This window comes from Tiliqua scincoides, chromosome 1 (genome assembly GCF_035046505.1).
Source record: "Tiliqua scincoides isolate rTilSci1 chromosome 1, rTilSci1.hap2, whole genome shotgun sequence".
NCBI lineage: Eukaryota > Metazoa > Chordata > Lepidosauria > Squamata > Scincidae > Tiliqua > Tiliqua scincoides.
Window position 1 is genome coordinate 248,184,243 of NC_089821.1, and position 65,797 is coordinate 248,250,039.

At 43.2% G+C, this 65,797-nt stretch overlaps 1 protein-coding gene across 2 annotated transcripts; it reads left to right on the plus strand.

The window, feature by feature from the left end:
* Positions 1-7,853: 7,853 nt before the first annotated feature.
* On the plus strand, positions 7,854-59,485 carry PARP1 (poly(ADP-ribose) polymerase 1). 2 transcript variants are annotated; one of them, XM_066618688.1, is made up of 23 exons: positions 7,854-8,074; positions 17,454-17,616; positions 19,000-19,118; positions 20,682-20,896; positions 22,058-22,154; positions 27,308-27,424; positions 29,202-29,378; positions 31,572-31,713; positions 34,522-34,662; positions 35,915-36,157; positions 37,045-37,113; positions 37,671-37,803; positions 41,822-42,017; positions 42,933-43,061; positions 47,693-47,776; positions 50,602-50,724; positions 51,241-51,369; positions 53,311-53,409; positions 54,607-54,759; positions 56,060-56,187; positions 56,791-56,852; positions 57,748-57,862; positions 58,940-59,485. In XM_066618688.1, the coding sequence occupies exons 1-23, from the start codon at positions 7,955-7,957 to the stop codon at positions 59,019-59,021; spliced, it is 3,036 nt and encodes a 1,011-aa protein (XP_066474785.1). In that variant the 5' UTR covers positions 7,854-7,954; the 3' UTR covers positions 59,022-59,485. The 2 variants fall into 2 exon arrangements, with proteins under 2 accessions (XP_066474785.1, XP_066474786.1); XM_066618689.1 differs by lacking the exon at positions 7,854-8,074 and adding an exon at positions 8,503-8,560.
* Positions 59,486-65,797: the final 6,312 nt, after the last annotated feature.

The window sequence follows — 65,797 nt, forward strand, 5'->3', positions numbered from 1 at the left end:
TATAAAAGCATTACAAAAGACCATAGAAGTGGTAGATAAGGGAAAATCAAACCAGCAGATACAATTTCAGATAAAACATTAAAAAGGGCAGTGAAAAGACAATTAAAAGAGCCTCAGGTGCTTTAAAAGTCACCAGTGTTGCAATTCTGTATCTCAGAAATGCCATTCTGAGGTGTATAGGGTATAGCATATGCCCACTGAAGCTTATGCAATGATAGCCTCTCAGTCACAGTTCCACCAATGGGTGCACCATTTACTCTAGTACACTGTTCTGCCAGCACATCTTTGGTGCCAGCACAAGTACAAGGTGAAGCCCCTAATGGGCTGAAGACAGGAGCGGGACATGGGGGCAGGATGAGGTGTTAATGTATGCCACATCCTAACCCCCCCACCTCACCCCCACCCCCATGATAGCAGATAGGGATTCTTTCTTTCCATCCTAGGCAATTCTTACTGCAGCTGGTTTCAGGGTGGAATTTTGCAGGGGAGAGAGGAGGGGCCTCTCTGCTACTCCTGCTCAGGGTCTGCAGTGTCTTCACTCTCCAATTCCTTGGGGTTCCATGAGAGGGTGGGAGGCTCCTCATTGGTCACAAGTTACCTGTTCTCTGTGGCTACTATGTGTAAGGTTGGCAATTGTAGAGGGAGACAGTGGGCAGCTCAATGACAGCTGTGTTAGGGCTACTGCTTGGCAGGTGCCAGTGATGATGCAAAAGGCGGAAGGTGGGCGCGTGAGACTAAATAAGGCCCTTTGTAGTCAACATGAATAGGCTGTAATGGGTTTGCCTGAATGCATGTGAAAAGCAGAGTTTGCATCTTTGCCTATTGCAGGGTTTCATTCCTGTGTTAGTGTCCCTATTGTTAGTCAGTAGGTGTTTCAGGCAGCTGCCTGAAAGCAAGGACAGGCCTACCACCCAAGGTAGTAGGGAGAGAGATCTGCCATTGTCCAGGAAAGTTCCTGTCCCAGTGAGAGAGATCTGTCATTGTCCAGGAAAGTTCCTACACCCAGGGAGTCAGAAATGCAAACACAGAGTGCCTTTTACATTTCTAGTTTCTACAATTCTGCTATATTTGGAGCAGTTTAACTGGGACTATAGTGCCATCTAGTGCAGAGATGTTTAAATCTCATCTCTGCCCATCACTGTCCTAATTCAAAGATGTCATCAGGCCAGATCCATTGTTCCAAAAGGTTCCAAGTCCTTATGTATATTAGAGAACACCTCATACCCTTAGCAGGTGCCTGGAATTCTGTAAAGAACATACAATCTGCTTCTTTGATGCTCAGTGTACTGTTCTCATTACCATCTGTCTGTGGCTTTCAAACTCTCAGGGAGTTTGAAACCTGCAGTAAGTCTTTGCGGGAGCGGGGGGGGGGGCGGAGGCAGGAAGTAAGGGAGGCATGCACCTTACTTCCAGGTAAGCCACCACAGCCGCAATGGGTCCCCTCGGACCTGTGCTACCTCAGGAGGTGATGTAAATCCGAGCAGAACGGAGCGGCTTGGAGCTGCTCCGCGCTGCTTGGGGACTGTCCACCACCCACTCTCCCCCTATCCCAAACTCCCCCCTGCCCTCGCCAGACCCCTGTGCCAGCTGAACTCTGCTAAAAGGGCAGCCTGTGATAATTGGGCTCTCTTCACACAATTGCACTCTTCTATATCTTAAAAATATAATCAAGATTTGCACATTTTCTGTTCTGTCGTTTACAGCCAATGAATTTCTGAGAACAAAGTGCTTATTTCTGGCCATCTGCTTAATGAAATCGTTTTTCTCATAATGATGTCATATCCTGCCCTCAGCAGTGCCATGAATGCTGCTCAGCATGTTGTATGAAACGAACGACATCCCTGCTCTATAGTCAATATGTCTCATCCTAAGACATCACAGAGAACCTTTCTGAGATGCATCCAGGTCTTCACAAAGCCATCTGTAGTAAGATTGTAGCAACCACGTTACTTGGACATTTAGTGTTTACAGTATATATCTGTTGTATAGGTTGAAACTGTCAACAAAATGGATTCAGAGGAAAAGGCAAGGAAAAAGATGTCCCACACTACAAGGTTATGTGCAAGAACAACTACTAAATGTTCAATTACTTTGTGTCAGCTTGATTTGAAGGGTGAGTAGGTTTGAAATAAATCCACTATTTCAGGCATGCGATCTATGAAGGTATACTCAGTCTAAGCTAGCACATAGATGGGTGATCAGCCAAAGAACACACCTGGCTTATTTTATTATGATTACCATACACACATATTTTGTGATAAATTATTGGCAGCTGACAGTGCTTAGAACAAATCTAACCAAGAAAATAACCAGCTAGCCTACTGCCTCTATTCATTGCCTTATTTCCACTGCTGTTGTTGCTGACTCCAGGCAACATACAGCATATCAATGCAGAGAATGAAAAGAAGATGATAAAGCAACCCCTTAATCCTTCTCCTTCAGGATTTGAGTTGCCTTGAAGCAGCAGGGAAGTGCATCCTACTAGAAAGAGTGATCAGGCTGCCTGATTCTGTTGCTTCTAACTGGGTATGAATAGATAAGGAATATTTACATAAAGTGAACCCTCAACAGATCTCAATTTAACAGACTCGGGGCTCAATCCAATCCAACTTTCCAGCATTGATGCAGCCAAGCCAATGGGGAATGTGTTGCATTCTGTAGTGGAGTAACAGTCACAGCTTCTAAAGTAAGGGAATGTTTGTTCCCTTACCATGGGGCTGCATTGGAGCCAAGATCAAAAGAGTCTAATCAGATTGAACAAATAATCCAAGACACATTTCTTTAATCACTCACATCAATTGCACAACTAGATTAAGCAAGAGATATTGTTACTGTCACAAACAATAGTTCAAACAATTTTTAAAACTTATTTCCTGTTCATTCAAAGCTACAATAATTCATCACAGTTTTTACCAGAATTAACAGACAAGCCATTAAAATTCATTAACGGATAAATAACCATCTATGTTGGTTCTCTCTCTCTGTCAGTAAGTGTAAAGTCATGCACATTGGGGCAAAAAATCAAAACTTCACATATAGGCTGATGGGTTCTGAGCTGTCTGTGACAGATCAGGAGAGAGATCTTGGGGTGGTGGTGGACAAGTCGATGAAAGTGTCGACCCAATGTGCGGCGGCAGTGAAGAAGGCCAATTCTATGCTTGGGATCATTAGGAAGGGTATTGAGAACAAAACTGCTAATATTATAATGCCGTTGTACAAATCTATTGTAAGGCCACACCTGGAGTATTGTGTCCAGTTCTGGTCGCCGCATCTCAAAAAAGACATAGTGGAAATGGAAAAGGTGCAAAAGAGAGCAACTAAGATGATTACTGGGCTGGGGCATCTTCCTTATGAGGAAAGGCTACGGCGTTTGGGCCTCTTCAGCCTAGAAAAGAGACGCCTGAGGGGGGACATGATTGAGACATAAAAAATTATGCAGGGGATGGACAGAGTGGATAGGGAGATGCTCTTTACACTCTCATATAACACCAGAACCAGGGGACATCCACTAAAATTAAGTGTTGGGAGAGTTAGAACAGACAAGAGAAAATATTTCTTTACTCAGTGTGTGGTTGGTCTGTGGAACTCCTTGCCACAGGATGTGGTGATGGCGACTGGCCTGGACGCCTTTAAAAGGGGATTAGACAAGTTTCTGGAGGAAAAATCCATTATGGGGTACAAGCCATAATGTGTATGTGCAACCTCCTGATTTTAAAAATGGGCTATGTCAGAATGCCAGATGCAAGGGAGGGCACCAGGATGCAGGTCTCTTGTTATCTGGTGTGCTCCTTGGGGCATTTGGTGGGCCGCTGTGAGATACAGGAAGCTGGACTCGATGGGCCTATGGCCTGATCCAGTGGGACTGTTCTTATGTTCGTGGTGACAGATCTTAATAAATAGGGCAGCCCACGCCTGCTCAATGTAGGTCACCTTATCAGTTCGAGTTATGTGCAAGCACCTTTGAAACTGAAATCTCTTCCCAGGAGCAGAAACTTAATAGAAAACTGCCATATATACTTTGTCTTTCCTATGCCAACTTTCACTGTCTTGTATCATTCTGGGTCAGTCCCAGGATGGATTAAAATCAAAGATGATTGAAACAAATTTTCCAGCTGAACAAGCACACAGTACAATTTAATTGGCTGCAATATCAATTAAAATGTTTGTTCAAAAGTAAACAGAGTCCTTATACTGCCCAGCCATGAAGGGGACCGATTCCCCCCCCCCCCCCCAAAACCAGGTCTACTAGTTGCTCAGTGGTGCATTTGACACCTGTGGTGGATCACTGTCCCCTCCCCACCCTTGGTATGCTACTGGTTTGCTCCCTGTTGGTAAATGCCAAGGATTCTAACCAGAGATATAAAATTTCTGGAAATTTTGAAGCTCAGAAAACCCGTTTTTTTCTGGTTTTTTGGAAAAAAATGGAAATTTTCAGAAAAATTTGACTTGGCATAAAATTATCACAACTAGCATAATAAAAATATAGTGCATCCAAACAATTATTACAAACAGAATTTACTTTTTTAATATTTATCTGTAATTGTAACAAATGGAGCAACAATCTCCTGAACTGTTTACTAGTTTATGTGGAACAGACAAACCTCCACAAAACAATTTTTAAAAATCCAGAAGTTCAATTCACATTTCTTCTCCACAGTATTAAATAAAAATAAAAAACTCATTCTCATAAAAAGAATTGAGGAGGGGGAAGTGTATAGAAGAGAGTGGGACTAGGTTTCAGTGAATGGGCACAAAATTTAATCAATCAATTTCTGAGCTGTAATGATCAGTGTCAGTTTCAGTCTTGGCTTCTGCAGCTACTCTGTGTCTGTCATTATCACAGTTATTATGGACTTCTAAAAACTGAAGGTTTGTGCGGATTGAAAAGAGCTTCTCTACTCTTTCACAGCTCAGTTTATTTCTTGATTTAGTGTGTTGCCAAACATAGACCAGATTCTTTCATATGCTGCAGAAGATGGAAGAATCTGAAGAAGGTGAGAAGCAAGAGGACTCAGAGGCTGTGCAAAGACCTTGCCACCATGTTGCAGGAGGAATATGTTTGGCAGAATCCCAGCTTGCATTCCTGGACCAAATCCCTGAAGATGTTCTGTGTTCTGCAACATTTGAAAGTACCTTCCCAACATCAGGTCCTAAATGTGATGCTTGTTTTGTAATCCAGTCAAATGCAGTAACAGTGCTATCACTTCTGTTTCCACCTTTGAATCTTGGATCCAGTAGATTTGCAGCAGCATGAATTGGATGGCAACAAAATTCTTCCCTTTTTAAAATAAAATCTTTCACTTTACTTTCTTCTATAGTTGTAAGTGGAAATATACTGAGATTTTCAAAAATAGTTTTTATCTTGGTCATTAGATAGTGCACTTTTGTCAGAAATTCCTTATCTGATTCAGATGCAGTGATTGCTGCAGCAATTGGCTTTAGAATAGGGGTGTCAAACATAAGGCCCGGGGGCCAGATGTGGCCTGCAGAAACATTTTATTTGGCCTTCGGGCTCTCAGCTGCTGAGCAATGCTGAGGTGACACTGCTTGAAAGGGTGGCCCACATAATTGGGCTCTCCCATATCTTGAAATATGATCAAGATTTGTGTATTTTCTCTCCTGACATTAGCAGCTAATGAGTTCCTACATGAGAACAGGGTTTATTTCTGGTTTTGACATGTTTAATGACATCGCTTCCTATGTAATGACATCACCTCCAGCCCTCAGCAGGCATCATGAATGCTTTTCAGCCCTCTGTACATGAGTTTGACACCCCTGCTTTAGAATCTTCAGGGAATTTTGCAGCTGAACCCAGAGGACATCCTGATCAAGAACAGTGTTTCTCACACTCCTGGGTACTTTAAGATCTTCAGCTATTACTGTTTCTTGAAGAGCTTCTTTGTTTTTTAGTAAACAACTAAATCTCCACTCCACTAGAGTGAAGATCACCACTCCAGCCCGCTGAGTTTTACTACAGAGCTTCAGTGTCACTATTAATTCTTTGCATTTCTTCTACTTGCTTCTTCTTGAAAGCTGCAGCTACAATATGAGTACCTTTTACATGTTTTATAACTTCTTTTGCTCTTCTATAGATCATTTGAAGGGTGTCCAGTTTCATAATATCATTAAGAAGCAAGTTTAGCCCATGAGATGCACATCCTATTGCAGTAATATGTGGCTACTTCTCCATTATGATCTCCCACGCTGCTTTCATATTGCTGGCATTGTCAGTCAGCAAAGCAAATACCTTACCACTCCCAATTTTCTGTAGGACTTCACATATTTTACAGCTGATATACTCTGCAGTATGTCTGTTCTCTCCTGTTTCAATGCTTTTGTAAAAAACTGGTTGAGGCATTGTTATAACAAAATTTAGAATTCCTTCTCTCACACTTATCCATCCATCTGCAAGTAGTACAAGGCACAGTGATTCATTATTTTTTCCTTGCACAGATTCCATTACACATTCCTATGCCAACTGCAAAAGAGGCTTGCTCAAAGAATGTCTTCTGGGCAAATGGTTTGATGGTCTTAGTAGTTTCAAAGCTTCCTGCCAGTACGTATTTTCAGTTATTGAAAATGGTGTTCCAGAAGAATATATTGCTCTTGCAAGAGCTTGATCAAAAAGAGTGCCAACACTATACATCACTGCAAACTGGCACACCTGACTAGGAGGATGTAGCACATGACCCTATCAGAGGAAGCACAGCATGGATCAATCATTGGGCTAGCATGGGACACAGGGTGTTTACTGTGTGCTCTCCCACCTTGTCACAGTCACATGCACCTCAGCTTTGCTTCATTGCTGGCATGGCTGTTGCTCTGTCCCCCTGCAGCTGACAGGCTCACTGCTGTATATGAGGGCAGAAGAAAATAGGAGGCTCATGACCGGAGAGGAGAGCTTCTCCAGAACTCAAGGACTCATGGAGTTTGGATGCTGTTGTGCCATTGCATGTTATTCAGCAGATGCCAATGTGGTCCTGCTACACCAGTTCACTGTCTAGCATGGAATTTGCAAAGCCATAGGGCTGCTGGAACACCAATTGAAAGAGTATTTAAAAAAAAAATCAGTGGAAACTCAAAACTCTGCTGGCCTTACACTATGTAAGTTTGGTCATCTTTCAGGTCTTACAGAACCTTTGTTGAGCTTGCTGCAACAAACGTGCAGCTCAGTTCTAGCACCTCTTTGCTCCAAAGTAAATTCCACTTGGAATTTGCTCCAAAGTAAATTCCATAGTTAAGCAGGGGTTGCTACTTAAAAGTTACAATCCTGTGTATACCCTACTAAGAGTACGTAACATTAAAGACAGTGGGACTTTTAAATAAACACGCACAGCATTGCACTGCCAGTGGGATTTACTTCTGAGTAGTAATCATACGCATGCATGAGATGGGACTGCAAATGGCTCACCCTCTGTGTTTCTGAGAGCCCAATCCTATGCCTGTCTACTCAGAAGTAAGTCCCATTACAGTCGATGGGACGTACTCCCAGGAAAGTGTGGCTAAGGATCGCAGCCTCAGAAATAAACAAGCACATGTTCCTTGCGCTTGGAAGCACTCCTGGTGCAGGTCACTCCCTCCTCCCTAAGCAGGGGAGCAGCCAGCAAGAGTGGGAGGCATGGGCGCAGGAGCTTCCGCTGGCGAGGGGAAGGTCCAGAGACCGGCCAGTTCCCGCCAAGGGAGCCTCCTTCTCACGTGGCGCTGCTGTCAGCGCTTCCCCGTCATCATCTTGACTGGATACTTTCAGCGTTCTAAAAGTCCGACTAATCGACCGCCGAGCCGCAGGGGGCGTCGACCCGACTGGGAAGGTTTGGGTCGATTTGTCTGCGCGCGGCTCGAGGGCTGGCTGTGTAGCCATCCGACTAGTTCTCTTGGCGCCGCCGCTGCCGCCTTCTCCCTCCCCCCACTAGCCCCTCCGAGGCTTCGCGCGGACCTTGCCCTGCAGCGGGCGGCTATGGCGGAGGCTACGGAGAAGCTGTACCGGGCCGAGTACGCCAAGAGCGGCCGGGCTTCGTGCAAGAAATGCGGGGACAACATCGCCAAGGACTCGCTGCGCCTGGCCATCATGGTGCAGGTACCGCACGCGGGGCGCCGCGCTGCCTCTCCACACCCACTCGGGGGCTCCAGGGCGGGCGTGCCACGTTGCCTGCAGCGGCGGCTTTGTGGCTGGGCTCCCTGCAGCCTCCCCGGCTCTGCAGCCTTTGTGTCTGGCAGCCCCCGCCCTGCCCCGTCCCCGATCCGATCCCCGGCCAGCCCATGTGCCGCATGCGGGGGGAGGCGGCTGCGGAGCCGCCCTCTTCGGGCACGCTTCTCTCTTTGTGGAGGCTGGGAGTTTCCCCCTTCGCCAGGCTGCCTGGGCGCCTCCTGGGGCTGCGATGCGCAAGAGCAGCAGGCAGGCAGTCCGAGCCCAAGTCTTAGGCATGTCTTCTCAGAAGTAAGTCCCATTACAGTCAATGGAGCTTACTCCCAGGAAAGTGTAGCTAGGATTGCAACCTTAAAGCCCAATCCTATGCATGTCTACTCAGAAGTAAGTCTCATAACCAATGGATCGTACTCCCAGGTAAGTGTGACTAGGCTTGCAGGCATCGACACACCCTCTGCTTTCTCCAGATGGTTGGGCATGGTTTTTTTTTGGGGGGGGGGGGGGCTTTGGCTGCTACTGTATTCCCTGCAGTGGCATGTGGCTGTTCTCCAAGTGAACAATCATGCCCCTCCTTCCAACATCTTACATGGCTTCTTGACAATCTGAAGGCTTTACTTATTAGGCATTAAATCCAGAGCCTGCAAGCTACCTATGCGCATTTACTTGGGAATAAGTGTCTCTGAACCCGGTACAGTTTACTTCAGAAGAAGTCTTGGAATCAAGGTGCACATTTCATTTGTGCTTTGCTGGTTGTGCCATCATATTTTCCAGACTGCGCTTGGCAGCTGTGAGGTCTGAAAACAATTGGTGTATTTATGCCCAGCCCATCTAGCCCTAGGTCATGTTTTCTTGTCAGTTTCACCACAGTCAGCTTTGGCTCACTTTCTGACTGCAGAACTTTGAGGAGCCTGTGGTGTTATGTTTTAACAATTTTTTTTGGTGTCTTTATTAGCTAAAAGTTTAGTTTATTGGTTTGTTTAGACCAGATCAAATCAGTGGAATTCTAGGTCTGCCTGAAACACAACAGTAAGAATAACATTATTAATATATTACTGTTGGCAAACAAAGTGGTACACCATATTAACTTCTGTAATGGTGAAACACCAGTGGTAATAGAGTGATGACAGCCAACCAGTGTGGTGCAGTGGTTATAGAGTGTTGCACTTGGACCTGGTTTCAAATCCCTCATTCCTGCTAGGCCTTGAGGATGATTTTGGGCCAGTCATTCTCTCTGTCCTAGCCTAACCCACTTCACAGGGTTGTTGTGAGGATATAAACAGGGGAAGGAGCCACATCCATGATCCTGGGCTGAGGAAGGGAGGAATGTAAACATGAAAAACAAATGGCTTAAGAGATATAACAATCATGGTTTGGGAGTAGGCACTGGTTTTGGGAATGATCTCCTTGCCCCACAATACTGAATAGTATTGCTCTAGGCCAGTGTTTCTCAACCAGTGATATGGGTACCAGTGATACTTGAGATGGTGTCTGGTGGCACTCTACCCAATGGTGCTTGAGGTATCTGGTGATACTTATGGGACCCCTGAATACCTGCTGTCTGGCAGCAAGAGCAGGAATACAATGCAACATAGGAGGCTTGGCTTAGTGGGCAGAGCTCCAAAGCATGCTTTTCTGTGCTCGAAAAAGCCCTCCCATCCACCCTGAGCTTCTTACTGGAGTTTGTCACTTCGCAAACTTATGGCCTCCCAACCCAGAAATAACTGGTGACTCCACCAACAAATACAGCAGACTGTGTGGTCATCTTGCTTCCTGGGTACTTGTGATCTGCCCCACTTATCTTGCTTACACTTCTTCCTAAACCCCAAGAGAAGCTAGCTAGACCATGAGGAAAGAAAGAGATAAGTTCCCTGGAGTTATAGGGAAAGATACTGTAGGGAGAAGTTATTGGCTTCTTGGGCAAAAAGATGCAAACAGGAGATGTTCTCCACCTCATTTTCTCAAACTCTGACCTATTTGTTCATTGATTTTGTTTCTTCCTGAGAGTATTTGTGGGAGTTTTGTTAGTTGCTGTGTCAGGTGTCAGGTGTTGGATATGTGTGTGTTCAAATCTGGGTCTAAGTAATTTATTTCAGAAATTGGTAGAAGAAAGTAATTTTGCATTTAAACGTCATGTGTGAAACACATGCTGCAACTTGTTGGCTGTATATTTAAGGGGGAAGCTTGACTTCCAACTTGTTCGTTAATGCAGTGATAATGGAAAATTTGTACTGAGTTGATAGGGCTATTATTATGAGTTAAAAGATGTTATAGGATGTGAATTTTCATTGAATCCTTCACTTTGAGATAGTAAAAGGATTCAACTTGCATTGGGAAGAGGCAATGCAAAGTAAAAACCCATATTTAGTGACTGTGTAACTTTGGATAGCACAGAATTTGAAACAGGAAGCTGCTTCAGTTATTGGCTACTGGAAAGAAGAATGTGGCAAAAGGTATTTATATATTAATGCCTTTTGCCACATTCTTCTTTCTAGTAGCCAAAGCAGCTCCCTGTTTGGGCTTAAAAGAAACTTGAAAGAACATCTGGGATAGAGTTAATGCAGTACTTTTCAAACTGGGGCGTCACGACACCCCAGCCCAAGGGCCCTGGCCTCTGTCCCCCTTAAGGGGTGGGGCAGGGGGGAGGCAGTGAAGGGAGCTGCAGGGAGTGGGATGTACTTACCAGTCCCTGCAGCAGCGTCCTGGGGTTCAGGGAGTCCTGTGTGACCCTCCGCAGGGCTCCCCAACCTTCTAAAAGTGAAAGCGCAGTGATCGCGCTCCACTTCTGATTTTGCAGAGGCTGAGCGCAATTGCTGCACTTTCACTTTTAGCAGGCTGGGGAGCCCTGCAGACGGTTGTGTAGGGCTGCCTGCACCCCCAGGATGCTGCTGCAGGGACTGGTGAGTACATCCCAGTTCCTGCAGCTTCCTTAGCAACATGATCCTGGGCATTGTGTTGCTGCTTCCCCCCGCCCCCGCAAGAACTTAAAGGCTCTCAAACTCTCCCTCAGAGTTTCAGAACCTCTGAGTTAATGCAACAAGAAAGATTTTTGGAGTTTGACACATGTAACTTTGACTTGTTCCAATCTTGTTCCAATGATTGCTTGTTCCAATCTGAATCTTAGAGATGTCTCTATAGCAGTGCTTCCCAAACTCCTTCAAGGGAGTTGGGAGCACTATAAGTTGTTGCGGGGGAGGGGGGAAGGAAGCAAAGAGATCTCCAGGATCTTGCTGCTGCCGCCGGGGATGGGAGGGGGACTTTTTACTTACCTGTAGCCAGTGCTACTGTCCTGGGGGGTCTGGGGAGCCCTCTACAGGGCTCCCCATACCTGCAAAAGTCTTTAAAAGAGAGAAAAGGGGCAGCGCCCTTTCCCCCCCTGTTTTTAGACTTTTGCAGGCATGGGTAAGCAGGCCTTTATTTCTGGAGGAAAAATCCGTTACGGGGTACAAGCCATTATGTGTATGCGCAACCTCCTGATTTTAGAAATGGGTTATGTCAGAATGCCAGATGCAAGGGAGGGCACCAGGATGCAGGTCTCTTGTTATCTGGTGTGTTCCTTGGGGCATTTGGTGGGCCACTGTAAGATACAGGAAGCTGGACTAGATGGGCCTATGGCCTGATCCAGTGGGGCTGTTCTTATGTTATGTTCTTATGGGTAGCCCTGTGGAGGGCTCCCTAGGACTACAGCACTGGCTGCAGGATCAGGGACAAATGGTTCTGGCTAGTGGATTGCGACCCACCAGTTTGGAAACCACTGCTCTAGAATTCCATTCAGTGTTCCAAATGGGGAAAGCTAGAACTTTGTCTTTTTGCTAGATGGAGAGAGATCTCTTGATCTGTTATTTATATACGTTTAAGCAAGAGTGTTCACAGAGCAGTTTACATAGCTGAATGAATGAATGGCTTCCCTTTCCCCGAAAGAGCTCACCATCTAACAAAGAAGTGCCACCAAAACCACTGGGGGAAAGTTATGCTGGGGTGAATAGGGACAATTGCTCTCCCTCTGCAAAATATAAGAAAATGACTGCCACTTTAAAAGTGGCTCTTCACATGTATTCTTTGGTCTATTAAGCATCACCTCAGTACGTTTGTGTCTAAGACGCTTATTTTTAGTGACCTAAATCTTTTGTTACCTGCAGCAGTGTGTGGGCAAATAGAACCTCTTTTTAGCACCAAGGTTATATTTTTTCACAGAAGCCTGAGTCATTGCCATTGCAAGTGTCTCTTCACACCTTTCTCTGTTCATTTGTATGTAGAACTTTTCTGGCTGAAGAAAATCTGACAGGCAAATTAGCTAAATCAGTTTCACAACAGCTTAAGATATGATTTTGTGACTTCTAAACGTGGAAGGTTAAGGTGAGAGAAAAATGCATAGCTGCTGCTCAGAGCCCTCTTTCCCAGACAGCTTGTAAATGTATGGCAAAAAAAAAAATCCTGGCTAATGGATGATGAGCTCATGTTTCAGGTCTCATACCAATTTCTGAGAATGATTCTTGGCAAAGCATCTGGTCTGTGAAAAATTGATTTAGGCCATCTAGAATTGCAATCCTGTGCATTCTTTCTTTGGGCTTAAGCACCACTGAATCCAGTGGAATGTACTTTTGAGTACATATGCGTAAGATGGCCCTTTTCATGTTATAAATATCAAAACCAGCATCTCGAATTGTTCTTTGAAGCAAACTGCCAATCAATTAAAAAAAATTACCATCCAAATAGTGCTTTGGGTCATTGATTTTCTCTCTGTGTTCTATAAAACCCTACAAAGTTGCTTGAAAGTTTATCAAGATGTTATCTGTGAGAAGATTAAGGAAGGATGCATGTGCTTCCTTGAAAGAAGACTTATCTGGCACTGCTTGTCTTCTCTTTCCAAATGCGAATGCAAAGCAGTATTGTAGCCTTTGCTGGCCATTGGCGATGCGGTGATCGTGATGGTGATGCAGTTCATGGTGATGCAGTGCCCCCTAAGAATCCTGCATACACTTTCAAGCATGCCCCAGAGTGCTCTGCAATGCGCAGGGGTTCCATACCACACATGATCAGACCAATGGTATGTGGGAAGTATTTCTTGAAGGTTTAAAGTTTGAGAAACACTGCTGTAGTAAACACTAGGCAAGCCTATAACAGTACCAATGAGTTGACACAGGATTGACAAGCATTTCAGAATTCCTTGTCATAATAATTAGGCTTATAATTAGAAGTATATTGTTGCGTTTGGTGAACAACGTATGATTTCATTGTGCATTTTTTTCCTCTTAAGTTTTTGGTTTTCATTAAGAGCTTTTTTTTGTATCATGCATACTTAATGCTTCTAGATCAGTGGTTCTCACACATTCAGCACCAGGACCCACTTTTTAGAATGAGAATCTGTCAGGACCCACCAGAAGTGATGTCATGACCAGAAGTTACATCATCAAGCAGGGTAATTTTTAATAATCCTGGGCTGCAATCCTACCCTCACCAACCCAGAAGTAAGTCCCATTGACTATCATTGTTAAAAACATCTTCACAGTAGTCTGTTAAACATAATGACCTGTGACATTTCCCTAAATGCAGCCACATACCATGGTAGCATGAAGTCTAATATATTCAAAATGAAATATTGAAATGAATGGGGACCCACCTGAAATTGGTTCGCGACCCACCTAGTGGGTCCTGACCCACAGTTTGAGAAACACTGTTCTAGATAATAGTTCCATTTGGTAGGTTACTATCAGCATCACCTACTTGATTGTTGTTGTTTTTTGTCTTTTTATTATAGCTTGTATAACTTTGGGGGGGAATAGTAGGTGAGAAATTATCAGTGCAATTTCAAAAGCTAAATTTCGCATATTAGTTTTATTAGGCATCCACAGATCAACGTGTTGACTCACCAGAGGCTAGTTCCACCAGCACTCTGTCAAGTAGCACACAAAGAGATCCAACTGCAGTTCTCTGTCAAATGAAATGGTTGTGAAAATATGTGATAATTGAAGAAGATTCTAATGTCTTGAGCTAGGACAAATTTAGCCTTTCCAATCAGTCCTTGGAAGTTAGTTTGCCTAAAAATAGCAAAAGAACAAAGTCTTTCCCAATTGTACAGTGCTTTCCAGTCTTGTTGCCAGAAAGCTATTTGCACTAATCTGCACTGCCACAGTTGAGCCCTTTGGCTCACATTGTATCCAGTGCAGGTAAGGAGCAAGTTGGAGGTCTCCTTAGGGTAAATGGTTGGCAACCTTCAGTCTCGGAAGACTATGGTATAGGCCTCTAGCACCCGGTATTCCCTGACAGTCTCCCATCCAAGTACTAACCAGGCCTGACCCTGCTTAGCTTCCAAGATCAGACAAGATCAGGGATGTGCAGGGTAACAGTTCCTTAGGGTAAGGGGATATTTTTTTCCCTTTACCCCGAGTAACATTCCAGCCTGCCCAATGGGGCTGTTTGGTTCTGTGCAAACTAAATCACTGGTGCAAGTCAGAGCAGCCCTGTTAGGGTGTTCAGGTCCAGGAGGAAGGATTGGATAAGGTGGAGGCCTCCTCCGTCAATCTGCTTGATCTGCCCTCCCTGAACCCCAAAACTCCCCTCCTCAAACACCCCTCTGTTGTAGCCTCCCCAAGCCCCTGTACTGCTTGGCACTTTCCTTATCTCCACCAGTCACCACTCCTTTGGATGCAACGTTAGCAGGCCGGCACAAGCCTTTCCATTAGTGCTGCCTTCACTAGAGTAGGTGCAAACTTGCTTTATGGCACGTTTGTGACACTCTAGGTTGGCACAGCAGCCACTCCACTGGTGGAGCCATTGCTTAGGATTGTGCTGCACATTAGTGAGGGCTTATAAGCAGGGGTACATACAGGCTGTAATTTGGAGGTACAGCATCTTCTTTGCATTTAGAAGACCCGAGTTTCATCCCCAACATCTTCAGGTAGGGCTGTGAAAGATATCTGTCTAAATCCTTGGAGAGCCACTGCAGTCAGTGTAGGGTCTGCTGAGCAGTATGCACAAATGAACTGACTTTGCCTGAGGTACTTTGACTTGTTAATGCCTAGACTAATTAGCTTTCATAAGTCATGGGGTGGGAGGGGGAAGCTGGTTTCCACCTCCTGGAACAGTTTAAAGCCAAGATGTTAGTGAAAATCTCTCTGATGACCCTACCAAGCCTGAATAACTTACATGAGAAACATTCTCTCTCTCTCTCTCCCCCCCCCCCCATCCCTAGCATTTGTGACATGGCTGTGTTTGAAATTTTTTGTCTGTTTGACACTTGACCCATGGTAGCAAGTGAGCTAGTTCAGAATGTGCCATGGAGGTGAAAGGGCAAGGTAAAAATTTTGCAAGAAGATTTGTGAGAGGAGAAGTTACAGGCTTGAATGCAACCAGGTCAGATTTTTCAGTTGTAAATAAATGGAGCTGTTTTATCTGAGAGAGGGAATACTTCATTGTTGTCTTTATCTAGATTTTTCAGTGTATTTGTTTTTACTGTTAGTAGTGGCAGCAAAGAAAAAAATTACTTTTCGAGCAGGAAATGTAAGAGGGCTCACCTTTATTTTATGCAAGAATTCTCCAGACTCTGCAAGTTTGTACCTGGCTGACTGGGAGGGGGTGGTGGGTTGTGTGTGTGTGTTGTTAGAGCAGGATGTGAAAGAGCCTGTGGGTGGGAAATGATGTTGTGGGTAGGCTTCAACTTCCACAATAGTTAACTCGGTAAGAATGGCTGACTTCACACCAAGAGTGACTTCATGACTGTGCTACTTCATGCAGCCATGCTGGTTGCAATCTTGTCTTCAGTACGAAAACATGAGTTATTCAGGAGCTCTCTCAATTACTGTTGCTTTAATCTGCACTCCAATGTACACAAATGTACACCAGTTTCTGTCACTTAGGATCCTAACCCCACTCTCAAGCAGCCTGGCCTGGCCTGACACTGGGCTGCTCAGACTTAGCTGGTGCATAGCCCCATTGCGGTGACTGGGGCAGTGCTCGGGGTAATGGGAAAAAATATCCTCTTGCCCTGAGTTGCACCACAGCCTACTCTAACCCTGTGCTGGATACAGTGCAGGCCAGTTGACCTGTCTGTTCCAGCACAGGTTAGAATTGGGCTGTAAATTACATTTTGGTGTAGGTAAATGGTAATTATAGCTATTTTATGAAAAGTAGTTCAAATGTAGTTAAACTAGTAGTTTTAGCTAGTAACAGTCATAATTACTTGTCATTCTACTAAAAAACTCCATAAAACTACCAGTAGAAATATAAAATCAGTCACTAAGAAGAGTACAGCAATGTCCACAATTATAAGATGATCCTATGGAAAAAGTTAAAATGGCCTTTTATTTTATTGATCTATTTATTTTATCTAGCAATGCATATCCTGCCTTTTGGCTCTAAAAGTTTCTGAATAAGTCAAGTTAGCAGTACAGGTGTGCACCACTTAATATGTTCTCCTATCCCTGTTGTTATGCGATTAGGTCATTAAGTGAACAATAAGTCCAATTTATTTCCTTTGTTGTGTGAACAGACACTCCCTGCCAGACATTAGCTGTCTGCACAGGCTACTGGAGATAATTGCCTCTTCTTTGCATTAAGAGCCTCTCTGCTTTGTTAACAGACACTTTGCTGCAGGCTATGGGAGACATGATTGTCTCATTAAGAGCATCCTTATTGTGCTTTGACCACCGTCATATATGTGATCCATTGTTAAGCGAACCATTAAGTGGCGCATACCTGTATATCAGATGTGATCAGAATGCACTGAAGGTGGTAGTGGAGTTAAATTATCCCTCTCTCCAAAAATGAGATGGAAGGATTGCAATTGGTTATGCATTTGTTGGTGTGCACCTGTGCCTAATAGAGATGCTGCAGCCTGGATCTAGTGTTGGTTATGGAACGCTCAGGTTGGTGAGTGCGTGAAGCACTCTTTGGTCACAAAACTCTTTCTTCAGCAGAGTCAAGTCATATGTTCAGCTGCAAGTTATCAAGTCCTTAGCAACTGAGCATTAAGTTATACAATGGGGGGTGTGCGAGCACGCATGCACAGGCATTAATTTAGTTTTATGTGAATACAGCTGTGATAGTAAACCCTATGAACTGGAGACCTGAGATTCACAGGACTGGTTAAGTAGTAACTTGCATTGCTGAAATCATTAAACAACTAGGTTTGCAATCCTTATGCACGCTTACCTGGGAGTAAGCCCCACTGAATATAATAATTCTGGGTAAACATGCAAGGCTTGCGCTGTAGGTTTCCTTGCACCTTGCATATATGACACATTGACCCATCCAAGTGTTATTAGTGTTGCTGTCCTTACACTGTTCCCTCTTCTGACCATTCCTTTCTTCTTAGTCCCCCATGTTTGATGGCAAAGTACCCCATTGGCACCACTTCCCTTGCTTCTGGAAGCGAGCTCGACTGGTATCCCACACTGATTTGGATGGCTTCTCAGAACTCCGTTGGGAAGATCAGGAGAAAATTAAAAAAACCATAGAAACTGGTGGTGCTGGAACTGGTAAGCTAATCAGTATTGACAGTCAGAGAGATGACACCTGGTGTGTGAGCCTAGACACTGGGGCTAGTTTGTGTACAAAAGCTGATTGGTTCTGTGATAAGAGGTGACTTAAAGTTACAGGAGAAGCTGGAGGCCTCCAAAAAGCATTGACTGAAGGTAAAGCACCTCAGAGAGGGTCATAATGCAGTGGTCCCCAAACCTACAGCCTACTAATGATATAGACCCACCTCCATGGGTACATCCATTAATATCAACACAACTGGCTTCCATTGTCCCTAAGATCTCCACATCCCTGTTGATAATGGAGCTTGTCCCTCTTTCTAGCCTTTATATCTGGTGGGCTTCTCTGGCTTGTGTGGAGAAAGTGCCACATCCAATTCATTAACATATTTGTTCAATTTGTGAAGCCAGTGGCATTATAATTTCATGTGGCCGCCCTTCCCTTTCTCTCTCGCCCCCCTCACCTACCATCACTCACTATCTCCCTCCTGCTGTGGATGAAGCAACTTTTGGACTGAGACACTCAGAGAGAGAAAGAGAAAGCCAGCAAGTAACAATACCACTGAAAATTATTTTTCTCCAGTAGGAAAATAGGAGAATTGACCAATAGGAAAAGTTTTGTGCAAAATGTGTATATATTATTTTCTACAGTTGACCTGCTCTGGTCTATCACCGGAGCAGGATTTAGTGATATGAGCCTGGCAGCTGAAAGTTTGGGGATCCTTGGCGTCTTACACTGTGTGTTATCTCAAACGTATACAGAATCACTGCACTATGTGTCCTGGTATTAGCACGAAGACATGCCACACATAAAAATTGGCCCACCCTGTAGCTGCCCCAGAGATTTGCTAGTTTTCAATCTGGAGCTTGATTGCTGGTGTCACCTGGGGCTGACTTTGTAACCAGACATTCTGGAAAATGGACATTTAGTCAGTGGTTTACTAGTTTTTACTAGGCTCCCCTCTCTCAGACCTGTTCATTTAATTTAGCAAATTGGGATGACAAACCTGGTACATTCTTTTGTGGTCAAAGATTGGAGATTAACTTTTAAAAACTAATGCCTGATTTTGGGAACTTACCTAATAAAATCTGGTTTATATGCATGGTGTACCACCTGACAGCCCATTCCTAACTAACTTTCCTGCCCCTATGCAGCTGTGCCGTAGGGCACACACTGCATCCTGCGTTGGTAGGGCTGTCTTGGAGGGCTCCTCAAGGTAAAGGATCGCTGTTTTCTTTACCTTAGGGCTGCATTGAAGCTATATTAGAGCTGGAAAGTTTGTTAGGACTGGACTGTCATTCTCCTTTGCACTGTCCAAGGCTGGGTGTTAAATTATAACTTTCAACTTTTGGAAAGGAAAAGTGTCTTCTTTTTTTTTCCAGGTAAAGGTGGTGATCAAGAGGTTGGTGGCAAAGCTGAGAAGAGTTTAAATGATTTTGCAGCAGAATATGCAAAGTCCAACAGAAGTACCTGCAAAGGCTGTGAACAGAAGATAGAAAAGGTAAACAGATGCCATTGTAGGATGTGTGCTTAGTGTAAACAGCCCAGTCCTCAGCTGCACTGGCACAGCCAGGCTACATGGTTTGCACTGCATTCAGTGCAGCTCAGGAGGCAGTTGGGGATATATTTCCCCTTACTCCATGTAAGACCCCAGCCACCCCTATAAGGCTTCTCAGATCAATTATGTAGCTAGTGGGCCACTTGGCTGAGGAAGGGGCTTGGACTGGAGCCACTGCCGCCAATCCAACCCCCCCTCCTGGGCCCAATCCTACTGCCCTCCTCCTGCCAAGAAACAGTCCTGCCCAGACCCCTCCCTATCTACAAAATGCCTTCCCACCACCCTCCACTGTGCCTTTGTCCATGTACAAAGTCTCCTATGTTCTGTATCTTTTTACAGTGATCTCTGTGGAGAAATTCCTGATTTTCATATGGCCACATAGTGTGGAGGAATTTCAACTGTATCTCCCCATTCAAACCCACCTTTGCATCCACTTCTGTCTGATACCGGTCTAATGGACTTTAGGTGTGAGCCGTTGGTGGTCACACTAAATGCAAAGTAGGAATTAGTATAAAAAAGATTAAAATATTCCTAAAACACCAGTGATATCTGAAGGTTAATGTGCCTTTTGCTTGTGAGAAAAGTAGCAATTGTCCCTGGGCAAGCAAGTAATTAGCAAGTTACTCCTGCTTCTCCTTCTCCAGCTACCTTTGCAGTTGGCGGAAATGAGTAGTAAAGGCTTTAAAAGCAAAACCTTTACTACTCAGTTCCGCTGACTGCAACAGGTCTCGTAGAATTATTCTACTGCTCTAAGTTGCAGGTGGGGGTTGCATATTTGATACTTCCATATGAAAGAAACCTTCCCTGTGGAAGAAAACTAACTTTCACCATACCCTTTCCCCTGACATACTATTTTGCTATATGCAGGGAGGATTTTTGTGTGTGGAAGCACAGAGGAAATCACCTGTGGCTGTAGCGCACAGAGGCAGTGTAGCAGGCTGTAGAGCACAGAGGGAGTCCATGTGTCTGTGCTGCAGATACTGATTTCTGCCATATTTCATCAGCACCTTAGTTTCCTTTGTGAGATAAGCTGTTTCCCCAGTTGTGTTAAGCTCTGGTTAAGCAAATATTTTTCGTTTTGATCTGCCTCCACTTGACATGACTTTGTGAAATTGCAGAACTTGCACGCTTGGACTTGAACAATTTGTTAGGGGTGATGGAGCAGAGCAGGAGAAGTGTGGAGGAGAGGTAACTGGTGGACCACATTGTCTCCATCTGGTGCTCAAGTCTAACCCAACGCTCTCCTCTTCTTCATACTTTTCTTCTGGTCTTCCCCCTTCTTCTTTTTCCAATTCAGGAAGTGGAAGAAGGAGTAGCGGAGGTAATTGGATTGGCAGAGGTGGGAACCCCACCACCAGTCTGTTGCACGAGGCAGCCACTAGTTGACCTTATGGATAGACTAGCCCTGCCATTAACTTTAAGCAGCAAATTTTTTTACAGTGGATCAATCCTTTCAGAAATAATGCAGAAAACTGTACTCTCTCCCCCCCCCTCCTTCCTTCTCAGGGCCAGATTAGAATTTCAAAGAAAATGGTGCATCCTGAAAAGCCCCAGCTGGGTATGATAGACAACTGGTATCACTTAACCTGTTTTGTCAGCCGCAGAGCAGATCTGGGTTTTCTCGCTACCTTTAGTGCCTCCCAACTCCTAGGCTTTGGGCTCCTGAGTGCTGAAGATAAAGAGACTCTGAAGAAGCAGCTGCCTGCTACCAAGAATGAAGGGTATTTTATTTTTTTATAATTCATCCCATCTCTCCTCCAAGGAACTCAGGGTGGTACGCCATAGCTCAGGCAGGTGTGGGCCAGCCTGTTCTAAAGTACTGATGCTAGAAACTAAAAACAGAAGTCCCTGTATCTATTTTCTTCCTAGCCAGAGGAAAGATTTCCAAGAAATTATCAGAGCTTTTAGTCAGGAGGCAGGCCAATGGTTTCAGTAGGGTAAGGCCATGCAGCTTGTGAAGACTCAAACTGCACTGAAAGACAAGTTGCTTAGACTGAGGAGCTCGTGCTGTGACTTGATTGGCTCCTTGGGTTACCTGATCCTGATGCCTGGCCATCTGTGGTGTGGGTTCTACAGAGCAACAGAGATCAGGTGGGCACTTCCCCTTCTCCCAGTAGTTCAAGGATGGGATTCATGGGTAACATGTTATGTTCTCCACATACATACAGTCTTGAGGACAGTTAGGGAGCATTGTATAAAGAAGGTTTTTTACTATCTCAGCTGGCCCTTGCTCTGCTACATATGAAATTTTGTAGGCCTTGATTGGCAGGGAGCCCTATGGAAATCCTCCCAACTAGGTTGACCCCAGCACTGGATATTGGTAACCACAGCAAGCAAGAACTGTGTTACTGTAGTCTCAGAGGGTTAACTTACTTGATGCTCTTGGGAGATCCATTTTACTAATTTTTATGTTGACCTTTCCCTGTCTCAGAGGGAAGCAAAATCTTTTAGGCACTTGTCACTGGGTACTCTTCATTTTGTGCCCAGGATACCAAGGCCCAGATCCTAACCAACTTTCCAGCACTGGCATAGCAGTGCCAATGGGACATGTGCTGCATCCTGCAGTTGGAGGGCACTCACGAAGGCCTCCTCAAAGTAAAAGACTGTTTGTTTCCTTACTTCGGAGCTGCATTGCCCTTATGTCAGTGCTGGAAAGTGGGTTAGGATTGCACCCTTAGTCTTTTTAAATCATGGCTCTTTAGTGTACGTAAACTTGACCAGAAAGGACTGAAAAGAACGAATATCAAACTGCACAAAAGAAGGAGAGAAATGTATGCACTTAGTATTCTTGTTTAATATTTGCTGAGACCTAAGCTTGGGTCAGTATTCCTGATGACACGCCTAAGTAACTCTGCTTAATGTATGTTTTTGTTCTCTTTCAGGAAGAGAAGAGGAGATGAGGTGGATACCAGTGTGGTCTCAAAAAAGAAACCCAAAAAGGAGAAAGAGAAGCAGTCCAAACAGGAGAAGCTGCTGAAGGTTTGTTGCCAATTCTATTCAGTCTCTTACAATTCCTTCATTGGGGAAATTCAAAGATCATGAGAGGTCTGCCTTCTTTTCCAACCTGAATATAGTTCACAATCAAAACATCTTTACAATAAATCGAATGGCCTTGTCAGGTGGGCATCCTATCACTCAGAAGCAGGTGTTTTTTAAATATAAGCAAAAATAAATCCTATCAAAAAGCTGCTGACCCAGGTCACTTCTCTATTGCCTTGATGCAAAAAGCTGACCTTTCCCACCTTGCCATTTCTCTTACCTTTCTTGTTTTTGTTGATAACCCAAGACTGGATTTTTGTAGGTAGGGACTGTACTGCAACACGCAGAAGGCTGGATGTTGCTCTCACTTCTTCAGGGTAGAATTAACTATTCATTGTCAATTAGCCACAATTCAGTGGAGAATTTCTGGATTCTGAGTCAGCATTAAAACTATTGACTTCCTTAATTGATGAAGAATTGGATGCAGTAGATCTACCAGGTGGATTCCAGTGATAAAAAATACACATTGAACACTTTAGCCTTATTCATCATGGCTCCTGCTACAGCTGTGATTTTCAGCCTTTTTTGTCTCACAGCACACTGACAAGGTACTAAAATTGTCAAGGCACACCATCAGTCTTTTGACAATTGACAAAGCATACTGTACTGCCAGCAGGGTGCTCACATCCCCCAGTGGCTCTACTAATAAATGATGTTCTGCCATACTCCCGCAACACACCTGCCATGCTGCCATTTGTGGCACATCAGTGTGCCATGGCACAGTGGTTGAAAATGGCTGTGCTAGAGGTACATTTATGGGGTTTTCTCTCTCTCTCTCTCTCTCTCTCTCTCTCTCTCTCTTAATAGTCTCATGTAAGTGAACTATGCCAGAAGTAGAATGACCCACCAAGCCAAACTCAACCTACCAAACCTGTTCTGTGCTCCACCTAGTGCATGATAAGCCTTGTATTTTTGTAAATTTACATTATCTGGAACCCATGTGACACTTGTTGTTCATGTAGGAAGTTTCAGAAAAGTAACTCCCCCCCCCCGCCCAGTATTGGAGCAGCTCCTTGTCAGCTCCACTGAGTATGTCATTTGTATTTGTATAGCGCTTAAGATCCTTCTAAAGTGTGTGTGTGTGTGTGTGTGTTAAACTCTAAATTAGTGTCTCAGCTCACAGCTGTCATGGAACACGAATCTTGGCTTTTAGCCACATGCACATGACAAACAGCCCCTGGAGAATATAATCCAATTTGAGGCAGAGCCAAAAGTTAAAGTGCTCTTCTGAATTATTTTCCCCCTCCCATGCTTCATTGGCTTCTTGCCCTGCAGTTAGCAGTTGTTCTTTCTCAGCAACTGTGAGAGCAAATTTTCTGCTGTGTGTGGGAGCTGCAATTGGGAGGAAAGTTGCCTCTAGAAAGAATTCACTTCCAAGCTAAATTCATGCCATAGAAAAATGGGTTTTCCTGTTTGCCCAGGCTCTGTAGATGGAATGTGGAATGCTCCATGGGTTTTTCTGCAGGCCCCTTCTTGGGGAAGAGCCCAGAAGATAGCTGGGTAAACCTTTACAAGGCATACCTCCTTGGCATCCCAGCATCATAAATAGAGAAAAGTTGTCATTTAAGTTATTTCTATTATCTCAGGACTGCTACTTATAATACTTTTTGTACAAATACTAGGATACAAATTAGACATATTGAACTATGAATGCCATATGCATTCAGACATCATTGCATTTTCCCACTAAAAGGTCCTTAAGCAGGTCTTTCTAATCGCTGTATTTTGAAGGAAAAACCAGTGGCTTATGCATGTGCTAATCATAGCTTGTATGACTGGGGGCACAATCCTAACCAGGTCTACTCACAAAAAACAAACAAAAAATCCTATTTTGTTCAATGGAGCTTACTCTCAGGAAAGTGTGGTTAGGATTGCAACCTGGGTGTGACTTGTATTTGAAGTTCTAACTATAAAGCATATTGTAAGAAGGGGCTGTCAGTGATTTTGTTGGTATTTATGTGCAGAGGACCCCCACATTACAATGGGTTCACTTTTCAGTCAGAGCACTTCACAATAGACTCTCTGTAATAAAACATGGTTCTCTATACAATAAGTTAGTCACTTTACAATGGGCTCACAATTACCACCAAAAGACCTCGTGAGTGATAAATCATTCAGCAATGTGAATGCAAGTGTTTGGTAGCATCTCATTCAACAGCACCATTTTTAACATCATGGCTGTGTGTGTTGAAGGAGGAATACAGCCTTGTAATTTGTGTTTTATAATTACAACATTGTGTAAACCGATCATGTCCTCTGAAGAGCGCAGCAGGAACCTTTTAAAGCACCTTTTATAGAGAGAGAAATAGTTTAGTTCTGTGGCAGAAACTTCAGTTTCTACGGTCTTGGAACAAATTTCCGGAAAAAAAATTACATTGAATTTGAATCCAATGGATTACTGCGTTCACGTTACAATATTTTTAGAATATAGTGATGTCTCCAGAACAGGTTACCATTGTAAAGTCGGTGAGGGGATCCACTGTACTGATGTAGTATCCAGATGTTATGTTGCCTTCCAAGCCTTACCTAAGGCATGATGGGCAGTAAACTTTGACCACTCAGGGTACCTCAAAGAATGTGGTGTGAAGTAGACAATAACCCCCACCACATTACTTTCTAGCCTCTTGTTTTTCATGCAGAAATGTCCACTGCTATGTTCAACAGTCATACATTCCAGTTAGTGTGGGTTTGAATGAATTTCAAGTAGTATACAAATCCTAAATAACACAAAGCTGCAGCTGTATCCGTACATGGCTTTGGGCATTTGTTTCAGCACAGGAGAAGCAGGATATAAATTTTTTAATAAATGTATTTGAGAAGCTCAAATTATCACTCCTCCAGTTCCCAGGGCATTGTCTGAGAGTTCATGCTTTTTTTTCTACTGTGCTGAAGCAGCAGCTCTAACTCTGGTTAGTACCTAAGTGGGAGACCACCTAAGAGTCCTCATGTACATTGCAGGGTGCAAATTGGATTCTGAGTAGCAGAGTGAGTGGGAAATTCCAGCAACAGATGGTTTGATGCAACACTGTTTTTAGGCAAGAAGAACAGCTACCTTCTTCGAAAGAGCTTCAAAATGCAATCTGTTTTGAAATCTAGTGCTGTAGTATTTTTAGTAGATTAATTAGATAAAAGCAAGGTGAGAAATGGGTTAAACCTTTAATTGGAGAAGAGCCCTGTTTATCAGTAACTGCATTCTTTTTCTTCTTACCTTGGAAGCTTATAACAAGAATCTTTTACTTATGCTTGTTATTGGAAGTTATAAAAATAATTGAATATACATCAGAATATGCAGATAGAAAGTTGATTAAGGTTGATATACAATAGGAGGAAAATGCATTTCTTAACAGCACACACATGCGTGTCTACTCAGATGTAGGCTCCATTGTGTACAATAGGACTTACTCAGGAAACATGTATAGGATTGCAGTCAAAGAGCCTGATCCCGTGGTCCGTGCTGCGTGGCGCGGACCACAGTTGCAAACATACCATAAGGCACGTTTGCGGGGCTTACCACTGGGCTCCTGCCGGCGCTGAGCCAGCACAGTCTCCGCGACCGCCAGGCTGCGGAACGGGAGATGGAGGCATGGTCGGGGGCATGGGGGAGTGGTTATGGGGAGGGGGGAGGCGTGGCCGTGGGGGAGGCATGTCGGGGGCGGGGGAGAGGCAGATCAGCGAAGCTGAGCTCTGCAGGATCCAAGGCGCTCAGGCAGGGCTGCTTGCCCTACACGAGCGCCTTCACTTTAGCGGCGACCAAACAGTAGCACGGGAGGCGCTGGATCCGGCGGGAGACCTTTGTGGAGCTGCCGGGTTCCGCAGCTCTGGGCAGCTCAGGATTCGGCTACCCATGTCCTTGTTTGTTTTGATTTTCCTGACCAGTTATTACTGCTCAAAGAATTGGTACTTGATCAGAGAACAATGTGGACACATAAACTTCATAGTCTGCCCTGAGCTAGGAGCTTTGATTTGTTTGAGATTCTCATGTGAAACCCCTATATCTGAGATTTTTAGGAGGAAAAAATGTGGAGGGATGGCACCAAAAATTGGAGAAGAATCGGAAAGGATTCTCAAAGGCACTCAGAGACCAGATTGTTGTAGTAATCTCAATTTATTTCAGGTTTGAAGCCTTCTTCAGAGGTCACTTGCCTTATGTAACTCTTTTGAAGTGATGCTTCTTGCTATATCCTTGAGTACATCTGTAAGACGGCACAAGAGTGTTGTCCTCAGACTGTTTTTGTAGCAGCAGTTGAGGGCTCTTCTGCTCCTGCTTTTTCTTTTTCCTTTGCTTGCAAACAGCACTGCGTTTGCTCATAATATGAAACTGTTTGTCCACCAGCTGAATTACATTCCTTGTGAATTGGCAGATGACATTTTATTGGATCAGTGATGTTCATAGGGTTCAATTGTGAAAAAGAGGCCTACAGTTAATTCCGGATCTTACTTGTCTGAGTAAGCAGTTGTATGATGGCCACTGCTATAAATTAGGACTTGCTCCATTAAGCAATACTGTTGTTTTTCTGAGGGTTGAAGATTCATACTTTAGTCTGATGGCTCTTCCCTAAGTTAACTCTTCTCCCTGATATCTAGTTTTCTGTGCAGAGGGAAATTTATAAGGAGAGCTATTCAGTCATGTGAGCTTCCACATGCTGTTGGGAATGATGGAGCCCAAGCAAGTGTTTTCTTACACCAGTAAGACCCCCCCCCCATGCCTCTGAAATAAGATGATCCTATTAATAATCTCTGTTCAGTAAGCGATGAGTAATATTCCCAACCTTGTTTCATGCCTCTTGTTTTTTTTCTGACATCATCATATTAATAATTGCATCTTACATAGCCAAAAGGTTAACAGTGTTAACAGGCTAATCTGAAAGCAGGAATATTGCTTATCATATCTGTCACACTTTCCGTTCTTAAATGGTTCCATTAAGAAATAAATCTCAACTATTTACTAGTGTTTCTTGTGCATCTTTTTAGATTGTGATCTCTTTTGGGACAGGGAACTATTTAATTATTTGATTTTCTCTGTAAACTGCTTTGTGAGCTTTTTGGTTGAAAAGCAGTATATGAATATTCTAATTAATGCTTTACATCTGCAGGAACAGACAGAGTTGATTTGGAACATCAAAGATGAGCTGAAGAAAGCTTGTTCCATCAATGGCCTAAAAGAGCTCCTGATAGCCAACAAACAGGAAGTTCCTTCTGGGGAATCTGCCGTGAGTTGGAGTCTGTTCTATTTTACGTTTGACTACCTGATCATTTCCTCTGAGTGTTAATGTATTCTGTAAATTGTTTGAGAGATACGATACTGTTTCGGGCCCTAGTTCTGGCTGAGGGCTGGAGGTTCTTTGGAATCTGAAGAAGAAGCAAGTCTAGTCCAAGACTGTCATAAAAGAGCTTTGTCCAAAATCTAAGAGCATCCATATACAGGAGCTTCTCCAGGCTTACAGTGTTCTTGGGTGACTTTCCAGGTGATGTGGTCTGCTGGCGTCCATCAACAAAGTCCAGGGCAAAGCAATGGCCAAAATACAGGGGCTTATACAGACTTGGGTATTTACTGCTGAAGTTGCACACTCAGAGCGCGAGTTGCACACTCAGAGCGCGAGTTGCACACTCAGAGCGCGAGTTGTACACTCAGTACACTCAGAGCGCGAGTTGTACACTCAGTTGTACTCAGTTGAACAAGTTGTACACTCAGAGCGCGATACCATAGTCTTTCGAGACTGAAGGTTGCCAACAGTGTACAATAAGGTGTGTTCCCTGTTGAGAGCTACTGTGTTCCCATGGGAGAAGAACAGTCGAGCAGGTGCAGCTAAGTTGATAAACATGGTGCATCTTATCTCATTCTCATAACACCAGACAGCTGCAGTTCAGGTCATTGTTTTGAGTCCCAGCTTCTCTGCTTCTTATGGGAACATTCCAGACAGTAAGCAGACAGTTCCCATAGGATAGAAGACACATAGAAGATGGCTGCCAGGCACAGAAGATGACTACCAGGCCTTGCACTGGCCGTTAATATAATGATATGAATATAACTGGAATGAAAGCCAACTCTAATACCCTCAAGCATAATGCTTACAAGTGGTACAATTGAATTTTGTTACACTGTTGCAGTTAAAGTATCCAGCCTCTATTAACCATGGTTGTAATGATGTAGGAAGTGGTTTTAAATGAGGGGAAAAAAACATAATGGTGAACAACATCTTTCTCAAGCAATTCATTCTGAATTTTTGTAATGATGGAAAGACTAGATCTAAAATGTTTTAATTAGAATGGCCAATAAATATGTTGGCATGTGTCAAATGATTGTGGAAAAGATGGGCACAAGAAATCTACTGAAGTTCCTATAATATTAAATTCATGATACAATTGAGAGAGGTTATGCTGCACCATACTGCTTGGTTCCTTTTCTGATTTTAGAGAAATTGAAAATGATCAAAAGCTCTTGTGTTTGCTAGTTTTCTGGACAATTGGAGGCTCAGTAGAGTGCCTGTTCCATTGCCAATTTCAAAATTATGTTAATCATGGTCATATGTTAAGAATTGTTATCTATTATAGATATACTTGAATCACACCTATAACATGTGAATCACCCTAGGTGCTGAAGATTCTCTAATCTTAAAAAATTCATCTTATGTTGCAGACACAATGATTGAATTTTGCATGCTTTTCCAGTCATGCCTACAGAATGGCTGTGTATGATTTCGGCCCTATTTTGGATTTTCACTTCCAATAAATTGGTACCCAAGACAGGTTTTTGAATGCAGTAACTTTCTATAAAAAAATAAAATAAAGGTACAATGCCGAAAGCTCTTCATTTCCTGTATCCTATGAGTTTCACTCCTAGAAAGATCATCTCATGCAGGTAAACTTGCTACAGAAAGAAATTCTAAGAACTTGGACATCTGTGAAACTGTAAACTTTTCTCATTCTATAGTGCAATTAATATTTCCACTTCTCTGCCATGACTCCTTCAACTTTTCATTATTTTAGATCTTGGACCGGGTTGCAGATGGGATGGCCTTCGGTGCTCTGTTACCCTGTGAAGAGTGCAAAGGACAATTTGTGTTCAAGGGTGATGCTTACTATTGCACTGGAGACATTACAGCTTGGACCAAATGTGTGGCCAAGACACAGACTCCCAATAGGAAAGACTGGATAATTTCAAAGGTTAGCATTGTAACTTGTAACAAGTAATAATAAACAAGCATTTATTATTAAAGTAGGGAATGGCCGCCTTGAGTCCCTTCGGGGAGAAAGGCGAGGTAAAAATAAAGTATAATAATAAAAATAAAGTATAAAAATTTCACCAAAAAAACCGAGCATATTTCAGAAGAAGGAAGGTTCAAACTCTTTCCCTCCCTGTTTCTTTTCTTTAATCTCTACCCTAGATCACCTTCTTGGTTCCAGTATTCTCGCACATCTAGCAACCCCAGTCCATCTTTTCTCTTCCCACTTCATCATTGTGATGAAACTGCATCAGGAGAAATGGGGCTGGCTCTGTCCTTTATTCCACCTACAGCAGTAGCCTTGATGGTTGGGAAGGCAAAGAGGCAAAGAATTATTCTCTCACTTTTCCATCCATCTGTGAAGGGGTTAATGCTGTTGGCAGAACAAAGGGTTGGACCACAACGGCTTTGATGTTTCTGGACTTGTCCAATCCCACCAAAACAGTTCACTCAGCATACTGGAGATGCAGGTGAGGAATGCTTTGCCTCCCACTGGCCCAGGAGTTTGTAAAGGAATTGTCAGGTAACATATACCTGTCAGAAGCTTTTCCTCCTTCCCAAAACTAGTTCCTAGATTTGAGGTCAAAGAGAGCATAAGGAATAAGTCTGTCTCTTTTTCAAAACTAGATCCCAGTTGTAGAAGTTGTAACGTGTTGTTCCGCAAGCTTCTTCCTAATTTCTGTATCTTAGACATACTGTACTTTGTGTGTAACAAAACACTGAGAACTGGTTTTTTTTAAATCTTAATTGGATTAATATCTGTAGTAGACCTGCAACCAATATTTTTTATTTTACCCGCCCTACTATCCATTGTAGCTACCCAATCAGCAGATGCAGTTCCCAACATATTATCTCTGAAGATAATATATTTGTGACACTTGTGCTTTCTCTCTTTGACGATCACTAGTCTTTCCTTCCCCTCAGTTTCTCAATTTTTCTCTGACACTCTCTTGTCGCTGTGCAGCCCTTGCCCTGTTCTCCTTTTGCATGTGGTGTACATGGCAAAGGCTTTGTTGCCTTGTTGCCACAAGGACAAATATGGTATAAAACTGTGGTTCCCAAACAGTCGCGACCCACTAGGAGAACCAGAAAAGGACCATTCCCCTTTAAGGGGAATGGCTCAGAAATTGGCAGTAGCATGATCACAATGATTGTGCTGCTCCTGGGAAGGGAAGGGTTTTTCCAACTTACCTGGAGGTCACTATGGTTCTCCAGAGGGTCTAGGGAGCCTGCCACCCCCTCTGCAGCCCTCCCCGATGCTTCAGTCCTGTGTGAAAAAGAAAAAAAAAACCCACTTCCAATTTCATGATGAAAGCAGGAAGTATTTTTTTTTCTTTTTCACTGAACTTTAAAGACTTGGGGAAGGTTGCAGAGGGGTTACAGGCTCCCGGGATCCTCTGGAGAACTATAGCAACCCCCAGGTAAGTTGGAAAAACCCTCCCCTGCCTGGCAGCAGCACAATCGTCCCAATCGTGTTGCTACCCCTGCCCCCCCTCCCCAGCAAATCCAAAGTAGGACTGTGGGAACTACTGGTATAAAATACTTGTAGTGTTCAGGGTTAACAACTATATTTGTGAAGTATAGTGAGGACTGGAGAGTATGGACCTATGTCTTTGGAAAAGTGGACAATGAGAATAAATGCTGTTTATCCTGTATTTTAATTATGAGTGAATTGTCCATTACATACTTGTAGTCTTGGTACCTGTTGGTCTCCATTCAGAGAACACTGTAACTGGTGAGGGTATTCAGTGAGGATACATTGCTAGCGCTTGTTTGGATCGGCCCATGATTAGCGGTAATAGCACTACCTAGATTTCTAGCAAAACATTTTGCCCCCATCCTTCACTGAGTCTAGAATAGTGATAGATGGAGTTGGGAATTCTGGCAAAATGTTTCATCCACTCTCATCACTTTTTGAAATGAAAAGTAGCTTTCTACTTTTGTACTTCTACACTTTGTACTTCTACAACCTACAAGCTGAAGGACCTTACTGATCAAAATACGGCTTGTAGTTACATAAAGAAACCTCCTAAATATTCTCTGAATCCAGTTATATAATTTTGAGCTCTGTGTTTGTCTCTGGATTTCTTCTTTTTGTAGTGTAACTTTTCTTACATATGCTGCTCCAATGCAGGAATTTCGGGAAATTGCATATCTCAAGAAGTTTAAATTTAAAAGGCAGGATAGAGCGTTCCCTCCTGAGGCTGCCCCTGCAAATTCAGTGCCTCCTACAGAAGTTTCTGTTCCTGTTACAGAGAAGTCAGCTGCACCAGCAGGTGGGCAATGTTATGTTAAAGAGAAACTTGTTTGACAATGCAAAGCTTTTCATGTGGATTGTTGCAAAAACCAATAATTTAGTAAGAGGGTGAAGCCTTCAGTTTCTTCTTCATGAAAAATGTTGATCAGGGGTTCTGAAGATCACGTAATTTGAATTGTACTTGCATGTCACAAATCTTCCCATGTAGTTCCAGTTATAGCCAATTTGGATGACCACGGACCTGTTGCACAATTACTCCTCAGACTTCATCATGCCATCTCTGGACATTCAACGTTGATGTCATGCATCATCACCAAATGTCCTGGTTGCCGAGCTCCGTGCTCAGCTCGGAACTGCTCAGCTGCATGACTGTGCAGCTTACATGAAACAAGAGGCTGGAGGGTACTTGTTTGAAAGCGTCTCCTCATCAAAAGCTTTTAAACATTGGAAGGAAAGTTTCCAGTCTCTTTTTTTTTCCCCTGACACACAAGCTTTTGATGTGATATATGATTTGGATATAAGGACGTTTCAAATAAACAACTCCCACATGAAATTTAAGGTGGTGCAGCGTCATGGCAGAGAATACAATGCAAATCCTCTAAGCTTGTGTTTGCTTTCTCTTGTTCCATTAAGGAGGAGTATTGCTCCAGTTATCACTTGGTGAGCTTGCAAATCCTTTTGTAATGATTCATCCTTGTAATAGCTCAATTGTGAGAGAGAGCTGCTCGCTTTATGTATCGGGTTCCTGAGGCTGAATAGAAAGTGGAATGTCCAACATCACTTAGAGTTCAATCTTGAGCTCTGCTTCCCGGTGTGCACTGTTGCAAATGTGCTGTAACGCACGTTTGCAAGGCTTGGAACCAGTCCAGCACTAGAGCTATTCCAATGCCAGTCGGTGCTGGGCTGGCGCTGGTGGAAAGCTGGTGCTCTGCTGCTCCGTGGTTGCCTAAACCATCGGGCGGCAGAGAGATAGGTGGGGGGAGGCAGGGAGAAGGTGTTCCGGGGTGGGGGAGGAGGCGTTTCAGGTGGGAGGGAGAGGGGCAGGAGGAGGGCAGGTTCAGTGGAATTCAGCTCCACCAGATCCTGAGTTCTGTGTAGGGCTGCGCAACCCAACACAGAACTCTTTGGTTCTGCCACAGCTCCAGAGCTGCTGTAGAATCGAGTAGCCCCATTGTGGGGCTACTTCCTTTACTTGGGGAAAGGATATGAAAGTCCCCTCCTCCTGAGGAGGAAGCATCAGCTGCCTGTGGCGTGCTGGATGCCACAGCAGCCATTTTCAGCATTGTGGCAGCCCCAAGAAGGCAGCTCAGGATTGGGGTGTCAGCTGATCTTTGAATTGATGTACGTATTTCAGGTTCTGTTCAACAGCAGTTTGCATACAACAGAGAGTATATGCACCACCCAGTGCTGATGAATATTTGCCGTTGATCCTGTTTGTGTTTTACTCTTCCTGTTAATAAAAACATGTAAGAGAATAGGCACTTTCTGGGTTGTGTTTCCCCATTTTTTAAAAGATGCAAGCCCATTGAGTTTAAATCATGCTGGAAAAATAATATGGGTGCTTTCAGATTCTCTTAGGAAATACGAATATAAATTGACAACCCTCAATAATCTAAACCTCCAAAATCCAAAGCACAAAAATTGTGTTGTCGTGCTATGTATATTAAGGCTAAATTGTTTTTTTTTCTTATTCTGAACACTTTTACACACATCTTTAAAGATAGCCAAAATGTAAAAGGGATAACTCACCCCTTCTATGAAAACAGTCACTCAAAAGAGTATATTTCAGATTAATGGTGACTGCTGTCACCATTACTGATCCCTGCTCTACCCTGTGAGTCTTGTTGGAAGGGAGGAATTTGCCTTTTGTTGCACTGACTGTAAGTTGGAAGACCCCCAACCCTACCCCTTATATTTAATCTGACATTAATAAGGCCATTGTGGGAAGCTGGCACAAAGTGAAAAAGTGATACTGAACAAGCCAAAGTGGAGAGGAACAAGGACAGAGGCTGCCCTACTGTACATGAAAGAGAAGAGCAAAAGGAAACCGCAGGGAGAGCTAAGGGAATTGACCTTTGGTGGTTTTCTGATGCCACCTAACGGCTTGTTAAGGAATAACAGAGCCAGCTAATAGCAACAAACTATTGCTTAAGTCTCCCCCTGGAAGGCTTTTCTGGAAAAGGCAGGTATGGACACAAATACCCTCACCACCACCTAAAACATCACAATTTTATGAGCACATGAGTCATTTTTGTAAATGATGTCTTGAATGTATTCTAGCACACCTTTTAAAGCCATCGCCCCTTGAGAATGTGCGCACACACACACACCCCCCACCAAATAACATACAGTCTCTGAAAATAATTATCTGACCAGGGAGAAAAGCCAACTTTCTGATGGTCAGGGAGCTTTGTTCAGAAGAAGCTTCTCAGTGCTACCAAGGAGCATGTGATGAACTTGGATACTGTTATGGGTTGTATGTTCTGTTCAGGCTTGGGTATGTTTCACAGTTGTGTGTAGCAGCAAAACCTGGTATTCACCACAGAGGTCAGCATCCTGAAAATTGAAATTTCATTTCGAAAAGGATGTTTCTAGCCCATATGATTGCAGAACATAGACTTGAAGGTTAGTAGGCAATGAGTGGAAAAAAGTGAGTGGGGATTCATTCTCTCCAAATAGCCTCTTGACCTTCCAATAACTTTTAAATGCAGAATTACGCAAACTAACATATGACTGTGTGTGTGTGATAGGCAGCGTTTTGTCTCTTCTGTTTTCATTTGTACGATCTATTTATCATATAATCTGCATTTACATTTGACCAATTCAGATAAACCATTAAGTAACATGAAGATTTTGACCCTTGGAAAACTGACCAAGAACAAGGACGAACTCAAGTCTGCCATTGAAGAACTTGGAGGAAAGGTGACGGCTACTGTAAACAAAGCTGACCTGTGCATCAGCTCACAAAGTGAGTGTTTTTAATTTTCATTCTCATATTGACTGTGTTGCTACTGTTCTTATGTATTGTTCTATTTGTTAATATAGTAAAATAATATGACAAGAAGCAAGAGGATATATAATAACCTTTCAAGAGCCTTTGAATTGCGTTAAGTACAGCATGAATATGTATAATACCAATCAATATTGGTATGCGTCAATTTGCTGGGAAACCAATTTTTGTATTAAATGCATCATCCAGGCATTTCATACCTTCTTACAACCTCATTTTTTTTTCACCCTGTATTAGCTTTTGGCTGGTTTCTGCTGTTGTGTGCCTTGGATATCTTTCTGCTTTGATCACTTTCATATAGGGACATCTTGTATGGCATTCCTTTGGCTGCTTAAAACCTTTTCCACTAAAATACTGAGCACTAGAACCCACTTGAAATATTGTAGCCTTCTTGGAGATGTTTTAGGTTACATAACAAGGTCTTAATAATGGTGCTTTTTACCAAAGAATGTACAGCACCTAATTCGAAATGGCTGCCAAGTGTGCCAGAGCTTTTTGAGTAACCCAGCTAGAAATCAAGCCTTACCAGGAGTAAAGGGTATAGCACCTGCTGATATGTGCAGTGAGAATGCATTAAAAACAGCTTTCTATCATTGACCAATCCTCACTCTACTGTTTGAACATCTTTCTCATGTGGATTGGAGATATTGTGCCTTTCCCAACAGCAGAAATGACTCTTATCCATGAGATAAGTAACTTCAGTTGTTACAGTGGATAAGAAAGTAAGGAGAGCCTTTTGTGGCAAATGAATAGGCTTAACATATGAAGCTATCGCATCTCGATTCAGACTGGTCTGGGTCCTATTTGCTTCAACCAGCAGAAACTCTCAAAGGCAGCTGGCAGTGGCCTTTCCTAGCTCTGTGGCTGGAGATCCTTTTTGCTAGACAGTCAAGGGTAGTAAATTTTGGCCAGAACTGTCTGCAAGCAAAGCATGAGATTTTTTTTAATGTATTGCATCTATATCCCTTCCATTAACTTTCTCAAGCAGGCATCTATAAGGTTCTCGGCAGTCCCCCACCCAGGCACTGACCAGACCTGGACTTGCTGATCTTCAGCAAAGAGGCTGGATCATCTTCTCTCACACCATGCTTTACTAACTGAACTACGATAAGCTGTCCCCATAGCACAAGTATTTTGAGCCCCAACCTTTCAGGCTCTTAGGAGAGCTAACAGACTATGTTTTTCTTTTTTTTCATTCTTAAAATTTCAGAGGAAATTGAGAAAATGAACAAGAAAATGGAAGAAGTGAAGGCAGCGCAGGTACGGGTGGTGTCGGAGGAATTCCTCCAAGATATCAAATCCTCCAGCAAGAGCTTTCAGGAGCTTCTGTCGCTTCATGCGCTCTCTCCCTGGGGTGCAGAAGTGAAACAGGAGCACAAAGAGGTGTCTGCAGGAGGAAAATCCAGTGGACACACCAACGTGAAAAGTGCTGGGAAGAACAAGGAGGAGCAAGGTGAGGAAAATTGACACATGGCACCCTCGCTACAGGCTTCCATTTACTCAGCTGTTGCTGAAGGCATTGGTTACATAAGAGAAACTATGTACATAGAATAGTATACAATGGGTCCTAGGTATCCTCAGGGGATCCATTCCAGAACCCCCCGCGGATACCCAATTCCACAGATAGTGAAATCCCAGGGAGATGCATGCTGGCAAACCAGAAGTGCCTTTCAGAAGCACCTGGGAGGTCTTCTGAGGCATGGGGAGGTCACATATGACCTCTTCATGTCTCAGAAGACCACCTGGACCTGACTGGAAGTCATTTATGGACATGTCTGGGAGATCTGAGGCTCTCCAGCTGTGGGCTCGGGATCCACATAGAATCAGATCCACGGGTGCCAAGCCCGCAGGTGAGGTGGTCCCACTGCACTGTACCTGAAATATGTACAGTAGAGCTTCTCAGGCATGTCACACTGGATGTATGTTTGAGTTCAAAGGCTCTCCAAACTCCTCATGGTCTTGCATTTTGGCCCTCCCCGCCCAACATTCCTCTGTAGCTCAGCTCTAATTTATGCTGCTTACTAGTATTTCCCAGCAACAAAGCAACCCGGATTCAAATCCTTACTCAGCCACAATATTTACTGGGTGATCTTGGACCAGTCAGTGTCTCTCATCTTAACCCATTCTCAGGGTTGTTGTATACAATAAGAGGAGTGGGGAGGGTCCATGTGTGCACTCTGAGCTCCTTGGAGGGAAGGCAGGATAAAAAACTTATAGTGCATACAGAGCGCCTCTGAAGATTATTTTCTTTAACTCCAGGGAAGGTGGTGGGTCATCATCATAACTAAAATTTCTTATGTCATAATAATAATAGTTATTTTCACCTCTTTTCTTGCCCAGGAACAAGCAAGTCAGAAAAGAAAATGAAATTGACCGTTAAAGGTGGAGCTGCTGTGGATCCTGATTCAGGTAATTTTGGAAAGCTATGGTGCCTGCACCATTGAGACAGGTCTTTTCCAGTCCAACTTGAAGATGCTGTGAATTGATCCTAGGATCTTCTCCATGCAAAGCAAGTGCATTTCCACACGGCGACATATCCCCCCCCCCCGCTTTACTGAATTCTGTTGTCTTAATAGGTTTTGATTCCTTTTTCAGATATTTATCACATGTACTTTTATAGGGGTACATGGCTCTTCCCCCTCTTTTTGTCCTCTCACCCCTATGAGATAAGTTAGGCTGAGAGAGAGCAGCTAACCCAAGATCACCCAGTCAACTTCATAACTGAGTGGAGATTTGAACCCAGGCCCAAGTCCGGGGCTGTAACCACTACACCACACTGGTTCTCAAACTGGATGCTTTCTAGCCTTTAACATTCTTGTCAAAATGCACATGGCAAATTGGGGGAAAGGGAGGGAATCATCATCCAGTATTCCCATACTTGGGGTTAATGTTTTTAAGTTAACATAAGCTGAACAACCACAAAATGTACATGTCACTGACCCTGGTTCACTTGCCTTTCTCTACAGGTTTGGAAGATTCTGCTCATGTCTTTGAAAAAGGTGGCAAAATCTTCAGTGCAACTCTTGGCCTTGTAGATATCGTCAGAGGAACTAACTCTTATTACAAACTTCAGTTGCTAGAAGATGACAGAGAAATCAGGTTGGTTGGTTTCTCTTCTTTTTGAATTGGAACTGAATTGCAAACTGTTCAAGCTTGACATATGTCTGGATTTCCTTTGTTCTCTATTTTTAACAAGGATTTTGTGATAACTAAACAGAATTGCCAGACTCAAAAGTTGGTTTGATGACTTTGCTCTTGAAAGGCTTCATGGTTTCTAGATTCTTAAAAATCCTCTCAATAGTAAGATTTACTATATCGCTCTGGTTGGGGCGTCAAATGTACCCCCCTGCCAGAAAGCCATAAAACACCTGGAGATTTAAATACAAGACCATTTGCAAATGAAATATTTCATTTTTTCAAATTTTATTGAGAACTTTTACTTTTTTGGTACAACAATATAGTTGCAAAGAAGCCATTGAAGTCAATAACCTCACAAGTCAATAACCTCATGGAAAGTACATGACATTTACAAGAATAGTGTGGAGGGTCTAAGTGACCTCACGGTTTTTAAAACTCCTCTTCAGAATTGATCTCATTAAACCCAAGGTGTGCAGATGACTCTTCCAGTAATGCAAAGACATTCCATGGAATACTGTTTAACAAAAAAAGGAGAGAGAAAAAGGTCAATCAGCATTAAAGGAAATAAACTGGCTCTCTTTCCTGGTTGCTAGTAAGGAGCAATAAGCTTTCTAGTTCAAGGTTTTTCAACTGGTGGTATCCCAGGCAGTGTTGGGTGGTATGAGCCGCACACACCGTCCAGCAGTGAGACTGCAGTAGGAGCTTCCAATGGCAGTAGGAAGCTCGAGCTGGGGGCAGTGCTCTTGTGCACAGTTTTCGAGCTCAAGAAAAAGCTTGCCTGTCCTGAGCCTCTTGCTGACCTTGGAAGCTCCCATCACAGTCTCCAATATCGGAACTGGCAATGACATCACACCAATTACTTCTGGCGCTGCCTCCAAGGACAGCACGGCGGCAAGTTGAATGTCAGGGGAGCAGCATTGAGAAATGCTCATCTGAACTGTTTGCTCTTCAAAAAGCAATGAGAAATAGCCAGCCACGACCACAAAACCAACTGGCCTTTACAATGTGACATGTAATGGTGGCACTTGGTTGCAATCCAGTATACACGTCCCTGGGAGTATGCGCCACTGAACAAAATGGGGCTTAGTTCTGAGTAGACTTGCCTAGGATTGCACTGTTTGTTCTACCAAAAAGGGGGGGGGGCAAGATGAATACTTTCCCACCACTTAGCTCAATCCATTTGTGTTGCTAGATGATTACAAACATTTGCAGATGCTGTTGGTGACCCCAAATATCAAGATTAGTAAGTATTTCTCAACACAAACTCTGCAGGTAATTATGATGGGGAAAACAGTTTTGCTGGGTCACAAAGAAGAATCTAACTGGGGTAAAGGAGTTATAATAATAATAATAATACAGGTATTTATATACCACCTTTCTTGGTCGTCAGATTTCTCCTCAGACTTTATTCAAGGCGGTTTACATAGGCAGGCTATTTAAATCCCCGTAGGGATTTTTACAATTGAAAGAAGGTTCTATCATAAGAACATAAGAACAGCCCCACTGGATCAGGCCATAGGCCCATCTAGTCCAGCTTCCTGTATCTCACAGCGGCCCACCAAATGCCCCAGGGAGCACACCAGATAACAAGAGACCTCATCCTGGTGCCCTCCCTTGCATCTGGCATTCTGACATAACCCATTTCTAAAATCAGGTTGCGCATACACATCATGGCTTGTACCCCGTAATGGATTTTTCCTCCAGAAACTTGTCCAAACCCCTTTTAAAGGCGTCTAGGCTAGACGCCAGCACCACATCCTGTAGCAAGGAGTTCCACAGACCGACCACACGCTGAGTAAAGAAATATTTTCTTTTGTCTGTCCTAACCCACCCAACACTCAATTTTAGTGGATGTCCCCTGGTTCTGGTATTATGTGAGAGTGTAAAGAGCATCTCCCTATCCACTCTGTCCATCCCCTGCATAATTTTGTATGTCTCAATCATGTCCCCCCTCAGGCGTCTCTTTTCTAGGCTGAAGAGGCCCAAACGCCGTAGCCTTTCCTCATAAGGAAAGTGCCCCAGCCCCGTAATCATCTTAGTCGCTCTCTTTTGCACCTTTTCCATTTCCACTATGTCTTTTTTGAGATGTGGCGACCAGAACTGGACACAATACTCCAGGTGTGGCCTTACCATAAATTTGTACAACGGCATTATAATATTAGCAGTTTTGTTCTCAATACCCTTCCTAATGATCCCAAGCATAGCATTGGCCTTCTTCACTGCCGCCGCTCATTGGGTCGACACTTTCATCGACCTGTCCACCACCACCCCAAGATCTCTCTCCTGAGATCTCCACAACATTTCAGATGTTTCTTTCTGATCTGGTTTCACATTCACCGAAACCTGAGGGCTACTGTTGACCCCACCAGGTAGTTTATAATGATATTAAGAAAGATGACACATCTGTCTATTATGAAAACAGGAAAAATACTACATCATCAACCTTTATGCTCTTTTCTCATGAGAAATGGAAAGAAGCCATGATGCGTATGTGCAACCTCCTGATTTTAGAAATGGGCTATGTCAGATGCAAGGGAGGGCACCAGGTTGCAGGTCTCTTGTTATCAGGTGTGCTCCCTGGGGCATTTGGTGGGCCGCTGTGAGATACAGGAAGCTGGACTAGATGGGCCTATGGCCTGATCCAGTGGGGCTGTTCTTATGTTCTTAAAGTTTGTGCGTTTGAAAATCTGCAGCGTCTTTTTTGAAGCCTCTCTTCTATAGAAAATACCTTTGCCTTATCTTAGTTTGTGGAACTTTTGAGGGGACAATATAGGGAACAATTCTGCTTTGTTTAAACTTTCTGCTTCAACAAATTTCTCATAAAACATGGTTACAAATAAAGAAAAAAGTTAACTGCTATAAACCAAATCAACCACATGCCAAGTCAAAAGTGTAATTTCTTAGGATACCTTTGGAGTGTAGATGTCATTCTACTGAGTATTTTTAGTGGATTTGATTATCTGCCATTAACTGATTTAAATACATTCTTTCACGGCCAGAACTTCAGTGAAGATATTTCTTTGAGGCTGTTGTACAAAATGGGACTAATAAAAAATTTAAAAAGCAACCATTCATTGGAAGAAAATTCTTATTGTAGTCTCACAGTAGAATTAAACAGTCTTCAAAAACAAACAAGTGTGCTCTTAACTCTTCCTTCTCCTTATTAAAATTTTTTATTTTTAATTAACCCTCACTAATTAATCGAAGCCAGACAGCCCAATCCTGAGCTGTGTGGGGCTGCTGTGGCACCAAAAATAGCTGGCACTGTATCTTTTGTGCACCGGGCAGCTCCCACCGTCTCCTTGGGACAAGGGGACTTTTGTCCCCTTCCCCCAAGTAAAGGAAGTAGCCTCGCAATGGGGCTACATGATTCTGCTCGCAAATGTGCCTTATGGCTGGTGTGCACGTGAGCTGCCGCACACTGCTATGGATATGGCCCTTGAGCTGCAATCCTATACATCCTTTCTTGGAAGTAAGACTCATTTTATATAGTAAGGTTTACTTTTGAGTAAACATGCATATGATTGTGCTGTTAGCTACTGATGAATGGCCCAATCCTTATGGTGCCTGGCTCTGCCGGAATGTGTGTTCCAGCGGCATTAGATGCTTTCTGGCTGCCACAAAAAGCAACGTGCCAGAGCTCACAGGCTAGCTACTGTAGGAAGTGGCAAGTTGTTGGCTGTACATGGCAGCAGACGCTAGGTACGTGCTTCTCCAGGTAAGATTGTACGGGAGATGGGAGGGTGGCAACTGGGGTGGGGAGTTGGGTGGATTTGCCACCTTCACTGATCCGCAAGGAGCAATGGAGTTCAATAGGACACTCTCCCAAGCCTTACACACTCTGTCTGTCTGTCTGTCAAATCTATAGTGCTGCTTCTTAAAGTGGATGGCTACTGTGGACAACAACAGTCAAATCTGTGGAACCACTGACCAGATTAGTCCTCACTACTTGTTTTTTCCCATTTTATTTTCTTTGTAGATATTGGGTATTCCGCTCTTGGGGTCGTGTTGGCACAGTAATTGGAAGCAACAAGCTAGAACTGATGCCATCTAAAGAAGAAGCCATTGAACACTTTTTGAATCTGTATGAAGAGAAAACAGGCAATTCTTGGCATTCCACAAATTTCACTAAATATCCCAAAAAATTCTATCCTCTGGAAATAGACTATGGCCAGGTAACTTGAAATGATCTCTTTTTTAGAACAGGAATGTCTTTGTCAGAGTCAGAGAAACAGAGGAATGCAAAATGTTGTCTAAGGGCAAATAATAGCTACCTTGCTGATGCTAAGCAGGCTTGAGTTGATCAGTGTCTGGATGGGAGATCCCCGAGAACTGCGTTTGTCATTTTGAGTTTTCTGATAGACAAAAACATAAGATATAAATACAATAAATAAAATACATTTGGCTGCTTTTTATTTCGAAAAAGTCCACAAACAGCAGGTAGGAGCCCAGCACTTTTTTCATGCTTTTTGTGAGGTCAGCAAAAGACCTAGAAATCCTGTGTTTGGTTTTTCGTTTAAACTCCTTAAAATCACCTCATAGTATCTGCTGAATCAAAGATGAACATCAAGGGCTTGTCAGGAGAGTTTTGAACTAAGCGCAGAATCTTATTTAGGTCATTGAGGCCGCAATCCTATCCACACTTTCAAGGGAGTAAGCTCCACTGACTGTCATGGGACTTACTTCTGAGTAGACCGACATAGGGTTGGGTTCTAAATTAGCTCTTGATTTTTCGTCCCTCCACTCCCAGTAGGTTTACAGTTTTGGATCAATATAATTTATATCCCTGTAAACTAACCCTTGTAAAACAGGGGTGAAATGTCCTAAGAAAAGAGATCTCTAAATTAACAGAACACAGCTGGAAATCATTTTATTTCTTTAGAGAAAAATAAAATTACTTCATATCCTTTTTCTTTTGCATCAATGACTTTAACCTACAGAGAATTTGATTTTCAGTTAAATGCTGAGGTGGGGGGGACTTCTGCACTATAAGATCCACTGTGAACTGCATACAGACTCTGAACTATGCAAAGCCCATCTCTGCTCCCTGTTCTGAACACATGCATATAATTCAATCTCTCTTCTCCTAGGATGAAGAAGCAGTGAGGAAACTAACAGTGAGCGCAGGAACCAAATCACAGCTTCCTAAGCCAGTACAAGACCTTATTAAAATGATCTTTGATGTGGAAAGCATGAAGAAAGCCATGGTGGAATTTGAGGTCACTAATTAACTTTAGTCTTAATAATTCCTTTCATGTCCTCCTTTTATTGACTGTGTGATTATGGTAGCAATGCAGTCTTACACAAACAGGGTTATGGCATTCTCATAAGAACAGCCCCACTGGATCAGGCCATAGGCCCATCTAGTCCAGCTTCCTGTATCTCACAGTGGCCCACCAAATGGCCCAGGAAGCATACCACATAACAAGAGACTTGCATCCTGGTGCCCTTCCTTGCATCTGGCATTCTGACATAACCCATTTCTTAAATCAGGAGGTTGCGCATACACATCATGCCTTGTAACCTGTAATGGATTTTTCCTCCAGAAACTTGTCCAATCCCCTTTTAAAGGCATCCAGGCCAGATGCCATCACCACATCCTGCGGCAAGGAGTTCCACAGACCGACCACACGCTGAGTAAAGAAATATTTTCTTTTGTCTGTCCTAACTCTCCCAACACTCAATTATAGTGGATGTCCCCTAGTTCTGGTGTTGTGTGAGAGTGTAAAGAGCATCTCTCTATCCACTTTATCCTTCCCATGCATAATTTTGTATGTCTCAATCATGTCCCCCCTCAGGCGTCTCTTTTCTACGCTTAAGGGGCCGAAACGCCGTAGCCTTTCCTCATAAGGAAGGTGCCCCAGCCCAGTAATCATCCTAGTCACTCTCTTTTGCACCTTTTTCATTTCCACTATGTCCTTTTTGAGATGTGGCGACCAGAACTGGACACAATACTCTAGGTGTGGCCTTACCATCAATCTGTACAACGGTATTATAATATTAGCTGTTTTGTTCTCAGTACCTTTTCTAATGATCCCAGGCATAGAATAATAGGCCTTCTTTACTGCTGCTGTACATTGGGTCAATGCTTTCATCGACCTGTCCACCACCACCCCAAGATCTCTCTCCTGATCTGTCACAGACAGCTCAGAACCCATTCGCCTATATGTGAAGTTTTGATTTTTTGCCCCAATGCTGCCCATTCTGCCAGTTTTTGCTGCCCATTCTGCCAGTTTTTGCTGCCCATTCTGCCAGTTTTTGCTGCCCATTCTGCCAGTTTGGAGAGATCCTTCTGGAGCTCCTCACAATCACATCTGATCTTCACCACTCAGAAAAGTTTGGTGTCGTTTGCAAACTTTGCCATCTCACTGCTCAGCCCTGTCTCCAGGTCAGTTATGAAGAGGTTGAAAAGCACCAGTCCCAGGACAGATCCTTGGGCACACCACTTTTCACCTCTCTCCATTGTGAAAATTGCCCATTGACACCCACTCTGTTTCCTGGTCTTCAACCAGGTCTCAATCCAGGAGAGGACCTGCCCTCTAATTCCCTGACTGTGGAGTTTTTTCAGTAGCCTTTGGTGAGGGACCATGTTGAACGCCTTCTGAAAGTCCAGATATATAATGTCCATGGGTTCTCCCACATCCACATGCCTGTTGACCTTTTCAAATAATTCTAAAAGGTTTGTGAGGCAAGTCTTACCCTTACAGAAGCCATGCTGATTCTCCCTCAGCAAGGCCTGTTCGTTTGTGTTTTGAGATTCTATCTTTGATGAGGCATTCCACCATCTTACCCAGTATAGATGTTAGGTTGACTGGCCTATAGTTTCCCGGGTCCCCCCTCTTTCCCTTTTTAAAGATTGGTATGACATTTGCTATCCTCCAATCCTCTGGCACCATGGCCGTTTTGAGGGACAAGTTGCATATTTTAGTCAAGAGATCTGCAACTTCATTCTTTAATTCCTTAATAACTCTTGGGTGGATGCCATCAGGGCCCGGTGACTTATTGATCTTTAATTTATCAATGACGTCTGAAACATCTTCTCTTTCAACCTCCATCTGACTTGGTCAGGAGGGGCTGTTCGGGCAGCGGTATTTGCCCGAGGTCTTCTGCCATGAAGACAGATGCAAAGAACTCATTTAATTTCTATGCCATCTCTAAATCTCCTTTTATCTTCCCTTTCTCTCCCTCACCATCCAGAGGGCCAACCGCTTCTCTGGCGGGTTTCCTGCTTCTAACATATTTGAAGAAGCTTTTATTATTCCCCTTAATGTTGCTGGCCATGCGTTCCTCATAGCCTCGCTTGACCTCCCATTTCACCTTCTTACATTTCTTTTGCCACAGTTTATGTTCCTTTTTATTCTCCTCATTAGGGCAAGACTTCCATTTACGGAAGGAAGCTTCCTTGCCCTTTACAGCCTCTCTAACTTGGCTCGTTAACCATGCGGGCACCCTCCTGGACTTAGTGGAGCCCTTCTTTCTTTGTGGTATACACTTCCGCTGGGCCTCTATTACTGTTGTGTTAAGCAGCCTCCATGCACTCTGGAGAGATTGGACTCTTTTTACCTTCCCTTTCAACCTCCTTCTAACCAGCCTCCTCATTTGAGGGAAGTCCGCTCATTGAAGTCAAGGGTTTTTGTGAGAGATTTGCCTGACATTCTTCCCCCGACGTGCATGTCGAAACAGATCACAGCGTGATCACTGTTCCCCAATGGCTCTGTAACATTGACATCTCTAACCAGGTTCTGAGTACCGCACAATATTAAGTCCAGAGTCACCTGTTCTCTGATGGGCTCCATGACTACCTGCTCTATGGCACAGTTATTTAACATGCCAAGGAATCTGGTCTCCTTTTCGCGACCAGAACACAAATTGACCCAGTCTATATGAGGATAATTGAAGTCCCCCATGATTACAGCCTGGTCCCTCCTTGTCACCTCCCTGATCTGTTTCCTCATTTCAAGGTCCCGGTTTCTGGTCTGGAGGATGATAGTATGACCCCATATTACATCGCTCCTGAAGTCTGGTAATTTAACTCACAGAGATTCTATGGTGGAGTTGGACCCGCCTTCAATCTCTACTTTGCTGAATTCTATCCCTTCCTTAACAGCCACCCCACCTCCAACACGCCCCTCCCTCTCCCTCCTGTAGTTGATAGCCTGGGATTGCAGTATCCCACTGATTCTCCGCATTCCACCAGGTTTCCGTTATGCCCAGTGTGTCAAAGTTTTCCCTAGTCACCAGACATTCCAGTTCTCCCATCTTTGCTCGGTGACTTCGGGCATTTGCATAAAACCATTTGTACATGGAATGGCCCAGGATGGGCTGCTTATTAGCTCCTTTGTCCTCGCATCCTCTCACTGTGCCAAACCGTCTAATCACATCCCATCATGCTACCATTCCCATTTTTTTCTCCTACTCTGCCTTTACCTTGTTGTTCTCTAACCTCCCCATCCTCGTCCCATAGGGATGAGGAGTTCCGAACCGGATGCCCCTCGGCTCCTGTCGGCTTTCCCCCTCCTGTCGGCTTTCTCACAACTCATCAGCCTGTGCCTCTTTTCATGTTCATGATTTTCTGTGGCAGAAGACCTGATCTAAAGTGCACCTGTTCTACTCTTACCCTGAAAAAAGCAAGTTTAATTTTTGTGGCAATAACTGCATATGGACCAGTTGCACACAGGAAGTAGAACTATTAAAAATGTAAGTTCCATTCCAGTTCAGGCTCATGTTTTTATCCAGTTCAGTTACTTTGAATCAGTTTACATGTTTCATGGCAGAACAACTCTCTTGTTCTTGCAGTGCAGCTCTATAAAATGAATACATTGATATCCATTTAACGTGAAAAGAATATATATTTTTGAAGGTTTTAACAAACAAAATACATACAAAAGTGTAAAGCACAGGAAAATAGAACTTTAGTCATACAAATAAAAGCAGAATGCCTGATTATTGACACATATTTTGAACTGCTTACAGCTTTTAGTGTTTAGGGGTTCCATTCAGGTTAAAAAAAATTATGGGGTTCAGATTCTGTTTGACTCTGGTTCAATTAATGGAGATAAAGCCTTATTTTACTGTATTCAACTTTATACAGTATTTTTTTAAGCTATTATGCAATAATCTGCAGTAGCATTTCAAAGAAACTGATCCCCCATGTGAACTCCTGTAGTACCTCAGACTGAGCCCATTTAAATAGGTCTTAATGCAGATATTCCCCTGGGGGCTGGGGATAAGAATAGGCCCTCAGTTTGGCTGTACTTGTCGTAAGAGGCAACTAAACAGCCACCGGGTAGATGGGGGGTAGATGGGACTCGTTAGCCTGGGAAGGCAGCTCATCTGAGAGAAGGAAAACTCTGATCCCAAACCTCCACTGCCTTGTGGCTACATCCAGTTATGGAAAAGGCTTCAGGAGTCAACCTCGAGGCAAAATCCAGAGCCGGAGTCCCTGAGGCAGTTCATGGCTGAACACAGTCACGTTCTGGCAACTCCTGCGACGCTGCTGGAACCAACCGTATTGGCCTCTGCCTTTCCATTGGACCATTTCAGCAACGTGGAGAGGGGGGATTTGCTGCATGGGTAACAGCCTATCCTCCATACCTACTTTACCCAGGCTTCGTGCACTGGAGAGAACACTCTGTTCCAGAACCACCTTTCAGAGAGTGACAACATAGTCTTCCGAGACTGAAGGATGCCAACACACTAATGCAGATAATGGCTACATATCAGCAAAGCTTTTCTGTTCTCTGAATATGTTCCACAGTGTCTAGAAAGTAGCTCCTTCAGGCAACTGATCTGTCAGTGTTTTCACACAATGAAGTCCTGCTTTAATTACATCCATTTATCTCCTTGCCAGATTGACCTCCAGAAGATGCCTCTGGGGAAGTTGAGCAAGAGACAGATCCAGAGTGCCTACTCCATCCTTAATGAGGTGCAGCAGGTAAGAATAGAAGAGCCTTTGTAATGAGGGAGGGAATTACTCAGGCCTTGCAGGCTGAGAGTCAACTGAATTCTCACCTTTTTTTTCTTTCCTACAAATTCTCTTAAGAAACTTCTTTTCATGAAAGCAAGGTGAAGACTTTTGACTACTGTGGAAGAATTGGTTTATTCTGTTGGGGAGTTCTTGTTGCTGAGGGAGGTTAATCAGTATAGCTGCATCAAAAGGACATGGTTTGGCTGAGTAATGACTTATCTGCAGCAGACTTGTCCTGATTTGATCCTTTGGTACTGAAACCTTTGAAGTATATAGTAAGGAAAACCATTGAGGTAAAGTTAGATTGACCGCTTTGATAAACAAATGGCACTTCATTGAAGGCAGCAGTGCCATTCTCTAAATTGGCCTAACACTTTTGTAGCATGGCAGTGCTCATTGCAAGCAAACAAAGGGACCAAAACCAGAGTGGACTTCACACTCTGCTCCCCTGCTTGCCTGTTCTGCTGGTTAGAAATGATGCTTGCTTAGGACTTAAATCAAGTGCTGCTTGCTGTTCCAAAACAGCACATGGCCATTTAGGAACACCAATGGACATTTTGGACTTTCATGCTTGGGATCATTACAAAAGGTATTGAGAATAAAATGGCTAATATTATAATGCCATTGTACAAATCCCTGCATTACAATCTCTGCGCATGAACTGGAGGTTGTCCATGACTTTGTGTACCTTGGCTCAACGATCTCCGACATTCTTTCTCTCGATACCGAGCTAAACAAACGCATCGGTAAAGCAGCTACCACGTTTTCCAGACTCACAAAGAGAGTCTGGTCCAACAAGAAGCTGACGGAACATACCAAGATCCAGGTCTACAGAGCTTGCGTCCTGAGTACACTTCTGTACTGCAGCGAGTCATGGACTCTTCACTCACAACAGGAGAGGAAACTGAATGCTTTCCACATGCGCTGCCTCCGACGTATTCTCGGCATCACCTGGCAGGACAAAGTTCCAAACAACACAGTCCTGGAACGTGCTGGAATCCCTAGCATGTATGCACTACTGAAACAGAGACGCCTGCGTTGACTCGGTCATGTCGTGAGAATGGATGATGGCTAGATCCCAAAGGATCTCCTCTATGGAGAACTCGTGCAAGGAAAGCGCCCTACAGGTAGACCACAGCTGCGATACAAGGACATCTGCAAGAGGGATCTGAAGGCCTTAGGAGTGGACCTCAACAAGTGGGAAACCATGGCCTCTGAGCGGCCCGCTTGGAGGCAGGCTGTGCAACATGGCCTTTCCCAGATTGAAGAGACACTTGGCCAACAGTCTGAGGCTAAGAGGCAAAGAAGGAAGGCCCATAGCCAGGGAGACAGGCCAGGGACAGGCTGCACTTGCTCCCAGTGTGGAAGGGATTGTCACTCCCGAATCGGCCTTTTCAGCCACACTAGACGCTGTTCCAGAACCACCTTTCAGAGCGCGATACCATAGTCTTTCGAGACTGAAGGTTGCCAACTAAATTGTACAAATCAATAGTAAGGCCACATCTGGAGTATTGTGTCCAGTTCTGGTCACTACATCTCCAAAAGGATATAGTGCAAAGGGAAATGGTGCAGAAGAGAGCAATCAAAATGAGCAACCATAAGGCTGGGGCACCTCCCTTATTAAGAAAGCCTGCAGCGTTTGGGGCTCTTCAGTCTAGAAAAAAAGCACCTGAGGGAGGAAATGACTGAGACATGCAAAATTATGCAGGGGGTGGATAGTGGGATGTTCTTTTTCCTCTCACACAACACCAGAACCGGGGACATCCACTAAAATTGAGTGTTGGGAGAGTTAGGACACACAAAAGAAAATATTTCTTTACCTAGTGTGTAATTGGTCTGTGGAACCCCTTGCCATAGGATGTGGTGATGGCATCTGGCTGGTAAAAAAAGATGCCTTTAAAAGGGGGTTGGACACATTTTTGGAGAAAAGTCCATCACAGGTTACTAGCTGTGATGGGTATGTGCAACCTCCTGATTTTAGAAATAGGCTACCTCAGAATGCCAGATGCAAGAGACGGCACCAGGATGCAGTTCTCTTGTGTGTTCACTGAGGCATCTGGTGGGCCACTGTGAGACATAGGAAGCTGGAACAGATAAGCCTTTGGACTGATCCAGTGGGCTGTTCTTATTCATGCTGTCATTGGCTCGCATGACCAAGAAGCTAACTGCTGATTAAATTAAGTCAAAAATAAGAAGGAAAGTCCCTAGGTAACTAGATGCTCTTGGTTTGCTTTTTTCTTACATCAGATGGGTAAGTTTAGTGTACCATATTTCACTAATAGAGCACATCTTTTTTGCTTTCAGACCTACTTTCAGTAAGTCGTGTGAGCATAACAAATTCTGAATTGGTTTACTCTGGGGTTTGTTCGGATCATGATGTGTGAGGCCTCACTCACAAAAGCATGTGATCTTGGATTATGTTGCTTAAGAGTTATATGGGGAATGTGTGGCAAAATCAGGCTTTTGGCATGCAAGGTCCTTCATTTAGAATCCTCAGAATGTCTCAGTCGTATGCACTTATGTCAGAGAAACTTGATCAGACTTACTTCTGAGTAAACATGCAAAAACTCAAATTATGAAATGCACTGTTTGCTTACTATCCAGCTGTTATGCAACCTGTGTATGGTTTATTTTTGCTTTTTTACCAGAAATATTACCATTTCCAAATCCATGTTCTAGTTTTTTTCTACAGTTCAAGCTAGAACTTAATTTTTTTAAATTTATGTAGTTTTAAATGCAAATATCAATTGCTGCAAAAGTCCTTTATTTTGCTGCTCTTCTTTCTTATGCAGGCAGTCTCTGACGGTGGCACAGATTCACAGATCCTGGATCTCTCCAATCGCTTCTACACGCTAATACCACATGATTTTGGGATGAAGAAGCCCCCTCTTCTAAACAACTTAGATTACATTAAGGTATTGGTTGATGAGCTTTTGATTCCTAACTGTAGGATACAGCTTTGAGCACCTGACACTAAATAGCAGGAATCACCTTAATTATATCCTTCCCCCCCCCACCCATTAAGACGCTATGTTGGAGAGTTTGACACTGTGTCCTCAAAACAAAAATAAAAGCAGTGTTGATTTCTAAACCAGGATGGGAGGAATGGGCAAAGTGTTTGACTTGAGCCAGAAAAACCCTTCTTTGCTTAGCCTTGAAGTTGATTGGGTATCCCCACATCTCTTATCAATCGTGTAGGGCTGTTGTGAGATTCAAATGTATGGAGCTGACACTGTGTGCATAGCTGCTTAGAGAAATCTGGACTAAAATAACTGTGCTTATGTTTCTGCTGACAAGAGGAAACTCCTGACCTTGTAATTGACTTTTAGCAATATGTAAGCAGTAGGGGCCCAAACAATTTATTGGGTTAAGTCTTAAGGCCATGAAATGTGTTCAGTGCCAAGAATAACCCCCTCTTCTCATTTGTCAAGTCCAAAGTGGAGATGCTGGACAATCTGCTTGACATTGAGGTCGCGTATAGCCTACTCAGAAGTGGAGGTCAGGATGGAGATAAAGATCCAATAGATGTGAACTATGAAAAGCTCAAAACAGATATCAAGGTAAAAGGCAGTGCGGAATGAGATGTTTATATATTGTGGACCAGGCTTCTTCTCAACCCTGACTAATTTCTTTCTCAGACAAGCTTTGATGAACTAAGCTAAAAAGCACATTTTGGGCACCTGGCAACAGCAGACAAGTATAACAACTAAAAAAAAAATCCTCTGTAGTGTCCTTTCATTTCACCATCTGTGCAGATGGATAGCAGACTATAGCAAAGTCTAGCATTCAACACTTTAATCTCTGTATGTTTAGCCAACAGTTTTTCAGTTTGCATTTTGAAACGCTATCTATTTTGGATCTGCCCAGCTTCCTTACAATATAATACCCACGTAAGTGTGATTCTTTACATTGCACATATAGCACTAGGTTTTCCTCTGAGTAACATTGAGTTGATTGCTCTCCCCAAGAATGAGAAAGCAAAAGAAATAGGTCAGATGGTGCTGGAGGAAAGCGCAGGAGTGGTAAAGACTATTCCACAAAAGAAGGGAGCTTTCCTAATGCAGGTAATCTGTCTTTGGAGATCAGCTGGCAGGTGGGCTCTTATTACTACACCCAGTGGCATAGCTGGAGGGGGGCAGAGCACCTAATCTGGTGGGGAGCCTCAGTGCGGCGGGCAAGCGGCCCCTCCCTTCGGAGCCATTCCTGGCAGGGGGAGCAAAACAGAGCCGTACGGCGCCATCCTGCCGCACTGAGGCTCCCCACCAGACTAGGTGCTCTGCCCCCCTCCAGCTATGCCACCGACTACACCCAATTTCTTTAAACAGAAGTTTTAGAGTGAGCCCAATGTAGCACAGCTTGAATTCACCTTGTTTAGGGTCCAACTACTGGTGTTAAGAATGTCATTAGCCATCATGTGAACATACGAAGCTGCTTTTCTATTCTGTTGGTCCATCCTATTCAGTATTGTTTGTGACTGGTTTCAGAGAAGGATCTTTCTGAAGGTTTTCCCCACCTACAACCTTGGGCATGCAAAATGTGTGCTCTGTCACTGGGCTATAACTCCTCCTGATCCATATTATCCCTTCTCCCCTCCCTCTTCATCACTCAGTTTTAATCCTGACTGATGCTTTGCCCACTGCCCCACTTGTTACTTGGGGAATAAAAACTAAGCATGCAAGGACCAGCGATGAGTTAAAATATATTTTGGCTCTAAGTCTCATCAATTTCAATGTAATTTACATTTGAGTAAACATACACAAAATTGGATCATATGGCACTCCCGTAATCCTGGTTGGCTCACCTTTTATTTCAATTGATAAATGACACTGTCATTGTTACTCCCTCTTGACAACGATGCACTTTTTTTAAAGAACAAAAAGCAAACAAACATGTGCTATGAATAGAATCCTGACCTAGACAGTTCCAGGTAATATGAGGATAAGTGCTCATAGAGATAGCTAATACTCTTCAGCTCACCACAGCTTCCTTTTTGTGTCTCTGTGCTGTCCCACATATAGGCACAGAAACCCATCTCTGTAACTACACAATCACCACTAAACATCCTATGTTTTCTTTAAGGTCTCTTTTATCTTTCTTTTTGACCTCTTTTGCTCAAATTTCCTACCATATTCTGTGACTGTCTTATTCTTCACTTGTCTTCCAGTATTAGCATTTACAATTATATCAATTGGTGTTTGCAAATACTTTACCATCCTGACATATCCATGTTCTATTTCCACATTGAAAGGAAAGTGAACTAACTGGATTATTTACTCCCTTATCCAGAATCCATCTTGATCTCCCATCTATTTTGTGCTACTTAAATCAGTCAGCATTTTATTGTAGGTTTGAGCAAGAGCAAAACCAAGCCCCCACCCTTTTCAGGGTGATTGCAAAGTCACTGATAATGAATTGTACAATTTAAAAGCTCGACATTTGCATAGGATCCTTTGTTTCATTCATCATCTTAAAAACTCTTTTCTTATTTTCTTCTTCCATAGATAGTAGACAAAGATTCAGAAGAAGCCAAGATCATCAAGCAGTATGTTAAGAATACCCATGCAAGTACACACAATGCTTATGGCTTGAAAGTCATGGAGGTAGGTTATGATAAAGATTAGAAAATATTTAGGGCTTAAAGATAGAATTGTTCATTTGACTTTTTTTTGTTTCTCTATTCATAGAGCTGATACATAGCTAATTGATTGGTTCACAGGACCAGCCCCATGTTATGAAGGTCACATGCATTCCCCTCTCTCCCACCCCTGGCAAGCCAAGGTGCAGCAACTTAATCACTGGGAACTGCCCATTTACATAGAATATTTGGAGCATGGATCTGAAACGCTCAATTAAGCTGTGGTGTCAATGGCAAGAAGTGCATTCTTATACCAGGCACACAGTGATACATTGGAGGACAGAGTTAAGATTGTTCTGAATAAAGGCTAAATTTCTAAATGTCAAAAGCTTCTAGCTTCTCCTTCCCCTAGCTACCTCCAAAATGGGAAAAATTAGGTTTTACAATGAATGTCTGAATGTAAAACTTACAATTTGTATTCTTACAGTACAAACCTATGAATAACTCATAATTGTCCCTGTGAGTTCCGTGGGACGTATTCCTATTAATAAGATTGTAGCCTAAGGCCCCAATCCTATTGGGTGCAATAGGATTGCAGTGCAAGGAACTTTATGGCTGTCACAAAAGGTAACCTATATTGTTTTATGCAGCCAGGCTGCTGCCATTAGCAACATGTGCAGCAGCCTCACAAGGACCCCCAGCACTGGTAAGCCATGATGGAAAGGAGGATGAATAGGGTGGAGACTGGGGCAAGGAGGAGGGGAAGTTCAAGACTGGGAAGTGGTGCTGCCAATATCATATCCCCCTTCTGGGCCTTGACCCACTTTCCTAGATCAACTTGGACCTGTGCCATCTAGAAAGCTGGTGCAAGTCTAAATAGTCCTGAGTAGATAAATGTTCCCTTACCCAGAGGACACCTCTGGGACTCCTCTCCCCGCTGGATGTCGCACGCACTTTGATGGTGCGGTTGCATCAGCAGGGGAGGATTTCGATACAATTGGGCTATAAATTTACAGCACATTTCTAAGTGTAGGATTGCAGCCTTAGTACAATTAACTACACTTAGGATATAACTCATGTTTTACATGTATTATTTGTATTGGTGATGCAGGACACCATGTTAAGAATTTTAGTTCTATTTTTCTAGCCCAGATCAGACCATTTTTCAGACTCAGTCATGTCACTCATTAAATCTCTTTGCTTCCTCTTAACAACCCTGAAGATTTTCAAGATTGAGCGTGAAGGAGAAAGTCAGCGTTATAAACCTTTCAAGGAACTACACAATCGTCAGTTGCTCTGGCATGGTTCACGTACCACCAACTTTGCTGGTATCCTGTCACAAGGTCTCCGAATAGCTCCACCTGAAGCTCCTGTGGTACGTAAAATGTTGCTTTTAGAAACCTTTTTCAATCTCCTGAAACTTAGTCTGAAGTGCAACAGAGAGGAGAGAGAGAGAGATGTCTAAGCAAAGAGGTTTTGTAAAGGTTTTGTTTTTGAGTCCTTTAAATATTGCACATGCTTGGCCAAAAAAAAAAAAGTGCTTAGCATGTCTCAAGAGGGCATTTACACTAGTTGTGTTGTAAACCTGCTTTGGATTGATACTGTGGAACAGGGGTGTCCAAACGTTTTGGCAGGAGGGCCACATCATCTCTCTGACACTGTGCCAGGGGCCAGGAATAAAAAAGAATTAATTCACATTTCAAATTTGAATAAATTTACATATATTTACATAAATGAATATATCAGAGATGGAACTTGTATGACTAAATGAAAGTCTTGCAATAGCTCAAGGCCTATAAAAGGCCTTACACAAAGCATGGCCGGCCTTTCCTTTGCTGCAATGCTGCATCACAAACATGAAACAGCAAGCAGTGGCGGGAGCCCTCATTCACAGCTCATTTGAGAGGTCAAACAGTCACCCTCACACTGAGAGCAGTTGCATTGGGCCAGCACAGGCTCTGGAGGGCCAGAGGCTCACTGGAGACTGGGGGCTACCCTCGGGCTGGATTGGGAGTCCTCAAGGGCCGCAAGTTGCCCCCAGGCCAGGGTTTGGGCACCCCTACTGTGGAATGTCTCTATTAGAGGGAGAATTAACCATGTGGCCGTGAAGCTTCCTGGATGACCTTGGGCCAGTCATTGTCTCTCAGCCTCACTACCTTACAGAGCTGTTGTGAGAACAAAAGGAGAAAAGGAATCATATTTACCACCCTAAGCTCCTTCAAGAAAGGGTGGTATAAAAATGTGAAAAATAAGTAAAGTACAGCATAGGAAGCTCCTCTTACTGCATCATGCATGTTGGCCACATATTCCACAGGGGAAAATAAAAATAAAGTCACAAGAGCCCCTGCCCATTATGATTTAGAAATTGTTTGCCTAGCCTCCATTATGGCAATTGGTCAGGATCCCAAGAGTGAGAAAAACATGCAGTGTTGTAAGATGGAATTTTCCTAACCAGTTTCCTATTGTCCAAAATTCTGTTTCTTTAAATCAAAGAAGGAAGGTGGACACCAGTTCAGAGAAAGAGTTGCTGTCTCAAAATATATTGGACTAAATAAAATAGTTCCAGAGCACTTTTTGAGGTTCCCCCTCTCATTTTTCTCGTTTTACGAGCCATATATACCAGCTATATTTTTTCAGAAAAGCTTGTTAAGTGATACATTTTATTTTCCTTCTAGACTGGCTACATGTTTGGTAAAGGTGTCTATTTTGCTGATATGGTGTCCAAGAGTGCAAACTACTGTCACACCTCTCAGACTGACCCAGTTGGATTGATCTTGCTGGGAGAAGTTGCTCTTGGAAACATGTGAGTAATGTTGAGAATAGTTTAGTCAACATGCAATGCTAATCTTGCATCTGTTGGAATTGGCTATAGTCCAGAAACTCTTGTGCTACTTAAATTTATTATCATGTGTAAGACTCTTTATTTCCCTAATCTCAAACCTGTCTCAGTCCAAGTTTCGTGCTTTACTGGCTTTTCTTCAAAAAGCTTTAAATTGTTTAGTATCCTGTAAATTTGAACAAGGAGAAAGCACCTGGAGTTGAAGGCAGGAAGAGGGATGGGCAGTAGAATTGATTAAAGAAAATAACTTTAAGTATCTATGGTTGTTCTAAAAATGTCTTCCAAATGACTATAACCTTTGGAGATTGTAATCTTCCCAGTGACTTCACAACTATCTGCTTCAGTTAGTTCTAGTACATAAATAATCAAACCATTATTCATTTTCTGATGTGGTTGCAAAAATGTAAACAAAACAAAATGTAAAAAACTCTATTCAACCTAGTGCTGATGTCCTGCTCGCTGGCAGTAACTCTGAATTAGTATGTATTACTATCCACAGAGGTGCTTCCCATTTCTTAACTTCTCTATTGATGCTCTTCTGTAAATCATCATCTCTCTGGTTGATAGGTATGAACTGAAGAATGCTTCCCACATAACCAAGGTGCCGAAAGGAAAACACAGTGTCAAAGGTAAACCCCACTAGAAATGCTACTACAGGCATGCCCCATATTGGCGGGGATCCATTCCACAGGACCCCCCCCCCGTGGATACGGAAACCGCGGATATGGGGGACACTGTATTGATAATGGGCCCGTGTCTCCCACACATTACCAGTATTAAAAAATTTACTAGGGAAGTGTGTGTATCTTGCTTAAACAGGTCACTATAAGCAGTTAAACTTACAACATGATGAAATAAGGCTCCCGGAAGCTTGAATACTTGATTAAACTCGCTGTAAAGCTAAACAGGAAGGGATTAAGTGCTGCTTCCTGTATAGCTTTAGAGTTAATCAAGCTAATTGCTTACAGCAACCTATTTAAGCAAGATACATGCACTTTCCCCAGTAAGTCTTTTAACAATGTGTGCAGGGAAGGCGCGGTGCAGGGCCCCCCCCCCCATTCGAGAATAAGTAAAACCAAGGATAAGGGGCCCCCTGTGCTAAGTTGGTCTCTGAGAACGCATGAAGCAAATTTCACATGGTATCCAGAGCTGGTTCTAGTAAATTCCATGAGCACATTGGACAAAGAGCTGCCTTAACATGTACTGGTAATAATATTAATTATATATATTATTTTGGGATAATATGACTTATGCTCAACATCAGAAAAGGGAGTACATGTGTGTACATGTGCATGCTAATATGTGCTAATCCACTTGTAGCAACAAAAAGACATGCTGCCTCAGGTGTACTGTGAAGTTGGGCCAGGCCTAAAAACAGGTGTTGAACAAATCTGAATAGCACTCAATGCTTGATCCATATAACTAGGTGGCTTCCACAATAGCAGGAAGGTTCTTTGTAATGTATAGGAAAATTCTGCAAGTTACTGATTGTTCTGAACTTTGTTTACTTCTCTTTCTGTATAGGTTTGGGTAAAACAGCACCAGATCCCTCTGCTACCATCTCACTTGATGGTGTAGATGTTCCATTAGGCAATGGAATACCATCTGGAGTTAGCAATACCTGCCTTCTGTATAACGAGTATCCTTTGAACAGCATTTTCCTATGTAATTTTTCTGTAATCACTGACAACTGACCACAGCTGTAATGAAGGAAATGGGGGGAGGGGTACCCCCAACGCTGAGCCCTAGATGAAAATCTGTTGTCAACACAGTTGGGCTGGCAAAACAGTCATAGAGGTTTTTTACAGGAGAAAGGAACATCTCAAGATCCATGCGCCTGATGGTCTGATGGCGGTTTGTGGCGAGTCTGAAGTGTCTCTTGACAGTTGTATCTGATTAAAAGACTCTGTCTCTTACTACAAGAGACAGGGACCTTGCCACCCTCATCCATGCCCTGATGTCATCATGGATCGACTTCTGCAATCTACTCTGCATGAGACTTCCCTTGGAAAAGTTGAAAAGCTATACCTGACATATAATGCAACTCTGTCTTGTCTGGGAGCTTGTGCACAGGGAACTCAAAAGAGCAGTGCTTCCATAGCTACAATACCTATGTATTTGCTCCTGGGTCCATTTTAAGGTCTTGCCAGAAATTCTAGAAGGGTCTGCATGTGTACCCACCCAAATGTGGGACTGACCTTAGGAACCAAGGAAAACAGGCAAATACAGGATAATGTAACACTAACATTCAAACTATGGGGGTTTCTTGAATTACAAGTATCCAACTTGTAAGCATCTGCACTTACAGGCAAATTTCTATAATAATAATTATCTGGCATATGAATGTCAACCTGCAAATGCAAACAAGGATGCACATGTTTGCCGAGCACCACAGTAACGCATGATGATGTCACAAGTCACCAACAGCTCCAAGAGAGCTACAGACCCAATTTGGCCAGGAAGTGGAATGAAAAGAGAAGTGGAAGCATAAAGTAAGTGGAGTAGAAGTTGAAGAAAGCAGAGTGAAAAAAGCAAGATGATTTGGGTTAAATTGACTTTGGTGGACTAGCCTGGGAACCTAACAACATTTATAACATTGAAAATATATTCCAACTTAAATGAGCTTCTGGAATGTAATCTGTTTGTAAGTTGGGAACTTTCTGTATGCTTTCCAAAATGTTCAAAAACTTCTTTCCTTAATCAGCATTTTTCTCAGATATATTGTCTATGATGTTGCTCAGGTAAATCTGAAGTACCTGCTGAAACTCAAGTTCAACTATAAGACATCCCTTTGGTGAACAATTAGAAGATGGATTGAAAAATGAATAGTGCAAACTTTTGAAATGCCTAAGCATTGACTCCCACTGCTGAGATATCAGAAAGAAGCTGCAGGACTTTGCTGAATCTTAAGTTTAGTCAATCACCTTAATATGGCTTCCTTTTTTGTTGATTTTTTTTTCTAACACGTGCAACAACACGACATTTAATATAATGAGAAACTTTTTTCCTTTTCCCCATTTTTTGGCCTATTCTAGTTTTTGGGGTTATTGTGTGTCTGACTGACTGACAAAAAAAGAAAATATTAATACCCCCCCTTTGAAATTTTAGTGTTTTGTAAGTGAGGCAGGGAAGAGAAACATAGACTTGTTTACAGACTTTTGGGTTTTAAAAAACCAACACTTCTTTAGTTACTATTATGAATAAATGTTAAACGTGTTTATTTTGAAGTAAAAATAAAAGCTAATTTCATACTAAATCTTTACTTTGGTGGAAAAAATGGCTTTTAGTGCAATTCTGTGGTCCTGGTGCACCACGTAGACACTTATTCCATGTGATATGAGAATAACTATTTTTAGCCAGCAGCAGAGCTAACAGCCCAATAGCAGCTGCAGAAACACAAACTCTAACCTGGCAGTTCTGCTCCCATTTTCCCTCCTACCCCTCCCCGTCAGAATAATGCACATGGATTTATGGATGCCAACCCATGCACAAGAGGCATTCATCAATGCACGGCAGTCGCTGAGTCACCCCATAAACACACCCCTTTCACAAACCATTTTCACCAGGTAGCCAGAAAGACCATAGCACCCTTCACAAGCTGCTGTGGGGTTGGAAGTTTATAAGGAAAATTCATCATTTTGGAGGAGTCGGTTCCTATTGTGGAAACAGTGCTTCTACTTAACCACACTGCAGGAAGTCCACCACAGTGCAGGAAGTAGAGCTGGTGTAGCATAGTGGCTTAAGAGGCTTAAGTCCAAACAGGACTTTACCAGTTTGAATCTCACGTGTCATGAGCTCACCAGCTAGCCTCACGTTCCCTTTCAGCCTCTGCTCCCCAGCTGCAATATGGGGGTAATACTACTAATCTTATGGGATTTAGGGCACAATCCTAACCCCTTATGTCAGTGCTTTCCAGCATTGACATAAGGGCAATGAAGCTCTGAGGTAAAGGAACAAACATTCCGTTACTTTGAGGAGGCCTCTGTGAGTGACATCCAACTGCAAGATGCAACACATGTCCCACTGGTACCGCTATGCCAGTGCTGGAAAGTATTTTTATCCCACCTTTCTCCCTGAAGGACCCAAAGAACCACATCAGTCCTGCCCAAGGAAAAATGGAAGCTACAATACTGCGTTAATAGCAGTAAGTCCTATAAATGCAATCAGGGCAAAGTAAAGCAAAGCAGGTAACTGGGTAGGCTACAGTCAAGTTCTATGGGGGTGGAGGGAGATGGGAATGTGGCTGCCATCAAACACAGCCTGCCTTTTGGGAATCCTGCTGCAATAATAGCTTCAGAAGTAAAAAGGTGGTGGGACCAGAACCCAAGCCTTTTGCTCAACAAAACAGCAATCTGAACACACCATTACAGGAGTATACAGAAGAAAGATTCCAGATTGTGCCTTTGGAGCCTAGATGGCAAACCCCTGACACACCTGTTCTGTGTATGGAAGGGCTTCCACCCTGGCCTGGTTCTGAAGAAGCCATATGTGAAGCTGTAAATTAGTGGGAAGAAACGTGTAGTTTCCAAGAGGCCTGGTCCCTGACTAAACAGCGTCAGGGAAAAGGACAAGGAAGAGAAATGCATGGACTGCTGCATGACACCAATCAAAATGACTAGCCTGTGAACCAAGGCTTTCACTGGGTAGCTGATTCCATTCATGATGCAATAATGAATACCAGTTTGAACTTTGAATACCAGTTGCCAGGGAGCAGCCTTCTTATCCACTGTGGGAAACAAGATGCTGGATTAGGTGGGCACTGATCTTGTGTTCTAGATGCCTGTCATTTACCCAGGCACCATGACCTTACGTTAATTGGGATGATTGCCAGGGTCTGCTTGTCATTGTTCCAGGACACTTCTTACCAATCTTGCTTTCTTCCTCCCCTCCCCCCATTTCATGATGCTCAACTATTGAATTTATCTTTGCAGCAGCAACTGGGACACTGAACTGCTGGGCATGCATTCCTTCTTTCATTAGTACTCCAGATACAAGACTGTGAAGGAGGCGGTGCCTGGTGAAGATCCAATTGCATGCCCCTCCCATTCCCAGTGTTTAGGCCCCATCATAGAACTGTAACCCATCATGTTACAAGTGAGTAGCAACCAAAGAAGTAGCAGATCCCTATTCACTAACCATACTGAGCAGAGTCACAGCAGAAACGGTCACAGCTCTTACTGAATACCATCAGTTAATGGACTGCATTCTGACAATATTGCAGAACAGGCCTGCCAAGCTTTATAGCCTTACAGAGCTCCTATGGCTGAGACAGAGATGTAATAGGTATAGTTTTCCTCCCCCATTACATCTCCATGCGGTGTGCACCTGACATTTCTACTTATGCCCTTTGCAAAAGTAGAGAAAACAGTAGGGGCATCCCTCCAGAGGTACTGCTGGTTTCCCATTAGTCACTGCTGTTGAAGGCCTGTGGAAGTATACTTGTGGAGAGATGGGAGAACCATGGAAGCTATGATGGATAATGGAAAGCTGCTGCTGCAACAACAGAGAAGCTTGATAACTAGGTGCACACTGGGAGACGTTGCATAAAGAGAAATCTGCCTATTTTCACCTTATGTGCTCTTGGTTATGGCTCTTGGAAGGGTGCTCTTTGGTTATGGGTGTTTGAGAACCTGTTTCTTTGGAGGAGAGACGGGGCAGTCCTCTGGGCCTTTTCAGCAGGAGTGTTGTCTTATACTTGTCTTTGGCAAGGGCATTGTTACACTGATGGTGGGACAGCTCTTGAGCAGTCAAGGGATTCCAACTAAGTACAATCTCTCCCAGTTTCTTGCCTATGACACAGTCTTCCCAGCATAAGAGTTATACCAGTGGTCGCCTTCCACCAGAACAATAGGTATCTCTATATGAATAATATTTGCTTCCATCTATATGTTGACAGATGGTAGTCCCAACCAATTGTATTAACTTGAGGATAGGGTTGTTTTATTTGATAATCATCTTACTGACAGCTTTAAATGTTGCTCTTTCAATGCAGTCATTAACATTACAATTTTAAGGTTCCATTTTTTTTTTATTTTGAGCTGCCATTAAGTCTGAACCTGCCCAAATGGGTTTAAGACATGCAAAGTGTCTTGGAAAAATAATGGACAACAGAGGAGGCACAGTGTGCTGTAAGAGCATGAGCTGGAAATCATTAGTTTATTTGCAAGTATCTCAACTCCTACCTGACAGTGCTGCTGAGGGATTACTGAGACACTGCAAGTGAAGTGTTCTGAGCACTTTAAGAGGCTATTTAAATAATTGTGGGATCAAAAAATCTTTTGATTTAATCTTTTAAGAGAAGAATAAAAGGCTCCTACAATTAACTCATGCTTAAAAAGGATGGAAACAGATAAGTCATCTGTGTTAACTTGCAGACATTCTACAACTTAGCATATTGTGCTTGCATACAATTTGGGCTCCATGTACCACCATTTTTGGCGTTCAGTTCTAATCCTCTTCCTCTGCAAGTTGAAGATAACACTGAACTCAGTGCTATATCAAGATTTAATAAGAAATAAGCTTATAAATTTTTAACTTTGCATTCTGAACCACCCTCTTGCAAAGGTCATTTTAAGCTACAGAGCCCACTCCTTTTAACTAAAGGTAAGACCTACAAAATAAAGATTTAATTACTATTATCAATTCTCTAAACCAGTGGTTCTCACAATTTTCACACCTGGACCCACTTTTCAGAATGAGAATCTGTCAGGACCCACTGGAAGTGATGTCATGACCAGAAATGACATCATCAAGCAGGGAACTTTTTAACAATCCTAGGCTGTAATCCTACCCACACTTACCCAGGAGTGTCCCATTGACTATCATTGTTAAAAACACATACACAGTAGCCTGTTCAAAGTACAGATCTGTAACATTTTCCCAAATGCAGTCGCATACCATGGCAGCATAAAGTCTAATATATTAAAAATTAAATATTGAAATGAATGGGGACCAGCCTGAAATTGGTTCGTGACCCACAGTTTGAGAAACAATGCTCTAAACAGAGCCAGATTCACACACACTTAATCACAAATGTGGGACTTATTTCTTTTTTCTCTTGCTGAATTATGTATTATCTGCTATCTGTGTGGCAAATAATGGGGGATGGGGGAATAGATTTAGACGGAGGAAAACGTCACAGGGAAAGTGTTCAACAAGCCTGTCCCATGGCCCTGATCTAATTCATGCTCTACTCCCCTACAGATTTTTTTTTAAAGAAACCATGGATGATCCAGTCATGTATAGTAAGTAATTGGAAACACTGCACCTGTTAAATGTCAACGCGAACATGTACTACACTTGTTGATGTGATTAATTTTTGCCCGGAGATTTTACATTTATATTCCTTATAAATTGAAGAAAATTTGTCCTCTCAATACGAAACTTGGTATGGAAGATCTGTCAGAGGAGAAATAGAAGCACAGAGAAATCAAATGAAAAAGCCCTGTGTTGTAGCAATATATTTATTGGAGGCAAATTTGTCCCCTTTATGTACTACAGCATTCAAAAAAAGTTATTGCTCCAAGTTCCATTATCCATTTGAAAATCGCTATAGGCAGAGCTCCCATGCTTCTATCCCACATTTTGAAACAGAAACCAAAAATCAAGCTTGTAACTCTACAATATGTAAAGGAGGCAAAATATCCAACCTCTAAATTGCTGCAACTGAGACTTTTTCATTTAGACAGCTTATACATGTTGCAGGTTCGGAAGACAGGTTGCCAAAGGTTGCAGAAAGGTATAATATAAGCAGTTGCTTATTTGGGGATTACTTTTAATAAAGTTCTTCATTGGTATATCTGGGATATTTGGGGAAAATAGTTTGATGGAATTGATTTGGGGGTGATGCATGGACAATTCTGCATTCTGTGAAACAGATATGCTGAATTAGCAAAAGTGGGATCATAAGTTTGGTTTTTACAGATTCTAGTTCTAGGCTGCTACAGCTTGTGCAGCCAGATCCACCGTGCATGGACTCAGGGCCTGTATCCCAGGAGGTCCTATGTGTGGTATCATGGCCAAGGGAGTGTATATGACATTGCATGAGCCTTATTTATGTACGTAGGTGAAAAACCTAATTCCAGAGAAGGCTGTGTATGTTTGTATTATCATTCTTCAAACTTTAGTTCTGCGTTCGCCTTCTGGAAAATAGATTTTTTTTAGAAAGTCTTTTACATGCTTGATTTCTTCATATAAACCAGTGCTTTTCAAACAGTGACACAACCCTTGCTGGTTCATCACTGTAGGGTAGGGGTCAGCAATGTATGGCCTGTGAGCCAGATCTGGCCCACCACCCAAAGTTATCCAGCCTGCATGGAACTCGGCTCCAGAGGCAAAGCCTCTTTACCCAGTTTGCTGCACACTGGACAAGGCTTGGCAGAACCGCCTGCCCAGGCTTGTGGAGTACCTGTGCCACACAGTGCCTGGGCAGGCAGCTCTGCAATGTCCTGTCCAGTATGTGGCAAATTGGGCCAGGGACTTTGCCTCCCAAAGTGAGCTCAGCAACCCACAAGTTTGTCAATGGTGTGACGACTTCATTGCCAAATGTCTGGCCCCTTTGCCCAAAAAAGGTTGCCAGCCCCTCCTATAGAGGAAGTAGTACTTTGCTACATAGCTTATATGCATGAAGTGCCACTGCTGCCTTGTGGATCATGCATCATTCTTCTTGGATTGCCCTCACCCAAAGTGGATATGACTGGACTGGAGCACTAAGGTGTAGCTGTGGAGCAAGCAGGCTGGACCTGCTTTTCATAAGAGGGCATGTTGGGTAAGGATAGCAGCAACTTGCCCAGCCTCTCTCTTGCTGCAGGAATGACTGAGTTGTGAGCTGTCTACTCCCACAAATGGCAGCTGATCCTGGAAAAAGAGGTACCTGTAAACCAAAAAAAAAAAAAAATGCTTGAAAGGTCCTAGTATAAACACTCACTGTAATCACTTGGCTTATACTCTATGGCCCATCGGGGTTCACAGGGAGGGGGGAATAGATGGCACAAAGGGTGGAACTGTACCACACCCAGGCACACTCACAAGAATGAGATACCATTTAGTACTGTACACCTTAAGAGTTGAATGGTAAACGCTTACTAGGAAACAGCAGAGTTGAATGGCAAACACTTACTAGGAAGCAGAATTCAGTGGGGTTTCCAAAGAATCATGCTCTTTAACACTCATAATCAGGATGATTAGGAGAGGGCAGTGCTGACACCAGGCTACTTGGGACTGGGCCAAAAGCCCGTACTGGGGTGTATCTCTCTCCCCCCCCCCTGCTCCCACTGGCGCCAGTACTGAAAGCTCAGGGTGCAGTCCAGCCTATGTGTGCACACCAAGGACAGCTTTTTTTGCCATGAACACTTATATGGTTGGAGTTGGGACTTCTAATCAGTGTTCTGAAAAAATGGAAGCAGGAAAGCAGAGTGACCAGATGTCATAACCATAAAAGGCACCCCAAAATGTGGAACATCCAAGAAAAATATACGACATGACAAAATAAAAGCTAAAAACATTTGCATGTTGATTTCATGTGGTTAATTTAAATACTATATTACTTATTTTAAACTATATTACATATAATTTA

What these genes read in the sequence shown, in the direction of transcription:
- PARP1 (XM_066618688.1), top strand. Translation starts at nt 7,955, where the DNA reads ATGGCGGAGGCTACGGAGAAGCTGTACCGGGCCGAGTACGCCAAGAGC. An exon ending in AACAGGAGAAGCTGCTGAAG is followed by an intron (nt 22,155 to 27,307) that starts GTTTGTTGCCAA and finishes TTACATCTGCAG; the next exon opens with GAACAGACAGAGTTGATTTG. An exon ending in AGGAAAACACAGTGTCAAAG is followed by an intron (nt 56,853 to 57,747) that starts GTAAACCCCACT and finishes CTTTCTGTATAG; the next exon opens with GTTTGGGTAAAACAGCACCA.